The sequence below is a fragment of the Lemur catta genome, chromosome 6 (assembly GCF_020740605.2).
Source record: "Lemur catta isolate mLemCat1 chromosome 6, mLemCat1.pri, whole genome shotgun sequence".
Lineage (NCBI taxonomy): Eukaryota > Metazoa > Chordata > Mammalia > Primates > Lemuridae > Lemur > Lemur catta.
In genome coordinates, this window is record NC_059133.1 from 31592499 (window position 1) to 31664587 (window position 72089).

General features: G+C 34.2%; 1 protein-coding gene across 1 annotated transcript; it reads left to right on the forward strand.

Moving 5' to 3' along the window:
* Positions 1-17445: 17445 nt before the first annotated feature.
* SLC6A15 (solute carrier family 6 member 15) lies at positions 17446-45495 on the forward strand. The gene is made up of 11 exons (XM_045555219.1): positions 17446-17791; positions 21059-21216; positions 21533-21659; positions 22643-22824; positions 29279-29389; positions 34175-34416; positions 34723-34915; positions 36365-36557; positions 39519-39678; positions 42847-43009; positions 44137-45495. Exons 1-11 carry the CDS (start codon positions 17503-17505, stop codon positions 44506-44508), a joined length of 2190 nt encoding a protein of 729 aa, XP_045411175.1. The 5' UTR covers positions 17446-17502; the 3' UTR covers positions 44509-45495.
* Positions 45496-72089: the final 26594 nt, after the last annotated feature.

Consider the following 72089-nt stretch of genomic DNA (forward strand, 5'->3'; position numbering starts at 1 on the left):
TGGTCAGTGCGGCCGGACAGAAGGCGGTTTTGATAGGGAAAGGCTTTCCCGTCTTAATCTGCGCACCGGCCTTGTCATGCATATGAATGAATCAAAACGCCCGAGGCGTCCCGGAGTGCGCCGGACCCACCCAGTGGCAGAGGCCTCGGGGGCGGGAGTTCTTTTCCACTGAGCCGAGAAGCGGCGTGTGCTGTGCGCCGTCCGTTCCAGAACGAAGCCCTGGGTTCGAGCTCCCCAGGGTCTCGCTCTCCCTTTCCGTCCTCCGCGCTGGCGGAGAAGGGCTGGAGTAAGACGGGGCGGGGTCCGGACTCGGTGACGTCAGCAGTGTTTGGGTGCTTATGCAAATGAGACCGCGACCGTTGCTTCTGGTCTGGCCATTTTCCCCTCCAGGTCTTAAAGGTAGACCCGATCTCAGTCCGCACCATTTGGGCGGTTAAGTACCCTAAGCAGCATGGGAGGAATGAAGGGTTTGCTCTATGTGCTCCTCATCGCCCGTTCTGTAACAGCGATTTTATACCTGTCAATGCCCGCTTGCTTTTCCGGGATGCTGGGAACCAAATGCTGGCTTTGGGGAGTTACTCTCTGCAGACGCTGCCCCACGAAGCCCATCGCCCCACCCAGCCTCGTTTCTGCGAGAACAGTCCTGAAATACAGACCTACTTAGGTCTTGGGCGCCTCGTACTCGACTTAACTTGTACATAAAACTTGATTTGATGATGGACTGAATTTTCTTTGAGCAGTGTATTTCTCTCCTATTAAATTCGAGGTATTTGACCATAGAATCAGACGATTTTATTTTTGTGTGTTAACTTTTCCATGTACATTTGTTGGAGTAAAATATATTATCCCAACAAATTGAATTTAAAGTTAAATTCATTGATCATTTTTTGCCAAGTAAAACTTTCAATGTGTTCTTTTCTCAGACAAAAATTAGAATTTTGAAAGAGTAATATTTTACTGTTTGTTGATAAGCTTTCCTTTTTCTGATTGCACATTATATACTTGATTCAAAATTATTTCATAATTCCAATCTAACTCAAGATGTATTTTAATGGACCTAAGAAAGGTATTTATGTATGTTTCTATTTTAGGAGATAAGTACTGTCACTCCTTTAATAAGAAATAGTAAAGAATTAAAAAGTGATTAACTTAGCTATTTGAGATACCAATAATCAAGATGAGATGCCTTACTTGTCAATTACTGAAACATTTAAAATAAGCCAGAATAGTTAGTAAAACCTAAACTCCATATTTATAATCATTACTTTACCTAATGATCACAGTTCAAATTGTGCTGTGTGCATGTTAGACAATATGCTTCTCCTGTCATAAAATAAAATTTGTATGTGAATAAGTAAGAAATTTACATTCCTTTCAACTCTGGGGTATTCATCCAGGCAATTAAAAGAACCATTGACTGGGAATGGCAGACCTGCAGGAGACCTTGGTGGTTATCAAAATCTCACATAAACTTTGCTTTCACTTCTTAATTCTCTCTCAACTTCTTGGGGAGAATATGTTAATTCTTTATTACTACATCCATATGCATGATTGGATATATTAATATATTCATATGCAGAGTAGATTTTGAAATGGTTTCTGAGCAGATGGCATTATTAACGAAAGTCCACAGACATAGTCTGATACATGAAAAACATTCAAGGTTACATGGCAGCAATTTTTAGATTTCCAATTTGTTTATAGTACTACTCTTCTGGCAGTCTTTAATAAATGATATATTTTTCTACTTAAATATTAACTTTAACCAACAATTATCATCTTTTTCTCTGTGAATAAGAAACCCTAAGGATAAACTGGGATACAGGATAATTTTAAATGCGCGGTATCTCTTGATATAGGATAGAGCTGTTTTCAGCCTTGAAGGTCACATTATTTCCTAATAATTAATGTGCTAAGGTATCTTTTCACGTAAGATTAATTGATTATTATCTTTAAATAGAATGTTTACTCTGGGAGCTTTTTCACGCAGCAGATTGGCAAAGATTAAAGAGATCACTTATTGTATTGAGGGCAGAAGAAAACAGGCAATCCATATTGCTTGTAGTAGTGCTGATTGCCACAATTTTTATAAAGGGACATTTGGCAATATTTATCAAAATTATGAAAGCACATACCCTTTGATCAAGCAATTCCACTTCTAGCGATTTATTCTACAGATATGGAAATGCAAGATATACAAAGTACTTTGTTGGAATGTTATAGTAGCAAATTATTGGAATCAGATCTAAATATATAGTGCACTTCCACCAAGGTATACCATACAGTTATTTTAAAAAATTAAGCTATTGTATTGAGATAAAAAGTTACTGAAAAAAATTTTGAGTGAAAACCTGAGATGTAGAATTATGCATATAGAAATAATCGTGTAAAAAGAGGCAGGTTGGGGGTGGGGAGAAAACACATTAACTTGAATATATATACAGTATATATCTATTAGCTTGAACGTACATAAAATATCTTTGGAAGACTTTGTTTACTTACAGCGAGCTAGAGATGGTACTGTATATGCTGGAAAGAAGGGGCAGGAAGGTATTTTTTACTCTGTGTCCTTTAAAACCACATTATTGTATTATTTATTCAAAATATACATTTAAAATATTCTAAAGTGAAAACAACAGCAAATAAGCACCCTTAGCACAGTAGTAGTCATGCATGTCAAATTAGTAAGGTACAAAAGTTAATGGGTATTTTGACTCTATGATTTATGTTGCTTACGTATTTATAAGAAAGTTTTCTCTTTCAATATTTTAGTAATAAAATTATATTAGAGAAGTAGTTTAGTGTATTCACTAAATTTGGCCAGTTATGTCAGCATAAAAATGCATAGTTTTCTGGTGTTTTTTTAAGCTTAACTTTGAGATGGTTGTAGAATCATATATAGATATTAAGAAATAACACAGAGTTCTTGTGAGCTGTTGACAAAATTTTCTACAAATGTAACATCTTGCAATAACTATACTACAGTATCCGAATCAGAATATTGACATTAATACAGTCAAGTTACAGAACACTTCCATTACAAAAGAATTCCCTGTGTTGCCCTTTTATAACCGCAACCACTTCACTCCTGCTCCCAGGATCTCCTTGACTCCTGGTCACCTCTAGCCTGTTCTCCATGTTTATTATTTAGTCATTTCAAGAATGTTATGTAAATGGAATCATACAGTATTTGACCTTTCGGAATTGTCTTTTTTACTCAGCATAATTTTCTGTAGATTCATCTAAGTTGTGTATATCAATTAGTTAATTTATTTTTCTGAGTTGTACTCTATGGTATGGATGTGCTGGAGTTTGTTTATCCATTCATCTATTGAATGACATCTGGGGTATTTATATCCACAAAGCCATGTGGATACTCCTATATAGGTTTTTATGGAACATAAGTTTTCATTTATCTGGGATAAATACCCAGGAGTGCAATTACTTGGTTATGTGGCAGTTGCATATTTAGTTTTTTAAGAAACTGCCAAAGTCTTTTTCAAAATGGTTGTACAATTTTATATTCTCACCAGCAATGAATAAATGATTCATTTTCTCTGTATTCGTTATAATTTGGTTGTCACTGTATTTTAACCATTCTGATGGTATGTAGCAACATAGAATTGTGGTTTTAATTTGTTTCCCTGAAAGCTAATAATATTAAACCTCATTTTTATATGCTTATTTGCCATTCATAAGTAATATTCAATGAAATGTCTCTTTATGTTCTTAACAGATTTTCTAATTTCATTTTTAATAGTTGAATTTTAAGAGTTCTTTATATATCCTATATACTAGTGCTTTGTGGCCTTCAAATATTTTCTCCCAGTCTTTAGCTTGTTTTTTCATCCTCTTAATAGGTTCTTTCACAGAGAAAAAGTTTTTAATTTTGAGCAAAAATAATTTTTTGCTTTGATGAGTCTTGGTTTTGTCATGTCTAAGAACTCTTTGCTTAGACCTAGATCTCAAAGATTTCTCTGATGATTTTTTTCTAAAAGATTTATAGTTTTATGTTTTACATGTAAGTCTGTGATCCCTTTGAGTTATTTTTTTGTATAAGGTGTGAGGCTTTGGTAGAGGCTATATTTTTGCTTAGGGATGTCCAATTGTTTTCAGAACCATTTGCTGAAAGGGCTATCTTTCTTCATCGAAATTGCTTTTGTACCTTTATAAAAAATCAGTTGGACATATGTGTGTACACTTCTTTCTGGGCAGTATCTTCTGTTCCATTGATTTATGTGTCTATCTTCCTGCCAACTCCATATAGTCTTCATTACTGTAGCTATGTAAGTCTTGAAATTGGGTAAAATCATTCCTCCCACTTCAATCTTATGTTTTAAAATTGTTGTAGCTATTCTAGTTTTTTGCCTGTTCATATGCAACTTAGAATAATATTGTTTATACAAAAATTTTCCTTGGATTTTGATAGGATTTGCATTAAACCCATATATTAATTAAGGGGAACTGACATACTTACTATGTTGATCTTGTAATCCATGAATGTGGTATGTCTGTCCATACATTTAAATCTTTCATTTCTTTTACCAGCACTCTATAGTTTTCAGCAAGATCAATACTGTCCATATTTTGTTACATTTTCATGTATTTCATTTTTTGAAGATGATAATACTATTGTATTTTTAATTTCTGTGTCCACTTGCTTATTGCTAACACAGAAATACAAATGATTTGTATATGTTTATCTTGCATCCTATCCTGTGATTTTGTTGAATCACTTATTCTAGGAGGTATTTTTGTACATTCCTTAGGATTTTCAACATCAGAATGTCTGCAAATGTGAAAAGTTTTATTTCTCCCTTTTTGATCTATATGCCTTATACAGTCAGCCCTTCCATGTCCACAGTTTCAGCATCTATGGATGCAACCAAATGCAGGTGGAAAATATAGTATTTGTGGGATGAAAAACCCATGAATACAACTTTTTGTAGCCAAACATTCCTCAGGGCTGACTGTGGGACTTGAGTATCTGGATTTTGATATTCATGGGAGGTCCTTGAACCAAAATCCCAAGGATGCTAAGGGATGACTGTCCTTTTTTCGTGCCTTTTTCCACTTGTTAGATCTTTAAATAGTATTTTGAATAAGAGTATGAAAGTAGACATGCTTATCTTTTTCCTGATTCTAGAGGAAAGGCATTCAATCTTTCAGCAGTGGCTGAATTGGTCCCTTTATGATTGTATAATGACCGTCTTTGTCTTGTTTTTTTTTTTTTTATTTTTACTGTTGTTGATTTAAAGTCTATTTTATATGATATAAGAATAGCTACTCCTGCTTGCTTTTGGTTTCCATTTTTGTAGAATATTTTTCCCCATGCCTTTACCTTGAATCTATGAGAACCTTTACCAGTTACATGGGTTTCTTGGAGACAGCAGATATTTGGGTTGTGGTTTTTCATCTTTTCCACTAATCTATGTCTTCTAATGGGCATTTAGACCATTTACATTCAATGTTAATATTCGTATGTGAGATACCATTCTAGTCATCCTGTTGATTGTTACCTACTGGCTTTGTATTCTCCCTTGTGTTACTGTTTTATAAGAGCAGTGAATTTTTACTTTTGAGTGTTTTTACACTGGAGAGCATTCAATGTTTAGAGCAATTCTGAGCATTTCTTGTAGGGCAGGTCTAGTGGTGACAAATTCCCTTAATGTTTGCTTGTGTAGGAAATAATTTATTTCTCCTTCATTTATGAAGTTTAGTTTTGCAGGATACAAAATTTTTGGCTGACAGTTGTTCTGTTTAAGAACACTAAAAATAAGACTCCAATCCCTCTGGCTTGTATAGTTTCTGCTGAGAATTCTGTTGTTACTCTGATGGTTTTTCCTTGGTAAGTTACTTGATGCTTTTGTCTTGTAGCTTGTAGGATTTTCTCCTTCACTTTGACTTTGAACAGTCTGTTGACTGTGTGCTTTGGTGATATCTTATTTGCAATGAATCTTCCAGGAGTTTGATGACCTTCTTGAATCTGGATGTGTAAATCTCCAGCATGACTAGGGAAGTTTTCTTCCATTATTCCCTCAAATAGGTTTTCCATACTTTTTGCTTTTTCTTCTTCTCCCTCAGAGATACCTATAATTCTTATGTTTGGACATTTTAGATAATCTTATATTTCTCAAAGACTTTGTTAATTTCTTTTAATTCTTTTTTTCTCTGTTTTTGACTAACTGGGTTAATTCAAAATCCTTGTCTTCAAGCTCTGAAATTCTTTCTCTTCTTGTTCTAGTCTGTTGTTGAAACTTCCCACTGTATTTTGCAATTCCCTAAATGAGTCTTTTATTTCCAGAAGTTCTGTTGTTGTAGTTTTAAAATATCTGTCTCTTCAGTAAACTGAATTTTTCATTCATGCCCTGAATTATTGTTTTTGGTTTCTCTGTGTCGATTGTCAACTTTCTCTTGGATCTCATTGAGTTTACTTGCAATCCATATTTTGCATTTGTTATCTGACATTTCAAATTTTTCCTTTTGGTTGCAGTCCCTTGCTGGACTTTGTTTTTATAGTCTGTATTTTCATATTGCCAGAGTTCTTGCACTGATTCCTTCTTATCTAGAGAGGCTGCCACTTCTTGTTTTTGATTTTACTTTTGTTTAGATGGAAATTTTTTTCCCCTCATAAGGGTGTAACTGTAGCATATGCTAACTATGGATCTTTGGCTTTGCTTGTGAGTACTTTTAGGGGGGCTTAGGTTCTAAATGAGCCTTGGTTATAAATAGCCTTACTGTGGTGTTTTTCTCACTTGCTAATTATTTGTAGGCTGTAGCAGTGATGTACTATGCATATGGCCAGATTCCCACCTTCCTGTTGAGAAAAGGAAATGGAGGTCTCTAAAATCTTGTCATTTTCTGCAGCTGCGTGGACTTCTAACGGTGTGAATTATATTGGGATGTCCAGTTTAATCTCCAGGCCAGTAGGTGGTGCTTGCAGGTAAGAGTCAGCTAAGGAATGCTGTAATGGACTGTGCAAGTTGACCTTCCTACCAGTAGGTGGCATTTGCAGGAGAGAGCCAGCTACAGAGGTGTTTTGGGGACTTATGTCTGGCCCTAATCAATCAGGAGAAGCACTCAGGCAATGGATGGTGCCTTTGAACTCCCAGGGGACTGCCAACAGGAATGGGTGGGTGAGGCTAGGAGGGGCTGGGTGAGGAAGGCCTGTGTTTAGGCTCCCCAAAGGTGGGTGCAAGTGCTATCTCAGCAGGGGTCAGGTTTTGGCTCCTGGGCCACTGGGGAAAGCCTCCAGGGAGGTGCTAAAGAAGCCCCACCATGCCAAAGAACCTGCTTGTGGAGGAGGGGCAGGCTGGAATTCACAGTCCAGCAGATGGAAGTAAGTTTCACTTGTTCCTCACTCCCCTGGCCTGATGAATCTCCCTCTGACATCTGGCTACCTATAGCAGCCCAATCTGGCCAGGAGAGTCAGAAGGCAATGACACTCACACAGCAGTGTCTCTGCAGATTATGATCCTCCCCACCAGGGATCCCAAGACTGAAAGCATGGCTTTCTCAGCTTTCCTGTTTGGGAAGGGTTCTCTGTGCATGGGCTGCAGCACAGGGTCCACACAACACTCTCCTCTCAGTTCTGCCCACACAGGCTCACTCCTCACTTGAGATAGTTCACACGTCTCTCCTCCATGTCCTTTAACAATGCCACAGAGTCCTGAGAGCATGGGATTGGACCAGAGGAAAAGTTCTCAGGTACCTTGAGTTCAAGTTCTGACCAAGACAGGTCGATGCAGACTGATCCCAGGCTGCCACAGAACACTTGAGCAGGCCAACCATTGTTGCGCTGTGGATCAGCCATGGGGTGGGGAGGGTATGTCTCACTCTGCAGGAGCAGTGAGCTCAGACTGAACCTTCCTTGGTCCAACAGTGGCTTATAGGTACAGTGGCAAAACTTGACCTTGAGGCATGGGAGATCGTCCAAGGTTCTCCCCTCCATCCCTGGCCCAGCAAGGGGCAGAAGCATCCTCAGGGCAGGATTTAAAGCACAGGGATAAGGGCTCCCCATTTTGCTGTGGGTGCAGGTACCCAGGATTCCAGAGCCTGTGCAGCTCCACATGAGCTCAAGCAGTGCCTCAGTGGGATATCTCAGCAATTCCCCATGCCTCTCTGTAGGCCTGTGGAGGTTGAGAAGTTTTCCTGTAGCACAAACTGCAAAGGTCCAAGGCACGAGTGCAAAGCCTTGAAGGTCTGCTGCTTGCCCCTTCCCTGGATTTGGGTCCAGGGGCTGCTCAAGGCTCTCAGCAGTGCTGCACTGGAAGTCCAGGTTCTGCCTCCACCCTTGGTGTCTCCTCCTCACTTCTCTGTTACTTTCAAGTGTTTTTTTTCCTCCAGTGATCTGTTCAAAATATGGGTATTTGATGATTATCCTGATTTCTCTCTGAAGAAGAGACGAACACCAGCTGCTTCTAGTCAACCATCTTGAAAACTCTCCAGGAGTTGTTTTTCAGTTGTCATGGACCCCCACATAGCAAGTTATATAAACTGAGCATGCCCAGATGAAATAAGCATTCAACTACAGGCAGAATCTCAGTGCTTGGACCAAGGAATGGAGACTGAATTAAGAAGGTGACACCACATGGCATAATCCATGATGCAACCAGGTCGAGCCCTAATGTCACAGCATGGCATGATCCAGTCAGATTATACCTCCTGGCATTATCTCATTGCAAGATCCAATCAGATCCTCTGACTATAAAACCTGTCCCAACCCTTAGCTCAGGGAGACATTTGAGTCAGACTCCTGTCTCCTTGCTTGGCTGCCTTGCAATAACATTTCTCTCAATAAAAACCTGGTGCTTTGGTGTTTGGCTTTCCATTAACATGCAGGCAACTGGACCCAGTTTGGTTCAGTAACAAAAGTAACTGCCAACTTTTTTTTTTTCAGGGTGGCTATACTCTTTCACATTTCCATGGGCAGTGTATGATTGATTTAGTTTCTTCACATCCTCACTGATATTTGGTGTTATTACTTTTTATAAAAATTTTAGCCATTCTGATAGGTGTGTTATAGTCCACCTTTTTGGGCAAAATATAGATTTAATGAAGTATAAATTATGACTTTGTATTGTCATTTGTAAAAATTTCCCTCCCTTTTGATTGGCTCTGTGATTTTTGGTATCTTTTTGCTCAATGCAAAAAGTTTATGCAAAGAGAGATAATTTGCAAAAGAAATTTTTGGGTTTAATTCTATATTGTTGAAAATATTTCGTACTATTTGTCAAGATTATTTTAGTTTTTCACCAATTTCCTTGTCTTTTTCCTTTTGCAATTATTCCATAATGATAAACTAATCAACACATCATGCTTGTTTTTCTTGAGTGTTGCCATATTTTGATTTTATTCAGATATTCCTTACTTTCTATCCTATATTAGAAATTAGAAATATATATTTTGTTTGAATCCACAATAAATTTAAGATTCAATGTTCAGAACAGTTCATATTTAAAAAAAAATTTTCTTCAGTGAAGTTTGAGTTACCAAAGTCATGGAGATAATTTACTGGTGTTTTAGTGCTTTATTACAGAATATCAAGCTTGTGGCAAGTGGCAAAACTTAGACAGTGAAGGCAAGTGTGTTTGAGTCATTCCTCATTTCTAAGATGCAAATACCTGCCTGCTATTTCAGGTCTTTGCATATTTTCACTGGAAATGTTAATTAAAATTTACTATAATGTCATTTCAAAACAGATAGTAACAATAGTTTGGGAACTAAAATGTTTTGAAAGATGGAACAAAAATTGCAGAAACTATTGTTAATTTTATAGTGAAAATATTAGCAAGGCTGGTCAAAACAAAATCAGCAATAAAAAATGGGATATGACTACAAATCCTATGTATATTTAAAAAATGTGGAATATTAATGAAATATTTTGTGCTAATAAATTTGACACCTTCATGATGAAATACAAAAATTTCTCAAAAAAGACAGCTTACCAAAACCAACATAACAAGAAAAAGGAAATCTAAGTAGCTGTATATCAATGAAAGAAATTGAATTTTTAATTAAAAATATATTCAGAAAGAAAACTCCAGGCCCAGATGGCTTTATTGGTGAGTGCTGCCAAATATTTAAAGAAGAAATAAAACTAATCTTACACATATTTCCCGAGAAAATAAAAGGGAAATCATTTCAAAGGTTTTTTTATGAAGCCACTCAAACCAGAGTAACAAAATACAGGAAAAAACATTGCAGACCCACATTCACATGACTGTAGTTGCAAAAAGTCCATAACAAAATATTAGCAGATTTCTTTCAGTGATATATAAAAATGTAATACATTATGACTTAGTGAGGTTTATCCCATAAATGAAACATTGGTTTAAGATGCAAAATTAATTAATATAATATGCTATATCAACAGACTAAGAAGTTATATGATTATCTTAACAAAGGCAGAAAATTATGTGTCAAAATTCAATAGTCATAATTCACAATAAAAACCTTGCTGAACTAAGAATAAAAAGTAACTTCACTAAACTGATATCTATGAAAAAAAAATTTATTACTAACTTTGCCCTTAGCTGAAATATTGACTACTTTCCTAGCAACACTGAGACATAAATGAGGATATTTACTCTTAGCATTTCTATTCAACATTTTAGTAGATGTTCTAGCCAGAAAAATAAGCCAAGAGAAGGAAATTAAAGGTAAATAATTTAAAAAGTACAAGTTAAATTATCTTTATTTACTGAGGCATGATTGTGTAAGTGGAAATTCTAAAGGATCTTTAAGAAAATACAATGCTTAATTTAGTATCATTGTAGGAAAGTCTGTGATAAAAAATCAGTTTTATTCCACAAATGAGCAAAATACAACTGCAACCTGAAACTAAGAAAATTAAATCATATTAAAAACCAAACTAATTAGGGAGAGAAATTTAACGAAAGATGTGCAAGACTAGTACACTGAAATCTTTGAAACATGGTTGAAAGAAACTAAAGAAGACATAAATAAAAGAAAAGCTATACCAACTACATAGATTGGAAAATTCAGTTTTTAGATGTCAGTGCTCCCCAAATATTAATAGATCCACAAAATTGATGCAATCTCATTTAAAACCCCAGAGCAGGCTGGTTTTTGTGGTTTTGTGGAAAATTGTGAAGCTGATTTCAAAATTTATGTGCAAAGAAAAGAGCCTAGAATAAGTGAAACAATATTGAAAAAGAACACATAAAATGGTTGGGGTTAAAGACCACCAAGTTAGAAATTTAGTATGTTGATTTTAAAAAGTTTTGGATCTAATTTCAGTAATTTCAAAGTAGGTTTATTTTGAAAAAATACATGAAGATAGTTAAAGCAACACAAAAATGGGAGAATGCAAAGAATGTAAGTATAAGTCCAAATTTAAATAAAGTTGCCAACAGTTTTTGTATATTAATGTTTATACACAGAGATAGATGAATGAAAAGATAACAATGGTTTTTCATTTATAATTGGTGTATTAGAGTTCTTTGTTTGTAAGCTGTAGAAACTGATGCTAGGCAAAAGAAAACTAACATCAGCAGACTCACAGGCACTCAAAGAAACAATGAGGTGCTTGGCAATGAGATGGAAAAGGGCAAGAATGAAAATAGTTCTGAAAACCAGGAACCAGGATCCATGACTACGGTAGTAGTTGCCTGGGCATAATACTTTTCATGGAATTGGATGAGATGCCAACTTTTGATCTCTTTGTTCCTTTCCTCAAGATTGAAACTCCAGGGAGGGGGAAACTAACCGGGCAAATGTGGAAACTTATTTGTAAAGAGGTTGAAAATATTTTTCTCTTCCCTCTACTTACATCCTTTGCAATATGACTTTGTTGCTCCTTCCATCAAGAAGTAGGGTTTATCTCTCTACTCTTGAATCAGTGGGAACTTGGCTTTGAGACTTGCTTTGGCCAGTGCAACATTAGCAAATGTGACACAAACAGAGTCTTTAATAGCACTAGTGCACCGGGCTTTCCTTCTTTTGGCTCCAGTTGGAAATCTATAGACTGAGTTTACAATGTGAAAAAGGTGGAGCTAGCATTTTGTAGAGACTACATGTAGGAGAACCATAGTGCCCTGGCTGATAGCCTGCCTTTTACCAGAATGTGAGCTAGATCATATTTAAGACAATACATCCTCATTGAGTGGACGGATAACTGCAGTGCAGGAGTGACCCAAATCAAGAGCAGCAGAATAACTGGGCATCTAAACCTAGCTCACACTGTTGACCCAAAGAATCATGACGAAATAAAAGTGTTTTTTAAGCCATTAGGTTTTAAGGTGATTTGTTGTGCAGCAATAAGATAATGGATACAAAAAGAGTTGTGTCAAAGAAAAAACTAGAACATGTAACATGGACTTAACATGTTCCTTAATAGAATAATATACAATAAACTATTTGTAATATAATACAACAGTAAGAGTGATGATAATCATAGTAATAAAAGAGAATATATATTGAGTTCTCTCAGTGTGCTGGCATTTCTCCAAGTACTCTATTATTAGATAAGCATATTATTGTCTTCATTTTATAAATGAGGACACTGAGGCACAGTTAAGTATCTTGGCAAAGGTCATAAAACCACACTGATAAGAGTTAGGATTTGAACTCAGTCTGTCTCTAAAATTCAGATATAAATGTTTGGTACTAATGTATGTCTCTTTACATCAAGACATATTCATTCCTAGAAGATCCCATTGTAGAGTTTCATATTTAGATAGCATCTATTACTTCTTGCATGAACAATGTGGAAATTTTCAAACTTATATGTATTTCTATTTCATCTCATTTCAATTCCTGATTTTGCTAGTTATGTTATTTTTAAATTTTAATTTATATTTTCCCCTCAAAGTAATTTCTACAGATTATGAACCTTATCTCCTTGTTTAAATTAATGTTCACTTTTATTCCTTAACATGGCTTTTCTCTTACTGAGGTCTTATTTTCTCCATTGGTAGGCTAAATTTCATGATCATATAGGCCCTCCCTCCATTCGCCACTCCTTCATCTCACAGGGTTCATCAGTTCTCTTTTGAATAGGAATACTTGCTTGTGGCCTTTATAATTGGAATATTAATTAATTGGATATAAAAATTAGAGATCATATATTTTTCTCTTAATTTTTATAGAAGTTACTGAATATTCTGAGAAGTCTTGTTATTTTCCCTTTCTATTTCTGCTTGAAATCTCTAGGAATACTTTATTTTAGTTATTTCTCAGTGTTTACTTTTCTGCATTGTTATAATCTGAAAATATGAGTCTTTAAGCAAAACATTTGTTATTCTACCTTTTAGAATTTTGTGTTTTATTAATTATTTTCTTTTGTTTGGATATCCCAACTATAACTTTGTTGGATCACCATCATTTGATTTCAGTTTCTTTTAGCTTTTTCTCTAAATTACTTCTAAACATTTGTTTCTTTTAATTACTTTTTTGTGAAATTTCTTTAAGCCTGTCCCTCCATGTCACTGGATGTAGTTTTAGTAGTGTTTATTCTAGTTTTCGTTGTTTCTAATGTGACTTTCATTCCTATGATGAATTCCCCCATTTCTTAACTTGTATTCATCCACCTAACTTTTTATACCAATTAAGCTTTTATTTCACTTCTATGAGATTTGTTTTTTTAATAAGTGATCTCTTTGCAACTCAGGAGCACTCTGTTTCCTGGTGTATATTTTATATTCTACACATGTCTTTTGCTTATGTTTTGTCTCCTTCCACTACTAGTGCTCTATCTCCCTGTTTCTATGAAAAACTTTTTCATTCTTTGTAATGACTCATCTTTGAATGGAGATAGTTCTATCTCTGCATTTTCTTTTTTTAATAAAGAAAGTAGTGCCATACAAATGGAGAATAGATGGAGTAAGCTGGGGAATTCCACAACTTCAATGTGAATTTATTCTTGAAAAGAGAGGTTGGTAAACTTTTTTAGTAAAGAGTAAATATGGGCTTTGCAGTCTGTAAGAGAAACTCTGTAGTTCTAGCACAAAATCAGCCATAGATGATTTGTAAATGTATGAACATGGATATGTCCCAATAAAGTTTTATTTGCAGAGTACAGACAGTGGACTGTATTTAGCCTCTGGACAATATTTTGTTGACACATGCTCTGTTGTGCAGTTGTAGATAGGAGGCCCTTACCAGATAATAATGAGTACAGCTAATGAAACTCCTAGTTGCAGATGAAGTGCAGTGGGTGATGGCTTAGTCCAGTTGACCTCTGTCACATAAATGGATGGTGCTGACTTGGCAGAGGCTTTGCAGTTTCTTGATGCTGATTCTATCACTATGAATGTGGCCGATTGAGTACTGATACTTTATCACCCTCTGCCTCACTTCCTTCTTGGACATTCCTGCTTCATTTCTTATTCTATTCACAGATGTAGCAATTGCAATACACTCTTGGCAATAGTCAACCCTTCTTCTTATTCTCTTTTTAGTTTATGTTTATGACCTACACTTATGGACTAAGTTATTTAGGCAAGTTTTTGGAATTCATGAAAATTTTGTCCTTCAAAAAAGGCAGTTTTGAAAATTTGAAATTGATTTGGCTTCCAAATTGTTGTCTCTATACTAAGTTTTTACAAATATCACCAGAAACTCAATATATTAATATATCTTTACTTTTGGCTATATGAAGCTGTGTACAAGAAACAAATAGCTGTGGTCAGTGGGTGCAGGGTCTTGAGGCAAAAAGACAAACAAAAACAAAAACTATATGTTTAGTTATAGAATATTATACTTATAAACTTCTTTCCATTCGTTTATCTGACAAGTTTAAACGTTGAGAATATGAGTGTGAGTAAGATAAAGTTATTCTCCAGGCAATGACATTTTCCCCCTAGACTTACAAGTTATTGTGAAAATTTCAGTGTTTATTTACATTCCTTCCCCATATCTCCTGAAAACTACCCCAGACAAGATCAGGAAGTAGGAGAGGGTAAGAAATACAGTAAGCAAAATGAGCTTAAATTACTTTACTTACAACATTAATGTTCCATCACATTTTTTTTTGCTCATATTAGTAAAGGAGTTCTAAATTCATGCAAAAACATACTTAAAGTCCCGTTTTAGTATATTTATTTAAATTTTATAAAGATTGCCTGGGGTTATTATATGATATGAGTGCATGCATTTATGTATATTTATTTATAATATAATGTTGCATTTAAATTGTTTACATTAGGTACTGATTTTTTAAAATAGAAAATATGACCTTCAGGTAGTCTGATCAGAATTTTTAAGTGTAAATGTTGCCAAAGGATATCTTATGTAAATTGTATCTTATGCAAATCTTATGTAAATTGATGATGATTATTCATTTGATATGTAAAAGACTTGTGGTAGTATCCAAAGGTGTTATTTTTCCTTTTGAGGTTTTTGTGTATTTTTTTCTGAAAGGGCAAAAATGTATAGAAGAAATACAACAATTTCTTTTCTTCTATACATTTGATATAGAAGGTGTAGAAGATAATATGATAATTAATTTGATGGAGATTCATGATTAACACTATTTTTAAAAAACTTTATAAAATGGTGAATGTTTTTACTGTAATAGTATCTCTAAACTTGGAAATATTCCTACCCTTGCTATTTACATGGAATAAAGCAAAAGGAATAAGAGACCAATGTTTATTGTGGAAACTGAGGTAAAGAGAGATTTAACTACCAGCAGTAACACAGTTAATAGTAGAGCTAGGGCACAAACATGTTCTTGTCTTTGTATCATTTGTTACTATGCCAATGCCTTTTATATTTAGATAATTCAATAAATGTAGACCTTTAATCTGGATAATTCACATCTCACAAACACAATTTCTTATATGCTGGGTTGTTTTCTTCCAGCAAAAATTATTAAAAAATTAGCTTATTTCAGTTTTTCAATGATTGCATTTATTCCACTAATATTTACTGAGCTCTAAAGGAAAATAATGCAAATTAAACAGACACAATTTCAAACCTTACGAACTATTTTCATATCAAAACCTTGTTGGCTTCTTTAAAATAGTCACTGTGAGAAGTTTTTCACTTATTCTAGAGATATGTCTATTACTCAAAATTTGGGAATGGTTCTTTTCCAGATTTTCTTTCACAGTTTACTCTTAACTGTTATGTTAACAAATCCTGCATAAGTAAGTGTTTGCTCTTAGGGTATATATTTTAATTTTGCAAACAACTAAACATCATCCAAACCTAAAGGTAATAAATTAATTAGTTATGTGGATAAGTTTTTTTTTTCATTGTGTTACCAGCACTGTCTTGCTCATTAAGATTATAGATTAAAGTATGACAGTTGTTTTCTTTGATGTCTAATGTAAATCTAATAGCAGTTCTATCAAGAAATTCCATTTTTTACAGCAATAAATTGCAGAATGCTTAGCTTAAAATTTCTAAAACTTCCCAATCCAGCTTTGAAGAAAAGCAAGCATATGTTTAGTCACTTTTTAAAGTAGACAATGTCTTTGTTCCACAGACATGCGTTGTACACTTAACTTGGTCTGTGTCTGAATAGGGAAAAGAATATGAGATATAACATACAAATAAAAAGAGAGAAACATCTCAGAGTGATGGCAGTGTTTTCCTTGAGTTGCTTAAAAGCATGTTCTCACGTGTATCATGATTTTTTTTTCCATTTCCTGCCACATTTATAATGTTCCTTGTATTTGGTGTGGCCTCACTACATTTCTGCCCAATTCTAATTTTATCCAACATTCCTGATATTTCCTATTGTAATGATGTTGGATCATTTAAATTCTGCAATGTAGTATAGTTATTTGAGATGTACCTTTCTCTGTAGTAGATATAATCTTCTTAAAAGCATAGTGTGTGTTTTATTAATGATTTTATCTCTTAAGGTCCCATCACAGTTAATCAAATCAATGAATTGATAAATACATGAACAGAAGAGGTTATTTATAAGACAGATTTACAGAGTTGGCAAGCAATTGTGTATATATATAATTCTATAAGGAACAAAATAAGGGATGTATAAGAAAAGATCTACTTTAATCAGGGGAAAAAAGAATTAAGAAAAGGGGTCACAAAGTTTTAATTACTAATGAGCAAAATATACCTTATGCATTGGGGTATAGCTGAGATTTTTGCAAGAAGGAGGAAGTTAGCTAAAAGAAAATTTGTGTGAAACTTATATGTGCTTTACAATTCTTAGACTTCCGAAAATTCTAAGCTCTGAAAGACCAAAGGCAATCATATGTTTTATACTGTCTAGAAAGAGACCCTTTTTCATCATAAAAATGAACAAGAAAGGGTGATCTAGTATTTTAAATATTTTTCATCATAAATATTATCACATTTCAACTTCCAATTTTACAGGTACCTACAGAATACTGGACATATAGACCCAGGATCTGTAAGACTTTATCACCTTGAATCAAGGATTTATTTGGTATCATCCTCGGCCTTTCTTCATACCAAGTAACATTTTTTTTCTTTAAAAAAAAAAAACAACTAACAGTTGCTAAAAAGAGTTTTTAAAAATAATACTTCCCATACTTTCCAATGCCTAAGAATAGCAAGGTGGTAAAAAGAGAATTAGACGATGAGGTTATTGAGTCTGTCAAAGACCTTCTTTCCAATGAAGACTCAGCTGATGATGCTTTTAAAAAGAGTGAACTAATTGTTAATGTCCAAGAAGAGAAAGATACAGATATTGAAGAAGGATCTGAAATCGAAGATGAAAGACCAGCTTGGAACAGTAAACTACAATACATCCTGGCCCAAGTTGGATTTTCTGTAGGTTTAGGGAATGTGTGGCGATTCCCATACCTATGCCAGAAGAATGGGGGTGGTAAGTTGTTTGGTTTTTTTAGGTTATTTTTAAGTGATAAATTACTGTAGTAAATTGTAATTGTTTTTCTCAAATAGCTTCTGTTGTTGCTGCAGTCTCATTAATTTTGAAACTATGAATTCCATTGTATAGCTAGGGAGACTCATTTGTGGGAAGTGAGCCCAGCTCTGTTTTCAGATTAGGTTTCTATAGGAGCAGATTGGCTTGCTAGGAGTGCTCAGGGATTGCTTAAGAGTAACACTTCTCAAATTCTTTCTATGGTTGTTATAAACATCTCTGAATTAATGACTGGAACTTTTCTAACAAATGTTGTATCCTTTGTGCCTGTCAGTTATTCCATTTAAAGAATAACCTAAAGCTTCTGATATAAGACAATACTGGTGAAGGAAGACAGAATTTTCTCTCCATGACTTATTAACTCAATTTTAAGTTGCCTCATTTTTCCAAAAAAGCAAAAATGACATGTAATCATTATCATTTTTTATGAATTATTATGGTTTTCAAATGAATTATTATCATTTTCAAATGCTATAGTATTTTGGGACAATGTTCAGTATCAAAGAAAACGTTTAAAAATTTAGCATCCTTAATTTTAAACAGAAATATTTGCATCATCATTGTTATTCTTGCTTTTTGTATTTGTGCATGTAATTGCCAAGCTTATCTAGCAGAAATTATCTTAAAAATCTGGGAAGAAATCTATACAAAGAAATTGTTCATGTACAATACTAGTTCCATATTACCCCCAAATCAAACTGAGTATTAAATTGACTAACATTTAGGCTGAAATTTTATTATCTATGTACATTAAAGCTATTAAAATGTGTGGCTAAAAACTAAACATGTGCTTTTCAGCACACAAAGAGTAGAGAAATATTTTCTACTAACAGATGAAAAGCTAAGGTGTTATGGTGACAAAATATATTTAAGATATCTTTTAGTTAATTCAACCAGGCACAAAACAAGAGGTTTGAAAAAAGTAGCCTGTTTGACAAATCTGTCTGAGAGGGAAGGACTGATACATGAAGTTGGTGAATTCTCTCTATTGACAAGCTCCTCAGCTAGTCAGTAACATCATATATGAATTATTTATCAAATGGACTATACACAACTATGCACTACCCTGCTTTTTTGTTTGTCACAAATCATTCCATTTGCCAAGACTGGCAGAAGATAAATTCTGATTTTGAGATCTGTCACTCTGTAAGCCTTATTGGCCATACTGTTCAGGAAGAAGGCTGCCTTGACTGAAAAGTCAGGGTGACTTTTCATTTAGTATAATTTTGGTCTTGGTGGAGAGCTCCAAAAGATTTTATATTTAGTAATTTGGTTATTAGCAAAAAAGTTGAAGTAATTTCTATTAATATATAATAGAAAATAGAGTCAATATAAGTTGATTTGTCTAAAGATACTGTACTTAAAGCACAGTAGTTAAACTTAGTAAGTGCTATAGTATACAGGCTACTGGGTCAGGTTTTGAAGTCAGTATGACTGTTTGAAGCCTGGCTCTTTTCCCACTAGCCATGTGACCTTTCACAAGTTACCTCACTTCTTCAGGCTTAGTTTCCACAACTGGAAAGCAGGGTTAAGAATTGTACTTACTTCACTGGATTCTTGTAAGGGATAAATAAATAACTACATATAGTGTGCTTAGATATGTGCCTGGCAAATAGTAAATGCTCGATTATATTTTCACTGTGACTATTTTTAATATGGGGACTAATGTTAGAGTAATTTGAGTTAGAAGAAAGGGCTAAGTATCCAATAGCGTGTCATGCATAGATAACTGAAAAAAGATCCCCAATGACTCCAGTCTTAATACTGTCTCTCTCTCTCTCTTTTTTCTTAGTCATTAAAATGCATATAAACAACCCTTTCATAATCTAAGATTTGATGCAGGTGTTAAAATTCACTTTCAGTCCTTTGGGAAACACTTTCAGGTCAGCAGTTCCTGAATGTTACTAATCATTTTAGAATTAGAATTTCAAGACTTTTCTTTTATAAGCTCAGGCATCAACACTTTACATACCCTTTTGTAGAATCACCTAAGTGTGAAAGACTGAAAATCAGCCATGGGAAGGTAGAGATTATGTATCAACCACTCTGTAAGGGGAAATTCTTGTATACAGTCATCATTACAGAGATATACAGATACTGAGATAAATAATTTGAAAAAATATAGTACTATTTATTACTACAGATGAATGACTACCAAAACAATTTGAATACCTTCCCAAGTCTATTCTTACTTTTAAAGTAGGAAAAAGATAATAAATGGCCTCTTATAAAAAAAAGATAATTAGTAACTGCTGCACTTAATAGTATCTAGTTGGACAAAACTCCAGATTAGAAATCTGAATTTAAGATGCCAGGCTCAGAGGTTACTTAGTAATAATTTGCATGTATTCTCATGTAGACATGAGTACAGGTTTAACATTTATCTTTTTTATCCAATTAATGGAATCTAATATTAACATCATCAATATATACAGGTTCATTTTTAAATCAATAGTCTTACGTCTTCCTTTGTGATTTAGCTGAAATATAGTTATTTTTTTAAGAATGGAAACTATTATAAGGATAATAGCATATATATTTTTATAGTAGACATTAAATATTTTAATTTCTCAATCACTCTCACCACCTTTTCTCGGAATTTGGGAAAATAAATAATTATTTGATTCATGAAGTGTACTTCTTATATGTAGGATTTATGGGAAAAAAATGACATTTGTCTCTGGTATAAGTTATTTTGCTTTATTTTCTTTTTCAATATATGCAGCCATTTCTCTTCCCATGATGTTATTTTATTTAGGGGGAAAAAAAAGTCAGTGTCAATACCATAAAATCTCATTCATTCTAATTTATCAGATTTCAAATGTGTGATTTCAATGAATTAGGATAAAATTTAGTAAATGACTTCATAACCATTATGTGAACAAGATTTATAGAAGTTGTGAAACCTACTCCAGAAAACAGCTAATTTTAAAGAATCAATTGTTTTATGGAAACTGAAGCTGTTTTATCCTTTCACTAAAATTAAACTAAAACTATTTATATTCTTACTTTTGTAATAATTATTATTTATCAGAAATTCTTTGTAGCAGTCAAATTCAAGTTTCAAAATTATAAAGTTTAAAGTAATGAAATTGCATTTTCTTTAAAGTTCTCTGTAATTGTATAGAAACTCAAATATCTTTTAATCAATGTATTCTCTACTGTAACTATTGAAAATATAATCTATTTTCTTTGTTCTTGTTTCTGTAGGTGCATATCTTTTACCATATTTAATACTACTTCTGGTAATAGGTATTCCCCTTTTTTTCCTGGAACTTTCTGTGGGTCAAAGAATTCGGCGAGGCAGCATTGGTGTATGGAATTACATAAGCCCTAAACTGGGCGGAATTGGATTTGCAAGTTGTGTAGTAAGTCCCCTGGTGTGGTGTATGCTTATAATCTTTACAAGGTTTAAAATGATATGATTCACATTTAAATAAAACCTCTGAGTGTATGTTTCTATACAACTCTAACAAAACAACCTATAAATATTGATATAGCATAATCTTGTTAATAGATGTTCTATGGCCTATAAAAGATACTACCTTTTAGACAAGATGTGTTTAAATAAAATAATAACGAGAATTTTTAGAAATGTTAAATGGAGTTTTATGCATTTCATCTCATTGTTTTAAATGACTAAGCCTGAGAATTTTAATGGCATCCCATTATTTTATTTTGCAGGTGTGTTTTTTTGTGGCTCTCTACTACAACGTCATCATTGGCTGGAGCTTGTTTTATTTTTCTCAGTCTTTTCAGCAACCTCTACCTTGGGATCAGTGTCCTTTGGTGAAAAATGCTTCACATACTTGTAAGACACGTACAATGTAGTGTTTTTTTTTTTTTATTTAAAGATCATAAGAGTAGTAAAGGCACAAGCTTTCAAGAGTTTTTTAAATGATATGTAAAAATTATTCAAAATTATCATCATAATAGACTTTCCTCACTTTTAGGATTGGCAGACTCTACGAGATAGACTTTTGGGACCATCTAAGTTTTCTAGCTCTTTCCAAATTACTTTATTGTGCCTTACGATATTAGGGTAAAATATTGCGAGGCTTCAGTTATTAACTTTGACAATCTTTTATTTTGTACACCCTGATTGATGCAGTTTTCATTAAAGCCAACAAAAAGGGGGCAGAGAGAAGAATTTAAATTAAAATAATTGCTTTTATGTCTTTGGTTCTGTTGCTTTATAATTTTCTCATCATTTTTAAAAAATCATACGATGTAAGTAAAAAGTTTCCTATAATAGCAATCTCCAGCAAACATAGAATGCAACTCACATGTGTAGTTTAAAATTTTCTAGTAGACATGTTTAAGAAAAGTAAAAATAAAAAGAGGTGAAATATTTTACTTATTCTAATATAGCAAAATATTATTTTAACATACAATTATTATAAACATTATTAATATAGTAATTTACATTATTTTTCTTGTACTAAATCTGAAATCCAGTTTGAATTTTACATTTGTAGCACATGTCACTTTAGACAAGCCAGCAGCTAGCATATTTGACAATGCTACCCCAAGGAGTTAGTCAGATAATTCCTGGGGTGGGAAGGGTGATAAACATGAATTTGTTTTAATTACTCACATATTCTTACCCCAGAAATGCATGATAAGAAGTATCAAAGAGGATACATGTCTGCTCGTTTTTCAAATTTTTGTGCAGTTGAGCTTTTGTATTCTTCATTGTGATTTTAAATGGTAATAGTTTTCTAGGAAATGTTAAGAGTTATCTCATTACTCTTTATAGTCTGAAATGATTGTGTGTTACCTTTCTTTCTACAGTTGTAGAGCCAGAATGTGAAAAAAGTTCTGCCACCACCTATTACTGGTATAGAGATGCACTGAATATTTCCAGTTCCATTTCTGAAAGTGGAGGCTTAAACTGGAAGATGACCGTCTGCTTGCTGGCTGCCTGGGTCATGGTTTGCTTGGCTATGATCAAAGGCATTCAGTCTTCTGGAAAAGTTAGTATGTTAGAGCCCCTTTCCATTCTGCTAATCACCATTCCTGGTTACCACGTCCCCCTCAAGTTCTGTTACAAATTTCTGTGGGCAAACTGCATGTAACACTTCATTCTAGGTAGTTAATTAAAGATTGCTAAAAAGCGATGCTTTAAAAAATGTGTTTAAATTAAGAAAAGGTCATAAATAAAGATTAAATGCTTTACAGTGAGATCTAATGTCATTTATAATCTTTCCTTATTTCAACAAGATCTTTAAAATTTCTGCCGATACTTAAAATTCCTTTCTTTTTGCTGTTTATTCAGTTAACTCTAATATTCTAGTTCTCTGATTTTACCTCCAGTTATGCAAGTTGGTAGAATGAAGAATTTATTCATTTTGTTTGTTTTATACCATTCATTTCTCTCTGCTGTAGGTATTCTAAGGAATAGTTGCATAAAGAATTTTAAAATAGCACAGTGTGGAGTGTTTCTTAAAGCTCTTAACATCATTATGTAGTTATGATAATCCCAACAAGGAATTCAGAGTAATGTAAAAGACTAAAGATCATCCCTGCTGGGCAAATTGAAAATTAGAAAGGCTGTAGTTGAAGAAGATATTAAGTGAATTCTAGGTACCTGGATTTGTTATTTAAAAGATGCATTAGGAAAGTAATTGCTATTCATTATTTTACTTTCATATTGCATTATTTTTTCATTATCACTGCCACTATTTTAAAGCTCTCTACATCTCTTTGCTGGACCATCGCAGAAGTTATTGTCAGCTCTTCTCTCTGTCTCCTAACAGTCCATCTCTACTATTTTTCTTTCCAAAGCATAGCTCTCTGATCATATATCTTTTCAGGCTAACTTATTACCACTCACCATTATATGCTAGCAGGAGTGGGAATAGCAGTAGTAGTAATATTAATAATAATAAATGATAAAGATGATTCTGACAATGGCTAGACCAAGAACAATAATAGAAGCCAATATTTATTACAAATTTACTCTTCTCTGGGCACTACTGTAAGTACTTTATATCCTTTATCTGATTTAATTCTAAAAACAACTCTAAGAAGTAATTGACACTTTCAGGCCCATTTTACAGATGAAAGAACACGTTTGAGAAATTAGCTAACTCACCCAAAGCTTCATGGCCAGTAAATCCTAGTACTGCAGCCTGTCTAAATGTAGAGCCCATGTTCTTGTACTGCAATGCTATAATGTCTCTAACTGTCATATTTATTCCCATCAAAGAGTGAATCTTTTAGGGCAGAAGTCTGTTTAATTCACCTTTGCTTCCTGTTACTTCAAATTTAATGAAGAATTTTTGATGACTTTTAAACTTGTAAATTATAACTGATTTTACATTTACCTTCCTGGTGGAACTTCTTTATCATTTTTACTTTTGAAGAAGTGAATATGATAGATAACACATCTGAATATCTTCAAATCCTTGGCAAATGTTACTGTATTGCATGAGTAAATAACTTCAGTGAATTGGTTCAACTGAGCGTGTCTTAAACTATCTCTGAGCCACATTACAGACAGATTATAAGTAAAAGAATAGATTCTTAAACCAGACCTAACCACATTTATGTTATTTCTAAGATAATGTCTTTTGGTAGAAAGAGAACCACCTGTGCTCAGCCAGAGAAATTCAAACACTTCTCGTACTCTTATTCTCTTACTACCATGTCTTGTTTTTTCTTAGTCTGTCTTATCATCATTTAAGGAATTATTCATCCTTTTCTTATTACAGCATTTTGGGGTTGTTTTTCTCGTGTCATGTAATATAACTAGCAAAATGTAATACAACTTGTATATACAATTTATTATTTAAATGAGAATGATTTAGGAAGAGAGTGGCATTTGGGCAGAATTTGAAGAAAGAAATTAATAGATACAGAGAAAGAGAGAGCTATCAGTAAGTAACATGAACAAAGATATGAAAGTATAAATTATCACAATCCCTCAGTCTGAAATAAGGCATTAGATATATAATAAGAGGAAATTTATGAAGAATAAATGTAAACCTCTATGTTTGCCTACCAAACAAAAATGCCTCCACATAAACAGATAAACAGACAAGTTACAAGTTAGAGAAATATGATGATTTAAGGCTATTGTTTGTAAAAAAAATTTTAAGGGATTTAGCAGCTAAAAGAAGAATATGAGTCAATTTGTGATGTGCCTTGCTCAACACACACACCCAATCGCATGTAAACCCTCCACCCAAAACTGCTAGTTGGAAACTGCATGAATTAAAAGAGGGGTATGATAAGTATCATGGTCCTTTGAACTAGGTAGACACACCTCAGTTGGACCACATCTACAAAATGGATTTTACTGAAAACTTTTATTTCCTGCTTTATTACGAAGAAGATTGATCACAATCTTCAAATAGTTGAATCAAAAGGAGAATAAGGCTGTTCTGTGTAGCCACAGAAAACGGAACTATATCAAATATTGGGGATCATGGTGGGTGGTGGGGTGGCAGTAAATCTTCAACGAAAAAGATACCTTTCAGGAATCAAACTGGGAACAATGAAATTAATTGCCTCAGTGGTAGAGAACTCAGCATCATTGGAGGTGGTCAAACAGCTGGCATGACCCCTTGTTACAGCCATCTCTTGGGGGGATGCTTACAGATGAAGGATAGAAATGAGACACTCTAAGCTTTCTTCTAATTCTAAGGTAATATTTTCTACTAATACTATTTTGCTATTGTTACTTTTGTGCTAAGTATTTTGCATACATTAGCTTGTCCAATCTTTATAGCAGCCAGATGATTTGCATGTTTCATCCCCAGTTTTCTATAAAATTGACAAACTTAGGAAAAATAAATAATTGGCCAGAATTAAACAACTGATGAATGACAGGCAGAGCTAAAACTAGGCTATGAAATACTCAAAAATAGTGACTCTTTCTGAGTGTATGCTTGTAGTAAACATTTAGTTCCGGACATAATGCAATAAACAAGGTAGATAACATGCCAGTCCTCATGGAGTTTCTATTCCAATGGCAAAGGCAGCAAATAATAAACAAACTCATAAAATAATTTCAGGTAGCATGGCATAAAACAAAGTGTGGTAAGGGGAAAGTATTTGGGGTACACATAGCCAGTTAGGTTGAAATTCACCCATTTTTAATAATGTTATGTAACTACTATAGTGTAAGATTACAGCCATATGAATAAATGCAAAGAGTTTGTATTTAAAAATCACACAGATATATCTGTAAAGTGGTGACTTTTAAGATACATCTTTTTAAATAGTAGGATTTAATAATTAAATATATTGTCCTTTTCCCTGTGCAAAGAAGAATAAAATTGAGGTGTGACCTTGTTATACCACTTGAGTGGTTAAAATCTTGACCGTTATTTTTCTCTATGTTATATGATTGAAATGTTCCGAAGTCAAATATTTGTTGAATAAATGAAAACTGAAATAAGCCTGATCATATAATTGGTATATAATTTTAAAAATACTGCAGAATAAACATTTTTAGGAAATATGTACAGGAAGGAAAACAAATTCCTATAAATCCTCTCTTAATATACAATATTTCTGAGTATCTACTATATGTCAGGCACTGGTAGATATGCATATATTAATAGGTCACAGTCTTTGTCCTCATAGAAGCCATAATCTAATGGGTAAGGCAGATAATTACAACATATCAAGTGCAGTAATAGAGGCATATAATAAAGTACATGATAGCATAGAGGCAGCAATCGAAATTAACCTGGATTTGGAAGAAGGCTTCACAGAAGAGAGAACTTTTTGGCTAGGGTTTGATGGCTGAGGTGGAGTTCGCCAGAAATTTCAGAGAGAGAATGTTGTAAGCATAGAAAACAACAGGTGCAAAGCTCAACGATTGCTGAGTACTCCTGTGTGGCTTTTACATAGCATTTGCACAGCCGGTAGGATATGAAGCACAAAATATAAGTTAATTGTAGATATCAAAGGACAGTGATAAAAAGGTTGGGCTGTTACCTAGCAAACAGTGTGGAACACTTGAGGAGTTTTTAGTAGTTCAGTGATACCACCAGATCTTTAGAAAGATCACTCTGGCAGTAGTGTGGATGATGAATTTCTGGGATGCAGAGGAAAGCTGACAGAATCTGGAGGCAAGATGAGCAGGAAACTATTTTCATAGTGAAAGGCAACATGTAATTGATGATGGAAACAATAGGACAGATGTAAGGTTTCTTTGGTAGAATCAACTGGGTTTGGTGATCAGTTGGTTTTTGAGACATGGGGAAGAGGGACATATTAAGGATAGTTAGAGTTGTTTAGCCTAGAGAAATAACAATCCAAGAAGAATCTTTTCTTCTCTTAGTGTTCAATTTGAAGCTATATTTAAAATACAAAAATAAAATAAATAAAAGTATAGGGAAAATATAAATGTAAAATAAAAATGATATATCATAATCAACCTATCCAGACTATTTTAATGTGTAACCTTCATTTTTGCTTTTAATATAAGTAGGATTAATGGAAGTCATTTAAATCACTTATAAGGCAGCAAATTTGAGTTCTGTTAAAAAAAAACAAAAAGATAAGCTAGTGCAAAAGTGAATATATGCTTCTGGCTGGCCTCAATATTTGTAAAGAAGAGTCAGAAAGAGGATAACTTTAATGCAAGTGGGATCAAGGCACCTGACAAATTTAATGAATGTTAAAAGTAGGCAGGGAGAATTAAAAAAAGGTACTCCACCTGAAAGCATCCTGATTTTTTTTAAAAAAATTTTAAAAATCAAGAATTATGAGTAAAGAATGTAATCAAATAACTAAAGCAATTTGAAATGGTTGGAAAAAGTGTGTTACAACTAATTAAGTTAAAATATAATTGATTTTAAAAATACTGATTTTTAAGTATACTGAGGTTTTAGCCATAACAGTAACTTTTTCCTTAGAGTATTTCACATGTTTAAATATGATTCTTAAGTGGGTAAAACTATAGAGAAAGTATAAATAGTTGTATTATGTTTATGTTGTTTGTAGTTATTATTGCATTCAATATCTCTTACCTGCCCTGAGCCATCCTCTGCTATGGCAGTTTTTCCTCTATTTTTCCCATCCTCCTTCCATTCCTTCCTTCTACAGATACATATTATATGGTTACTATGTGCCAGCAATGGTGTTAAGTGTGAAGGATATGGTAGTGAACAGGAGAGAAAAAGCCCTTGCCCTCACAGAGCTTATATTCCAGTAGAGGACAATGAAATAAATGGGGAAAGACATACATAAAAAAATTCCAGCAGTGCTAAGTACTGTCAAAAAAACAAAACAAGGTAATAATATTATTGAGGGTTCATGGGCAGATGGGACAGATAGAACAGAAAAAGGCACAGCCTTGTTTTTTGAGTGATCAGGGAAGACCTCAGAAGGAAAATGCAGGTGAGACTGAAATAAGAAGGTGGAGCAAGTCATGTGCAGGTGAGGGAGAGGTGTTTCTGAAGGAGGCGGCAGCCCTGCTCAGCCCCTTAGGCTGGCTGAGCCGGGTAGTCTCACTAGATAGCAAGAGCCTGAGGGCCTAGAGCTGAGAAGAGGGAGGAGAGTGGTGGGCAGGCAGGCCAGAGGGAAGAGTTTGCATGTTACTCCAACGGCATTAGAAATTCCTGGAGTGTTTTAAGCAGGGAATGATGTAACCTGAGTGGGAGCCAGAACACCAGTTAAGAGAATATTATGAATAGTCCAGGACTTCTAGATGTTTGACTTTACCAACTGAATGGAAAGTGTGGCCATTTTTTGAAATGCAGATGAATGCGAACAGCTTTGGGGGAAATTCAGAAGTTCCCCTCTGGACCTGAAACATTCTAGGGACCTATTACTATTAGGCCTCCATATGAAGATGTCAAGGATGCAGTGAATGTCTGGGTAGGATAGTTCCTTTTCTCTGATAAATGTTTTCTGAATTGTTTAATTTAATGGTGAAAATTGAAAATTGCTGAAGCAGCAGGCAAAACCTTTACATGCTTATTTGTTCCGGTTCTGAAGGAAACGTAGCATAGGGACTACTCTATTTTGGAAGTTTTACAGAATCATGATATATCTTTGGTTAAAAGAAAAAAAGAACTTTTTTTTTTTTTTTGCTACTTAAAGCAATAAGAGTAGGAATTTGTTAGGGAGTTAGTGCCCATTTATCTTTGCCTTAAATATTGCTTGTTTTATGAACTGTAAAGAATCAACACTATTCAAGCTACACCATACCTATGGATTATTTCAATGGTGATTAAATAAAGTTTTCTTATTTTCCATTATATCTCCAATAGGATCTTAAATAAGACTGAATCAAGACTAATAAGCCATTCTTAAAAGACAGCTTTAGAAGTTACTAATAGTATTATTAATCATACTATAAAAACAATGAATGTCAATGTATAGAGTAGAACACATACAGTCTTAACTTTGAGAAAAAGAATATAGTTGTCATTGTGTCTCACTTACTTTATTTTTCTTTCTTTGTAGATCATGTATTTTAGTTCTCTGTTCCCATATGTGGTACTTATATGCTTCCTAATCAGAGTACTCCTTTTAAATGGTTCAATTGATGGCATCCGCCACATGTTTACCCCTAAGGTATGTACCATATTTCTATTGAAGGCTATGATGATGAAAGCAGTATGTTTATTGTTGAAATGTTTCTACAACTAGATTTATGGGCTAATTGTTCTAATATATGTGCATTCAACTTTTAAGTTATATTTAATAGTTATGTTAACCAGATTAGAAAAACCAGAGCTTTTATGTGTGTGTGTGTGTGTGTATATATATATGTAAAATATACATTATGTATTAATTTATAAAATTACATCCATCTATCTCCATTTTTAAACATCCCATCTTGGCTTTAGAGTAAGACTATCAGTATTTCAACTTCAAAAATTCCTCTTTTATAATAAATTAACTCCCAATTTTTACACTGATTTAATTTTAGAACTTTTCAATCTTCATTTACTTTTTCCCTGTATTTTGGTGGTTCTTAACCTTTTTGTGTCATGAATCCCTTTGAAAAATTGACAATCAGATGTTCTTACCAGAAAAAAATAATGAACATATTAATTTGTTTAGTGTGGCAGGAGATTCACAGATAACCTAAAATCCATGGACCCAGGTTAAGAACCCTAGTGTATTCTAAAATACTGTCTCAGAGAAAATCAGTGTTTTCTTGTTTTAGTTTTGTTTTGAGGTTTTATACCTTGTGGAATAATATTTACAGTGGTCAGTTTGGGAAGTTCTGTAACTTTTATAGATGTATATACATTTTAGGAAAATTCTTAGTAGACTTCATAGGGGGCTCAGAATTTATGCTCTCATTCAACTTAGTAGAGCTGAACTCAACACTGGGCACATAGAAACTGGTTAATCATAACTGTGGGCTTAATTATAACTTGTTATATTGATTTAACAGGAAACAAAAATAAATTTGGGGGTGTATGTAGTTTTTGCTATTCACTAAAATGAAGTTGCACTTCATTATTAGTTTGCTGGTACTATCATAGGCAAACATAAAATTACAAATTGGGAGTTATCTGAAGGATGAATGTGCAGCCAGCATTGTGCTGTGAGATTTGAGCAGAAGGGATTAGCTTCTTTGGAATTCTTTGTCACTCCTGGCAGCTGCCTTGATGCTGCCTAAAAGAAGCTGTGTTCTTTGTGTGTCTGGTTTTGAGTTGGTATTCATTCTGTAGTAGCAAAAATGCTGACATTGGTGTCTGGTTTTCTCGGTTAGTCCAAAAGTCCTGTTTAACATTTAGAGTTGCTGGAACTTCTCCTTAGTGAATAACTAGTTAAGATTTATAAATGTCAGCCATGTTATAATTTAAATTTGCTTCAAATGAGCCATACTTAATGACCAAAAATACATTTATAACATTGAAAAAAATATTTTCAGAGTTCAAGACAAGGAAATTCTGTGTAAATTTCTGGAATATATTCTCTTTCTAAATTGGCAATTGCTTGTGACACAATTCTAAACATTTTAACTTAAGTAGATACTTTAGAATTTAAAAACTTTGATATAATAATTTTCATGGTCCCAGTATTTAAAACTGCAGCATAAATTAACATTTTTACGTGACCTAGGGATCACTGTTAAACTGTTATTTTTTAAGCCAGACATGGTCTTATAATCCAAGCAATTTGGGAGGTCGAGGTTGGAGGATTCCTTGAGGCCAGGAGTTTGAGACAACGAAGTGAGACCCTGTCTCTACAAAAATAAAATAAAACAAAATGTTATTTTTTTCTTTAACCCACTTTTCTTTGGCGGTTGATAAGATGCTTTGTTAGATCACCGTAGGATGTGATAGCTAATATAAGAATGAAAAGTAGTTATAAATTACTTTTTAATTTACATTGTTTATATAGGGAAGAAAGTACCTAAACACCCAGATACTCCTGAAACAGCTAATGGAGATTTAGTTTAGAAATTAGAAGTAACCTGAATATCTTTAATAAGCAGGTGTTTTTCTGCCATCTAGTGGGTAAAGTAGAGATAGACGGTTGAGTGTATTTTAGTAATCAGCATTAGTCACAGAATGGTAACGTAGTAATGGTCAATAAACAATATGTGTATCTTGGTTAACTGTTCATAAATTATAAAGATAATCATGATTATGTTTGGTAAGCATATTTCATAGATTTGAATAACTAAAATTAATTGAAGCAATAAATTCTAGTATTTGATCCCTATTCAATAAATGATGCTGGGAAAATTAGATAGCCACATGTAGAAGATTGAAACAAGATCCATATCTCTCACCAACACAAAAATTAATTCAAGATGGATAACAGACTTAAATCTAAGATATGAAACCATAAGAATTCTAGGAGAAAATGCTGGAAAAACTCTTCTAGATATCGGCCTAGGCAAAGAATTTATGAAGAAGACCCCAAGGGCAATTTACAGCACCAACAAAAGTAAATAAATCGGACTTGATTAAGTTAAAAAGCTTCTGCATAGCCAAGGAAACAAGCAACAGAGCAAACAGACAACCTACACAGCATGAGAAAATATTCACATGCTATGTATCCAATAGAGGGCTAATAATAAGAATCTACAAAGAATTCAAGCAAATCAGCAAGAGAGAAATCAAACAACCCCATTAAAAAGTAAGCAAAAGACATGGACAGAAGCTCTTCAAAAGAAGATAGACTAATGGCCAATAAAACGTATGAAAAAAATGCTCAACGTCATTAATTATCAGAGAAATGCAAATCAAAACCACAATGAGATGTCACCTAAGCCCAGTGAGAAGGGCTTTTATTAAAAAGTCCCAAAACAACAGATGCCAATATGGATGTGGAGAGAAAGGAACATTTACACACTGTTGGTGGGACTGCAAACTAATGCAACCTCTATGGAAAATAGTATGGAGATTCCTCAGAGAACTAAAAGTAGACCTACCGTTTGATTCAGCAATCCCACTACTGGGTATTTACCCAAAGGAAAATAAGTCATTTTATCACAAACAAAAATAAAAACAAAAACTACTTGCACTAGAATGCACATTCTTAATCACAAAGATATGTAATCAATCCAAGTGCCCATCAATTCATGAGTGGATTAATAAAATATGTATGTACACCATGGAGTATTACTCAGCCATAAACAATGAATTAATACCTTTTGCAACAATGTGGATGGAACTGGAGACCATCTTCCTAAGTATTGCAAGAATGGAAAACAAACATCACATGTGCTTACTATTAAATTGGAACTAACTGATCAGCACTCATGCACACAGGTGGAAGTAAAATTCAATGGAAATCATGCAGGTGGGAGGGGGAGGGCGGAGAAGGGAATTGGTGAAATCATCCCTAATGGGTACAATGTACGCTGTCTAGGTGATGGGCACACTTATAATTTTGACTCAAGCAGTACAAAAGCAAACCATGTAACCAAAACACCATATTGAAATTAAAAAAAAGTTAAAAAAAACCTTATATATCTAATCTCAAAAAATGTATAGTGATCAGATTAGGGTAATTAGCATATCCATCATCTCAAACATTTATCATTTCTTTGTGACGGGAACATTCAATGTCCTTGTAGCTATCTGAAACAATATATTATCTTCAACTATAGTCATCCTACAGTGTTATAGAACAATAGAATTTATTCCTCCTAAAATAATATTTAAAAGAACATGGATTTTGGAGTTTATATGTGTTCATATTTCCTTTCTACTCCAGAACTACTGTCTAACCTTAGGCAGGTTACTTAACCGTTTTAAGACTCAGATAACAGTAGCAACAACTTCATGGGCTGGTGTGAATATTGAGTGACATAAACCATACAAAGTGCTTATCAGTGTGTCTGCCACTATAGTTCATACATGTCATCAATTATTGAGCACTTAGAGTATGGTAGGCACTATGGTAAGTAATACACTCCTTGTACTTCCATCTTTCTGTTGAGGAAGCTGAAAGTCAAGGAGGATATATCATTTGCCCTAGGCTGCACTATTTTTACATTATTAATTGGCAGAATCAAGATCCGAAACTCTCTGTGGAACTTGTGTTCTTAGCCACGTTTGACATTGCTCCCAATAAAGGCAATTGTAATGGTGAAAAGAGATAAAATGCTAATTTAAATACTATTATTACTGAAATTGAACTTAACTATTTATTGAAGTCAGTGTCAGGTGCGACTAAGTTAATTGTTTCAGTTAAAAGTTTTGATTATATACAGTTAAAATTTATCTAAAAAGTAAAGCACAATTACTTGAAATATGTGTTCAGCACAGATTCAGTACATTAACACTTTGGATCTGAAAGGTTATCTTATAGATAATATAGCTACATTCCTTCTATTTTCAAAGAAAAAGCTTTCAGTGAACTTTTGAATAAATGAATAATACATATGCAAATATGCAAAGCACAAATAGATCAACTCTACCAAGTTCATAATTGTTACCTCCTTCAACCATTGGATTGACACTAGAAAGCACAAAACTTAAGAATATTCATGAAGTAATTATTTAACTTTTATAGCTAATTGATTTATTTTGCTTTAGAAAAAAGATACAATGGGAAATAATTGAAGATAATTAATTTCTCTTTCATATAGTCCTTTGATGAGTTGTCCTAAAATATTTAAAAATTTCTATATCACTAGAAAATCTCCATGTACGTAAAATCTCCATGTAAAAGCCTGATAGTCTTTCTTATTCATATGGTTTCTTTCTGAAATTAAAAAAATGTTTCTTTCTGTTTAAGAAGGATTATCCTTCAGATTTAAATAAACTTTGGGCACACAAATATCATTGTAATATATTTAAACAATAGGATTAATTCTATATAAATGAATTATTCTGAAATATTATTTTTTAACTGATTTCAATTGTGTTTATTTTTAAACAGCTTGAAATAATGCTGGAGCCCAAGGTTTGGAGAGAAGCTGCTACTCAGGTGTTCTTTGCCTTAGGTCTGGGATTTGGTGGCGTCATTGCCTTTTCAAGCTACAACAAAAGAGACAACAACTGCCACTTTGATGCTGTCTTGGTGTCCTTCATCAATTTTTTCACTTCTGTCCTGGCAACATTGGTGGTGTTTGCAGTTCTGGGATTCAAAGCAAATGTCATAAATGAAAAATGCATTGCACAGTATGGATATTAATTTCCATTAGCTTTTTTCCCTTACTTTAATTTTTTAAAAATTTTTTAATTTTAAAACTTTTTATGGATACGTAATAGTTGTACATATTTATGGGGTATATGTGATAGCGTAACACAAGCATACAATATGTACTGATCAAATCTGTGTAACGGGATATCTGTCACCTCAAACATTTATCATTTCTTTGTGTTGGGAACTTTCCACATTCATTAGTTTTTGATGGCATAATTGTATAGAAAAATATACACCAAAGAACTCTTAAGTGCTCACTCATACGTTGTTCTATTTTTCAGAAATTCAGAAATGATCATAAAATTTTTAAAAATGGGGAACATTAGTCAGGAAATTATTCCCCATCATATCAACCTTTCAGCTGTTACTGAAGAAGATTATCATTTAGTTTATGACATCATCCAAAAAGTAAAAGAAGAAGAGTTTCCTGTTCTTCATCTCAATTCCTGTCAAATTGAAGATGAGCTAAATAAAGTTAGTAAAAATGTTTGAGCAATAAAATAATTCTCATTCAGTTAAAATATGCATTATCCAGGAGATTTCTTTTAGGAAAATGGCCTTTAAAATAAGGAAGATTATGCTGTTTCAAAATTCACATGCTTCATTTTAGAGAATGTGTTTTCTTAAATCATAAAGATTTAATTTATTTTAAAAAGTAATTTCATTGAATGAGCCACAATAATTTAAAATATGAATATAAATAAAGTGATTTAGAATGATGATTAGTCTGATACTTTTCTTGGTAAACTATTTAATACAGCATTTGAATTATGACTCATTAACATGCATTGCATAATTGCTTTGATGCATGGATAGTATCTGAAATGGCCATATTAATAGTCGTGTTCAAAAAGTCATGATCTAGTCCTTTTTTTAGCCACTTTCATATATTTTATTAAACAAGAAATAGGTGAACATTAATAAATACATTAGCTACCACTGTCAAAAAGGAAAATATAATGAAGAAATTGACCATTTATCATTTGCTTAAAGATAGCTAACTATACTTGACAATAAGGATAAAGAATCATGTGCAGGAAATTATGGGTATTGTCATCATTAATATAAAACTTTGAAGAGGTACCTCTGGTTAGAGGTACAGTTTCTTAGGAAAAGTAAGTTGTTATTTTAGAACTCAATATTTGTGATACTTATACAAAAATAAACTCATGCTAATATTTGCTAGTGATCCCCTTCCATTCTGCCAACTGGAATATTTGTCTTTTATCCATTTTATTATCAATTTTGACTGGAAATTCACTGTCTCTTGAATTATGAAAATCAGCATATCAGCCCAAATTTTTTTTAGCAGGAAGGTAGAAATATCAGAAGTAAAAAAGATAAAGATGTATTTTTTTAGATTGAAAATTGACTTTTTATCATCTATTCTATTCACATGCTCTTATTTGGCATTAGCATTTTTCTTTTAAATAAAACAAGTTGATTATTCTTAGTATATATTTTCTCTATACCAACTGATTTAGCTACTTTGAGGTAAGGTAATACTAAATATTTTTTATCTCTATATATGGACCAGAAATAGTTGTATATATATTTGTATTTATGTATCTGTGATAATAAATTATTATTCACATTCATAAGCTTTAACAGAACCAAAAATATTATGTATTATTTAATATATCATTCTAGGATCCTTGTGAAATATTTAGTACACAATATAATTGTGTTCTCTAATAATTCTAAACAGAGTTTTATTATTTGGATCTACTTTATCTAACTGAATCTGCGTTCTGAGAATAAGAATATGACCAATCTATCAGGTTAAAGGCTGATGTCAGCATGCTTATTTCCTGTAGCTCCTGGCCATTTATGCACAGATTTTTTTTCCCCTTTGTAAGTGATATGTAGAGCTATTACTTAATATTGCTCTGTATTCATGTTGCTATGTTGGATATTTTACAGGCTGTTCAGGGGACTGGTTTAGCTTTTATTGCCTTTACAGAAGCGATGACACATTTCCCTGCATCTCCCTTCTGGTCAGTGATGTTTTTCCTCATGCTGGTAAATCTAGGCCTTGGCAGCATGTTTGGAACCATTGAAGGGATCATCACACCTGTGGTGGACACTTTCAAAGTGAGGAAAGAAATTCTTACTGGTGAGTTTTTACATATTTGACTTTTCTGATAACTGATACAGCCCATTTTATTCCTGATGAAAGATTAGAGATGGAAACAGGAATGTGTTCTGTTTGGGGTTTTATTAATGTCTCTTACTATTTATTATTGTTTTATTTATATACCTATTTATATCTCATGGATATATTTAATTAAATTATATTTAATTATTCCTAATGATCATTTATTCTTTTACAATTTAATAATAGTAATTACTAACACTAGAATAGTTATAAAAATGTTCATGTATGATTTTGTAAACAAGTCAAATAATTATAAATAGAGCAGTTCAGATGCAGCACTCCTATCCAAAAAGTGCATAGTTGAAAATGATATGGCTAAATCCAGTTCTCATATACAATAGCAATTGTAATTTACTAGCAGTTAATGTCTCTAGGTAGAAAACAATTTATCAATATGGATGATTCTTAATATGTCCAATCTGCAAGTGATTATTAACGTACCAGTTTTGTATTACATCATCCTTGCATTTATGAGATATAAAGGATACAAAATAAATTATAAGAGAGATAAAGAGATATAAAAGCACCTCTTCTTCAAAAATAATAGTGCTAATATTAAGATTTAGCTTATGATTTATATCATGTAATATACTGATAGACAGCATAATAGAGATTTTGCATGTTATAAGACTTCAGAAAAGCCTAAGTCATCTAAGTATATGATGCAACCATCAGAGAATGAGATGGAAATTGAATTGGAAAGAGATAAGGTTTTCTCAGGGGTCAGAAGACAACTTTAGTAAATACACGTAAATGGAGGTAAAGGAAACAGTAAGGAAGTTATCCAGACCAGAGTACAGGAACAATACTATTAAGTGATGTAAAATAAGATTGGATGAAAAATGTATCGGTGATCTTGATCACTGCACAGTGGTGTGCAAGCTCCCCAAGGCTCTTTTTTTAGCTGTGAAACATTTAGTAATTTATGTGTTAATAACTCTTAAATATATACTGTTATCACTAGGTGCTCTGCTAAGGGTGTCTGTATGTGTGCATTTGTGTGTGTGTGTGTGTGTGTGTAAAACAAGTTAACTTCAGCAGTCTGTTAAATATTTATAGCTATATGAGGGCTGTCCGGAAAGTATCCAGCCACGTAATCATTCTTCTTGTATTAACAATGGCTGGATACTTTCTGGAGATCCCCTGTATATCCTCCACTTAGCTGAACAAAAATGAGAAACTTCTTTATCTTATACCAGAAAGCAACTTCTACTTCTTCATATCATTATCAATATCCTGCCTGACATGGAGGCTAAAGTCATCTTTGCAATTCTTATATTTGCCTCCCATGTCTAAACCATCCCCTCCCATAGTAAAGGGCTTGCAAAATTAAAGGAAAAGTAACAGTGTACAGGTAGTATTTGCTGACCTCTACTGGAAGACTTATTTGGAAAGAGCAAAGGGGAATGTACCGTCTTGCCTCGTTTCCTGTCTTATGGAATCATACCTATACTTCAAGTCATAGTCATATTTGACTTCAATGAAATGTTACCTCATCATCTTTGTTAGGTGTGTTTTTCTTCTGCAGTACAGTAAGACTTAGATCAGTGAATTACTCAGTATCTTTTTCTCTTGCATCTCCAACAAAACTCTTACTGTCTATGCTACCTAGAATATATTTTCTTCATATTTACCTTATACTACAAACTAATTAGGGGAGAGTGAACACAGACTATAGAGTCAGACTTAGGTGCAAATCCAAGCTCTGCTACTTCCAATCTGAGACATATTCCTCAGGGTCATTTCCCTCATCTGTCGAATGAAGATAGCAATACGTTGTTCAGTTGTGATGTTATAAAAATTAAGTGAAATAGTATTTATTTTATATTGTGATAAGCATTTAAATTTAATAAACAGTAGACTCCCAAATGAATGTTACTTTTCTTTTTCTACATTCTATGTTTAGATATGATATAATTTCTGTGTGATGTAACTCATACCACTAGCATGGTGCTTAAGAGATGGAGGTAATGGCTTAAAGTAACCCATACTTAATTGAATTGCTAGGGATTCCTCGTATGATTGAATCCATGGATGTCTGTTTTCTCCTCTCCTGAACTGCCATCACCTACTCTTCTTCTTTCAGTTTTACTCATTCAGTTAAAATGTGGTTGAAAAATACAACACAGTCATCTTTTACTTTTGAGAGCTTCTCTGCTAATAAAGATGCGAGACTACCAAAAATATGGGAACATTATATGGATTCCAAAAACCTAAATTTTTATGTTAATGGTAGCTAGTCAGAAATGTATACATCTGTTTCTTAAATATTACTTGGGAAACTCCTTTTAGATGACTCTTCTTAGATACTGCTCGGATAATCAGATTGCTCAACTCTGTCATAATTACTTTCCAAACTAATCTCTTCAGGCAAGATAAATATTAATATATAAATGTTAAATGGTGCTGTAGCTAGGTCTGATCAGATTTTTTTCAGTTACACTTTAAAATTAACCATATTCCATAAAATATAACAATATATATGTTTCACAATCTTATAAACCACATTAGTCTCATTACTAATTCAAATATCCCATATGGATTTCAACTTCTATAGGATGTTTTTGAAGTAGCAATGACCTATGAATATTTGCTGCCTGAAAAAGTATCTTTGCTATTAATAAGAGAAGCAGGGTATTGACATTTATATTTTTAAACTTTTCTCTCAATTTTGCTTCATTCACTGCGCTTGGTAAATAAACTTAGGGAGATGAGTTACTGTCTTACAATGAATTTATATTAAAGATGGGCTAAACCCAGGTAACTTAACCTCAAATACGTTCCATAGTATCAGAAGAAGTATTGCCTATTTATATAACTGACATGTTATAACATGTGTGAATATAATAATTTATAATAAAGGTTTAAAGACATGACTTTGAATAAGGGCTAATTTTTTGATTTATTCCTTTATTCCAGTTATTTGTTGTCTTCTGGCATTTAGTATTGGCCTGATATTTGTGCAGCGTTCTGGAAATTACTTTGTTACAATGTTTGACGATTATTCTGCTACACTGCCTCTGCTAATTGTAGTCATTTTGGAGAATATTGCTGTATGTTTTGTTTATGGCATAGATAAGTAAGTATATTTGCTTTTATGCATTCATTTTTCATCTCTATTTTGAAAAGACCAATTATTGATACCTATTTCATTTAGAAGAAGAGGAAAATGAATAGAGGGAAAAATTCTTTACAAAATCAAATCCTTTGCAGGCTCTTATTCATTTAACAATTTTAGTCAAGTATATTCTTCTGTTGGGTAATTAGAATTGTGTAGATTGTAATGTCTAACAATTCTGCAGCTTTGGTTTAATTCTGGTTATGAAATAGTAACTTCCAAGATCTAGTGAGTATTAGCTATATTCCAAGAACCTTAGGTTCTTTTGAGTTATTGTTGTTATCTGCATTTCACAGATGGGGAAAATCAGGTTTAGAGAGATGCAGACTGACTTGCTCATCACATACCTGGGCAGCAGGAAACCTGGGATTCATAGCCCCATTTCTGTTTAACTTTAAAGCCTATCTCCTAATTATTCTGCTAAATTGTTTTATGAGAGAAATGTGTATGTTATAATTCCTATGTAACAGGAAAATTTGGGAAATGATATATCCTACCCTGAGATGTGTGTGTGTGTGTATATATATATAATTTACTGTACACAAATTTCCTATTAATATTTATATGGAGTCATTATTTAAATTCACTACATACCCACATTTCTGAATTATGTACCTGATTGTGTGAAAAGTAATATCTGGGGGGAAAAAGACCTTTGGAGGCTTTGTCAATAATTTTTAAAGTCATTGTTTCTAATTCACATATATGGACTGAAAGGCAATAAGATCATCAAGCTTGCAATAGCTGTGTAAAGTAGGAATGAGTACACATAGAGTGAGACCAGGGTCCTCTTAAGCAACATAGAGAACATTATCAGTATTGAATGAGCTTTATAACAAAGCTCAGAGAATTTTTTTTTAATGACTTTCACAAGCTCCAGGCCAGGAAGGGTAGGGGAACTTAAATTTAATAGTCATGTACTATAAAGCAATAGTAGTAATAGCTGTCTGACATGCATTAACTTTTAAGCCTTATAAAAACACTCTGTGGATGGCAAATGAGCACATGAAAGTATGCTCCACATTATATGTCATCAGGGAAATGCAAATTAAAACAATGAGACACCACTATACACTTATTAGCTTGGCCGACATCCAGAGCACTGACAACACAAACTGTTGGCGAGGGTGCAGAACGGAACTCTCCTTTATTGCTGGTGGGAATGCAAAATGGTACAGCCACTTCAGAAGATAGTTTGGCAGCTTGTAATAAAACGAAACATACTCTTCCCATATGATCAAGCAATCATGCTTCTTGGTATTTATCCAAAGGAGTTGAAAGTTTATGTCCACACACACACACACACACACACACAAAACAAAAACAAAAACAAAAAAAAAACCTGCCCACAGATATTTATAGCAACTTTATTCATAATTGCCAAGACTTGAAAGCAACCAAGATGACCTTCGGTAGGTTAATGGATATATAAACTGTGATACATTCAGAGAATGAAGTACTATTCAGTGCTAAAAACAAATGCGCTATCAAGCCATGAAAAGACATAGAGGATATGTAAATGCATATTACTAAGTGAAAGAAACCAATCTAAAAAGGCTACATACAGTATGATTCCAACTATATAACATTCTAGAAACAGCAAAACTATGGAGAAAGTAAAAAGATCAATGATTACCAGGGGTTGGGGAGAGGGATGAATGGGTGGAGCACAAAGGATTTTTAAGACAGTGGAACTACACTGTATTATATTATAATGGTGGATAGATATCATGATACCTTTGTCCAAACCCACAGAATGTACAACACCAAGAGTGAACCCTAATGTAAACTGTGGACTCTGAGTGATAATGCTGTGTTAATGTAGGCTAATCAATTGTAACAATTGCATGTATCACTCTGGTGGAAGATGTTGCTAATGGAGGAGGCTGTGCATGTATGGTGGTCAGAGCTGTATAGGAAATCACCATACCTTCAGCTCAATTTTGCTGCGAACCTAAAACTGCTCTTGAAAAATTAAAGTCTATTTAAAAAAAAAAAAACTCTGTGGTAATAATGTCACCCATATATTACAGATGGGAAATTGGCCCTTATTGTACAGGAGAACACATTTTTTAGTTGTAGAGCAACAACTGTAAGCTGGACCTTGATTTCAAAGCTATGTTTCTCTAAAGTCTGCCAAGCTACTCATAGCTCCTAACCTGCACCATGATGGAATTTGATATTATTATTGGACTAATCTGTGAATAAATACATTCATAATTTAAATTTCCATTTAGACAGTTCATCATTTTTGATAGGCATAGTAGAGAATATTTCTTTTTAATAGTGTTCCTAAACAATAATAGCTATAACAACAGTAGGAAAAATACTACTAATTCATCTATTGAATTCCTACTGCATGTGAGGTAGTATGCTCTGCATTCATTGTTTGTGATCCTAACAATAACCCTTTAAGGTAGGTATTATAGTTATCTTTTTGGAAAATGCCAAAAATGAACCTCAGAAAGACTAAAATATGCATTAAAAGATAGTAGAACTATGATTTGAAATGAAATTTTTTGGTCTCCAAAGTTCATATTTTATCTTAGAAGCAGGTAAGAATTTTCACATAGAAGATGCTCTTATTTAATTAGTTTTCCCTCCCTTAATGTTCTGGAGCAGCATAAAAAGAGATGGAGGAGGAACCTAGAGATTAAAAATAGATTTGAGCGACATATCAATTAGTCACTATATGTGGACCTTTTTTCAGTTGAAACAACCATACTGTAAAAAGAAAGGCGAGTTCAGAAAATATAAACACTGATTATGGACATTTGACGATACTAAGAAACTATTACTATGCTAAAAAGTGAGACAAGGAATTTTTAATGTACTGCAAATATGTGTTCATAGAATATAAAATTATCAGAGGGGGAGACTTTTCAATAATGGCTTAAGAGGGTTTTCACTAAATTAAAAATTATAGTACTTAACTGGTTTCATTTTACTTTATAAGGTTTCTTAGTTTATGTCATCATCAATGTGAATTTTTGATTCAGTATAAAATATCATAGTGTATTCATGACTCAATTTTTGTCAAGCCATTGATACAATGCACATTTTTAAGGTATAACAATGTTAACTTGAGGAATAATTAAATACTTTCTTTTCTCTTTTTTTTTTTTTTAGGTTTATGGAAGACCTAAGAGATATGCTAGGCTTTGCTCCCAGCAGATATTACTACTATATGTGGAAATACATTTCTCCTTTAATGCTATTATCATTGCTAATAGCAAGCGTGGTGAATATGGGATTAAGTCCTCCTGGCTATAATGCATGGATTGAAGATAAGGTAAAATACAAAATAAAGAAGTTAGATTTAAAAGGGTATACAAAAAGCCATTTTAGAGGGATTTGTCTTTTGTTTTCTTCACAGTATTTTTTGCTGTTTAATGAATGGTGTTGCTTTTATGGAAGGATCCTGAGATGTTTTGTACCCCAACCATCTATTATTTTTTAAATACACTGTGAATTTCCTTAACACATGGGAAATACTGACCTTGTCGTTATTAAAGCAGATTTATTCATTTTAACATTGATGAACCAATAAATTACTGGGCCTTTGACTCTAGAAAATATTAATCTAAACTCCAGAGATGCTGTTAATATGTAATTTATTACATTGTATCCCAGATACTATATAACAATCAAAATATGTATTAACCATGTAAACATAATTTCATAATTTTAAGTAAATATTTAAGTAAAGTTGTATTTTAACTGTTTTATATTAGCAATGACTATTTTTATTTCTGTTCATGAACTGCATTAGCCACTTGATATAATCATGAGATATATATTAGCTGTTATAAAATCACAATGCTTATTTTTCAGAGATACATTTGACCTTTACCCTGTGACCTATTATTCTATATAATAATAAAAAAGTCACAACTGAGGCATAAACTAGTCTGTTATCTCTTACCAAATTTCTTGGGGCTGGATGTGCTTCAAAATTAAGATTTTCAGAGTTTAGAAAGATATGGTGCAAGTTAACAGTTAATCTATTGCTTAATAACAGACTATCTCAAAACTCAATGACTAAAAGCAACATTGATTTATTATTTCTTAGGGTTCTTTCTGGGTGAGCTGAGCAGTTCTTCTTTTGGTCTTGCCTGGGCTAACTCAAGCAGCTGCATTCAGCTTGGAGACCTGAGCTCGCTCTCTCTAGGTCATCATTCATTCTTGGCTTCTTCCAAGCATCATTCTAAGGGCAGGGCAGCATTCTAAGAAATTGCAAGGCCTTTAAGGCTTAGTCTTGGAAGTTGGTAAATGTCACTTCTGCTGCTTTCTATTGGTCAGAGCAAGTCAGAAAGCCAGCCCAGTCTCTTGGCTTACAAACCTGAGACAAATATATTTTTTGATTTGCGTGCAGAGAAAGGCAGATTATTAATAATTATTTTTTTTTGCCTTTAACAGGCATCTGAAGAATTTCTGAGCTATCCAACATGGGGAATGGTTGTCTGTATCGCTCTGATAGTCCTCGCAATACTCCCTGTCCCAGTAGTCTTCATTGTTCGTCGCTGCAACCTCATAGATGATAGTTCTGGTAATTTAGCATCTGTGACCTATAAGAGAGGAAGGGTCCTGAAAGAGCCTGTAAACTTAGAGGGAGATGATGCAAGCCTCATTCATGGAAAGATACCGAGTGAGATGTCATCTCCAAATTTTGGTAAAAATATTTACCGAAAACAGAGTGGATCACCAACTCTGGATACTGCTCCCAATGGACGGTACGGAATAGGGTACTTGATGGCAGATATGCCAGATATGCCAGAATCCGATTTGTAGCTGGGGAGAAACCCAGCGTGTTTTGTTTGGTTCATTTTCATCAATGAACATTGGCTCTATTAAGAGAAGCATTAGGCTTCACTTATCAGAGGGCGATCTCAGGTGTTCCATGGCTGTGATCTTTACTCCTAACAGTATATGTCAATTCAACTACAGCATTCCTTTGGATTCTTTGGTTTACATTTCTGCAGAAAAGGTTACAGACAAAGCTTACAATGACTGAGGTTCATGTTTGTCAGGATTTTTAAAAGTACTTTTGGTGTATTTTCAAGCATTTCTATTTCTAAAACAGGTATTACCTCAGTTTCTAATAATTTCTGGGTTTAACAGTATTGGCAATTCAAAAATGGTATACCTTAACATTTATAAGTTTGCCTTCAGGGTAACTTCCAGTATTACAATGAGCAGATCTGTAATTTGGTGCCTCAGCACATTTTCATGAATATATTGTGTAGATAGGCTGTAATTATTTCGGAAGCATTGATACCTTCTTAGGCAATTAGCTGAAAAAACACTGCAAAATATTTTCCTATGTAATAGCTGTACAGAGCAATAGTATCAAAGAATAAGAAGGCACTAATGCTGGGATGAAAGGTAAAATTCACAGGTGACTGAGAATCATGTGAGTGATGGCTGTATATTTTGTGTAAAATAATGTGTGAAAATGATCTATGAGTGAGTCACTCAGCACTCTCAAGAATTATGCAGATTCTGCATTTTTCTTATGCCGTGTGCCTAAAAACCTACTTGATATTTATTGTGGCTTCAAGATTACTCATAGTATATTTATACAATATACTTGTAATGTATATAGATGTATATTAGTACTTTTAAGTACTGATTTGAAAACTTGAAGCAAGATGGCATTTTATTTCATATACTTCTGTTTTGCTTCTGTTTTATGCAAATATAAATCCTTTTTTAAGTGATTGTTAAAATTGTATGGCATTACATTTTAATCTACAAATAAACAAAATTTAAAAATGATGTTTGTTTCTCACGTTGATTTTCTTTGTATCGCCTGAACTGGATTATCTTGCATTTCAGTCATTTTATAATCGTTAATCATCACATTTCTTGTGGGATTAAGAGAGTGATTAAAAGAGCTACCACCACTTTAGAGACAAAGGAAACATAGAGTATGATGGTTAAATGGTGCTCTAATGTAGTCTCATGATTCTGGAAAAAATACTTATAGTCTCCCAAGAAACCACGTGCAGTGTTGGCTGCTTGCTGGGTCACTATTATCTTTGAGGTGCAAAAAATTGTAATTGTTTAAAAAAAAATGAAACTGTTGCATATGTGAAATTATATAAAGCAGAGAAACTCCATTGGGTGCTATCTAGTTAAAAGTCTTTTATTTATAATTATCCTACCACCAAATAAATCAGTTACATTTTTAAAATAATGATGGACACAGCAGAAAAATGCACCATGTCCACTGATTTATTTTGGCCAAATATTCTTGCTGTAATATAGATAAATGCTAACAGACTGAATCATAGCATTTACATATTAATTCTAGTGATCAGAGTTTTTAATTGTTTTACATATTCATGGATTTTTTTATATAACTTTAAAATTTTTTAAATACATAATATATGCAGATTATACAAAACTCAAAAATTATGACAATTCAGTTAAAGTAAGTTTCCCACCCAACATTTCTCTTCATCACCCATTGCCATCCTTGAAGGCAACTACCATTACTAGTTTGTTATGTATCCTTCTGGAAATACCATATGGATATACAATATTAGTACACAAATGGCAGCATTCTGTATTTTCTCCATCTAATTTTAATGAATAATTTATTGTGGGTAGTGTTTTATATGAAGACTTATAGATCTGATTCCTTATTTCAGAAGTTGAAGTAATATAAGTTTTATTTTTGATTTTTTAATATTACTTTTTTCTTTTTAATTATTATGGATATATAATAGTTATATATCTTTATAGGATACATGTGATGTTTTGATACAGATATACAATGTGAATTAATCAAATCAGGGTAACTGGGGTATTCACCACCTCAGGCATTTATCATTTCTTTGTGTTAGGACAATTCCAATTCTACTCTTTTAGTTATTTTAAAGTATACCCAAATTTATTGTTGATTATAGTAACTCTGTTGTGTTTTCAAATATTTTTTATTCTATCTAACTATATTTTTGTACCCATTGACGATCCCCACTTTATCCTTCCTCCTTGCTACCCTTCCCAGTCTCTGGTAACCATCATTCTACTCTCTTTCTCTATGAGATCAATTGCTTTTTTAATATTTAGCTCCTATGTATGAGTGAGAATATGCGAGATTTGTATGGATTCATCCCAGGGATGCAAGGATGGTTCAACATACGCAAGTCAATCAATGTGATACATCATATCAATAGAACAAAGGACAAAAACCATTTGTTCTTGTGTTGAAGCAGTATTTTCTCTTATAAGCTACCCCAATATTGAAAGGTTTCTAGCAAATACTTTACCTGCCAGCCTTTAATGTAACACAATAATGCATTGTCAAATAGCATTATTCCCCCTCTCTCTCTCACCATGAGTGATCTTTAAAAAACAAATGTATATATTTATGGTGTACAACATACTGTTTTGATATACACATTATTATTCCTACAGTTAAGGAAATTAACTAAGCCATCATCTTCCATAGTTCCTTTTCTGTGTGGCAAGTGAGCCTAAAATCTACTCTCTTAGCAAATTTTCAGTATAAGATATAATATTATTAACTGTAGTCCTTATGCTTTACATTAGATCTCTAGGCTTATTCATCATACATAACTGTAAATTTGTACCTTTTTACCTTCTCCCCATTTCCTCCCCTCCCAGCCCTTGACAACTTTTTGTTCTACTTCCTACATCTATGTATTTGACTTTTTTTTTTTTAAGATTCCACATGTAAGTGAAGTCATGCAGTATTTGTCTTTCTGTGTCTGGCTTATATTACTTAGCATAATATCCTACAAGTTTACCCACGCTGTTGGAAATGGTGGTACCTCCTTTTTTTTTTTCAAGACTGACTAATACTCCATTGTGAATATATATCAGAATTTCTTTATCCATTCATCTGTTGATGGTGACTTAGGTTGTTTTCATATCTCAGCTTTTGTAAATAATGCTGCTATGAACTTATGAGTTCACATATCTCCTTGAGGTGCTGATTTCACTTACTCTTGGTATAATCTACAAGTTGGGTATTTGCACTAGGAAATAGGTCTCCATCTTTCTATTCACAGAGTAATAATGCAAAGAATGCAGGAATCCTATTTTTGATCTTAAAGAGAATTTAAACCCCTTCTTATGCCTTCACTTGGCAGATGAGGAAATTATGTCAAAGAAGTTAAAACAAAATGAATAGAGGTTCTCTTCCTTTTGCTTTTTTCATGCAGTCAGTTCTTCAGCTGGTCATGCATTTATTGATTTATTCACACTTTTTTTCATCATCTAACTAAACTTCTACCTTAGTATTAAGCCAAGGCACCATTATATTATTATAGAGTATAAATTTTATTCATCTTTTCTTCATTTTATCCCCTTTGCCAGTGGTACCCCTTACCTCCCCTTTCCCATGCAATGTAGTACTTAATAAATAGTAATTTGGAGTATTCTTCTCTATACTCTAAAATTTGAGGCTCCTGATCTTTATATTACTTTCCACTATTTCTATAAACTCTGGCCTAATCTTGCACCTAGATGTGAGGTAGCCAAGAATTATCCACCTTTAAATGGAAAGAGGCTAAGGAGTGTGACAGGAGGGCTAATTCAGTGTTCTGGAGTGAAATAAAAGAATGTGGGAGAAAATGTACTTAATGTTAGCTGTCAGAGTCATAATAAGGGAGGAAATGTGATGGTCTTAGGGTGTGTTTTCATGAAAGTATATTTGTATTTCTATGTGTTTATGTTTATGTGCATTTTTTATGCACAAGTGACTTTTTTCATCAAATCCTCAAATGAATATGTGATCCCAGAAAGTTCAAGATCAAGTCGTAGTGTTTCTTAACTATAATTATGCTTTCAATCACTTGTGTCCTTTTTAAAGCCAAATTTCCCAACCTACTGAATTAGAATCCTTCTGGGTTTGGGAGCAGGAAATGAGTAATTTTTTACAAACTTCAGAGTTATTCTAAAGTGGATTCTTGGTTAAGAATTGTGGGTACAAAGAAAATGAAAAGAATGACAAGTAAAATATTAATCCTGCATAATCCTTTGGATACGGTTTGTCCCCATCAAAACTCAAGTTGAAACTTGATCCCCAGTTTGGCAGTGTGGGGACGTGGGGTCTACTGGGAGGTGTTTGGGTCAGGTGAGTGGGTCCCTCATGAATGGTTTGGTGCTGGTTCGTTCTCAAAGTAGTGAGTTCTTACTCTTCAGAGACTGGATTAGTTCTCACTCTCATTCTTACGATATTGGATTGGTTTCTGAGGGAATAGATTAGGGCCCAGAAGAGTGGGCTGTTAGAAAGGGAAGTTCCTCCTCCTGTTTGGTCCCTCTTCGTACATGTCTGCTTCCCATTTGACTTTCCACTATGTTGTGACCATCACAAAAGCCATCACCAGAAGTTAAGCAAATATCGCTACCACACCTCTTGAACTTCCCAGCCTGAAGAACTGTGAGCTAAATAAATTTCTTTTCTTTATAAAGTACCCAGTCTTGCGTATTTTGTTATAGCAACTCAAAAAGAACTAAGAAAAATCTCATTTGTCTTCTCTCAAATAGAATGAAAATGAAAGTGCTATAACCATGATAATGGGGGGGGGTTATTTTGGTGAGGAGAAGGTGGAATTAATAATAAAAAAATCCTTCAAAATTCAAAATATTTTTCCACTTTTGAGCTTATTCTGTGGTCACTGTGTTTCCTGAACACTCCCCAAATAAATTCATATCTATATTGGTTAAGCATGAATAAAATCAGTATCAATTATAGCAATTACATGGATTTTTTCCCCATAAATTTAGTTGTAAACTGTTTTGAGCCTTAAAATTTTGACAAAATGGGAAAAATCATAAAACTCTAGAAAACTATTAGAAACATTAAAATAACACTTTCCATAAGCTATCTATTACTGAGTGTAGCAATTTTTTCCCTTCATAATTTGGAACTGAAGTGAAATGTTCCATGTTATTTTGCCTCAAACTGATTCAAAAATTGACTCAGCTTCTAGTTACTATGACATGTACTTCTACCTAAAACTTTGTCTTAAGGATGCTTCTCATGTGGCAGTAAAAAGAAAAAAAGGACTTAGACATTATCTTGTCCCAAATTCAATGCCCTTTGGAGTCAACTATTGCTTTAACACACCACAATCATTCTTAGCACTACGATCAAAGCACACACCACCACAACCACTACCACCACCAAAATCCAAAACACCTGATTTACTTGAATGACAAGAAGTGTGCCATGTGGTGCCTGTGCAATATGTGTGGTACCATGTAAATAAAAGAAGCCATGCTCCATAGATGAATGATGATATCCTAACTGCTATTCTTTTTCCATCAATTACCTTTTCAAAGTACATTCAGTTGCATAGTAAAGAGGATAAAGTCTCTTTAGAAGAGATTGACATTTATTTTTCTAAAAATAGAATTTTCTCAGGAAAATATCATTATACTAGTTGCAAAAATATATTGTTTCGGTGTTCATTACAGGAATGCTTGTAAAAAGCAAAAAAAAGCAGAACATGATACCCCAGCATATCCTCACCTGAAGATATAGAATAAACCTTAAAATTTTCAAGCATGGTAGCAATGTGGCGTTCATTTCATCTGCTTATCCCTAGCTTCTATCTACATTATTGACAAGGTCAACAGAATTCATAGCTTCAGATGCCTGTTATACTCTCTCTCTCTCTCGTCAGAAATATGCCTTTTTTCCCACCTTCATTCTAAAGCTTTGTTTTAATTTGAGTCAATATTAAAAGGATCATTATGTGAAGATAGGAGATCAGTTAAAGCAATATCTGAAAGAATTGAACAATGAAGAAAGCCTCTCTGAGCAAGAAGGGAACATGGATGTCCCAATCTCTGCTAAACAAATCAAAAAAAGTTTAATTATTTACTCTATACTTTCTTGAACTACTTTTGAACAGAATCATTTGAATTCAGCCTTTTTGTAAACGCTTCTACTAGGAATTTAATCATAACAATCCTTTTTTTCTGAGTTCCTATATGAAGTAATGCAATGTTGACATAGATAACCAGCTAACTAGCCAACCAACCAGTGATTCTAAATAAGAATGTCTACTCTTCATTTTTGCCTTTTTCTTTCTTTTTCTCTCTCTCTCCCCCCTCTCTCTCTTTCTCTCGACATAGTCTCACTATTTTGCCTAGGTTGGAGTACAGTGGCTATTCAGAGGCATGCTCTTAGCATACTATATACTCAAACTCACACTGGCCTTAAGTGATCCTTCTGCCTCAGCCTCCCGAGTAGCTGGGACTATAGGCACACACCACTGTGCCCAACCCTGCTCTCCATTTCTTTAGCCAAATGAGGCCACGGGCAAACTGGTTCTAGGACTTAGTTTCAGTAAGGTAAATCTAATTATTTATGTAACATTCACTTTGATATCACAATATGGAATTTCTTTTCTTTTTTTTTTTTTTGAGACAGGGTCTTGCTCTGTCACCAGGGCTGGAGTGCAGTGGCATCATCATAGCTCACTGCAACTTCCTGGGCTCAAGTGATCCTCCTGCCTCATCTTCCCAAGCAGCTGGGACTATAGGTGCATGCCACCATGCCCAGCTAATTTTTCTATTTTTTTTTTTTTTGTAGAGACAGGGTCTCACTCTTGCTCAGGCTTGCCTCAAACGAACCTCCCACCTTGGCCTCCCAAAGTGCTAAGATTACAAGTGTGAGCCACCGTGCTCCGCCTCTATTATGTTTTTACTTTACAACTCTTAGTCATAATAACTCACATCCATAAAGCACCGAGAGTATTTTCTCATCCAAAACTGTTTCACTTTTATTTTTTTCCAACTCTTAATAAAATATGTATATTCAAACAAATCTTAACCTGACAAGTACATAAATCTACCTTATTAAATTCTACAGATTCATTTCAATAGCAAAAACAACATACCCATTTGCCACCACTTTATTGTTTATTTACCTTTCTGTGCTCTTTTAGACAAACAGTATAGTTCATATAGTGTTAACTATTATTTTCAACCTATATCTAGTTTTTCTGTGTTAACCAACTGTAGTTTAAACATTAAAATGAGTATTTTTACCCACCCTCAAACTTAATTGCTTAACTATTATATTTCAATTTTTCACTATATACTATTGTAATTCTGACAGGTTTAAATTGAGCACATTATATGACAAAGAAATTTGTAAAAATTATATACTGATAGGCTTAAAGAAAAAAGAAAATTATACAAATAAAAAATTTAAAAATATTTTTTAGTCAGGAAATTAACAAAGAAGTAAAACAATAAGTGAACAGAATAATGAATTTAATCATATTATTTAAATCTTATTTATATCTCCACCTCAACCAAGAGTAAAACACGGAGTAAAACCAGAGTGTCATTCTCATATCTTCCATAAGAGGGCAGTAGCACATTTCCATATGAATAGGTTTTCAAGTATTTTCATTTCTGCTTGTCCAAGTAAAAATTGGTGCTTTGGAAGGTGTATGTTTATGTAAGATCTTGGGGTATTTTTTTTTTTTTTGCCTTAAAGCTTTATTTTACATACCTATACTACCATGTAATTTAAAAATAAAATGTATTTTCATTTCTATGTAGAAATAAAACCTTCATAAAATATGGAAAGACCAACATTACTGATTCTTAAAAATAAAATATACATAAAAAATCATTAAACATGTTTTATTAAATGAAAGTAAGTATCAAGAAAATTTATATAATGTATTGATATTCCATTACAATTGTGGACATTAGTAAACTATTTTGAAAACACTTTTATTGAAATATAAGTAGTTAAAAAGATGAGTTAGCCAGTTTTTCTATTATTGTGTATGCATATGTGTGTCTATTAGTGTGTGTAAAGTTCCATGAATTATCTTTGAAAATAAATAGAACCTCTTTCTAATAGGTAAGCTAACAAAATAAATTTATTCACATCAGTTGAATAAATATGCTTAAAAATCTGCAATATTTTTCATTGCTGTTAATTAATCACATTTCTCAAGAAAACAATCTTCATATAGTTTAATGGTAACTGTACAGTGTATGATTATGATTTGGGGGATACATAAATTCTTGCAGAAAATAAATCTGAAGAGTGATAATGCTAATATTAACATGAATAGAACTTGATAGCAACAATAATACTACCCAAAATATACTTCAGCAAGAACAAACATTTTTTTATTAAGTGTTTACTACATGCCAGATAAAGCTCATGTCAAAAACTTCATAGTTCTGATCTCATTTGTTCTTCATACAATTTCTGTGGGTTAGCTATCTTCATAGTATGACCTCCATTTTATACCTGAGGATTAAAATCTGTTCCCCAAGTTCACAGTGCTAGTAAGCGGCAGAATCACATTGCAAAGAATCTGAAATCTTAACCAGTTTGCTGGAGAACTGCATAAAAAATTTGACACATTAAAAAAATAAAACATTATAAAAACTAGGCAGTCAATTTTCTTATATTTTTACTTAGGGCCTATGTATTACTGTGTGAAAAGGGCCAATTTTAAAGGGTGGTTGTATTTGAGCTAAGACCTCAAGAATGAAATTGAACTAGTTAAAAGACATGGTGAGGTTTCCTTTTTCTTTCTTCCTTTTCTTTCTTTTTCCCCTCCATAGGTGTTGAGCTTTTGCCAGGACTGTTAGAAGATTGGTACATACAATACAGGAGGATCAAGGGAATAAGCAAATAAATTGAGAACAAAGGGAGCCAGGTTTCTCACTGTTAAAAAATGAGAGTTACAGACATGGAAATGGGAAGGCTAGAATTGAAAGTAGCTTTGTGAAATAATTATTTTTAAAAATAAATTATAGATAAGTGGGTTAGAAATAGAGATATATAGGTATGTATGTATATACACATATTTTTCTAAACTCTCTCCGCAGACCAGCCAATAAATAATGATGCTCCATTTGAAATGAGGACAACTAGGAACCCGACTTTGGTTTATAAATATCCTTTAAGGAACCAGGGTTCCTTGAAGAAGTGGCTGGCTGACTCCAGGACTTGGAAAAATACCGGATTAGCTCCTAACAACTTATTGGGCTGGAAGTAAAGAAATGCCCAAAGAATGATGGAGATGTGTTAAAGGGATACAGCAATAGCTTTGAATGGACTTCCACTGACGACATATGGGAGAATTTGAGCAAGAAAATAAATAATGATAGTAACAATTGTAACTTTGAACAAAAAAGAAATCCAAAATCTATACAGACATGCATAGATAAATAACTATATATTAAATGGAAGGGAGGGCAAGTTGTCCTTAAGTAGAATACCAATTAATGGGTGTAAAAGGAATGCTGGCATTGGAAAATCAGCATTTGACAACCATAATAGTAATAATTAATTCATGCATGAATCATAAATGGATGGAAAAATTGATGGGTGAAATTGTGATGAGGAACAAGATGTTTACAGAGTGTCAAAGTATATTTTTTAAAAAATATTTTAAAATACTTACGAATTAATACATACATACATTAATTAATTCTACAGTGTAGAAACCTGGCACTATCTTAACCAAATGATAGAAGTGAACACTGCCAGTAATGTGACAATTAGCCATCGTGTACTTTCTGATACAATGTAATGAGAACACAAATCAATATAGAACATACTACAAAGTAACTGGCCTGTACTCTTCAAACCTGTCGTGAAAGATATGAGATACATGAAGAGCCTGAGGAATAGTTTCAGATTCTAAAAGGCTAATGAGACATGGCAATTAAATGTACCATATAGTCCTGGACTGGATTCTATTCCTTTAAAGTGTATTGTGAGATCTGAAATATTTCAATAGGGTTTATGGATTAGATAATATTTAATCACTACTTTTTTTTAGTCCAAAGGTTTTATTGGGGTTTCATCGATTGAGTGTATCATTGGCCACCGACTGAACTCAGTCTCCAGCCTCTCTTTCCAGAGGTCAAGCAGCTGAAAGTCCCAACTCTCTAATCACGTGTTTGGTCTTCCTGGCGGCCATGGCCAGCCCACATCACGAAGGGACTATTTGATTATCAGTAATTCCATGATTGTGATTGTTTTACTTTGGTTATGAGTGAGAGTATCCTAATCTGAAAAAAGTGTCTATGGAAGTTCTCAATGCTATCTGGCAATGTTTATGTAAATTTGAAATTATTACATAATACAAAAGAAGTATTTACCAGGGAAAAAGAACAACCAATGCCAAGGTACTAAAGCAAAGGAGGGAAGGAGATGCAGAGGGCAGAGTGGATGCAGTGTAGTAAGGGGAAGGGTGTAGTATTATGAGAAAAGGCTTGAGAGATAGGCAGAAGCCCTATCTTGCAGGGCTCCCCTGGCCAAAGGGATTTGGATTTTTTCATAAAAGAAAATGAAGCCCTGAAAGTTTTAAGACAAGTGATTCATGTGATCCTAATTTTGTTTTCAAAACTATACTTCATATGCTGAATATAAATTGGATTTGTGGTGGTGGGAATGGGGAGAAGTACAGAAGCAGGAATGAAGAGGTAGGTCCATAAAAGATGAGGATAGTTTAGCTAGTGTGACCACAGTGTAGAGAGAAAGTGAATCTTTTACGAAAAAATTATGCTTATCCTGTACCTTGAAGCATTTTTAAGTGTTAATTATTAGCTATCAATATGATTACTGCTATTATTCTATAATATTTTAGGTAATTTAATGACAATTCCATAATGGTTCAGAATGCCCATTCCTTAGTTGCTACCTGATGGTTCACAGAACCACAATATGGCAGCATTAAAGATAATTTTAGATGTGATTGCTAGACTCCTAAAACAATACTGTTTTCCAGTATTTTTTGACAAATGTTTACCTGACTAATCCCTAAAAATCCCTAGGACTAGGAAACCTTTGAATTGATTTCAAATAAAAATCAACAAATATTGATCTTTTCTGCCTTCTTTTTGCTTATTCCTCCACCTTATTCATATTACTTATAAGAAAAAAGTATGGACAGAATGGTGTGTCATGCATAGGTAATCATAGATAAGTGTGATACAGGAAAGAGATATAGATAGATAACTAGAGGCTTTCCAAACCATTGCAAGGCCTGAGAAAAAGGTACTTTTAGGAAATGGAGAAATGAAGGTAGAGCACGGAGTCTGTCACCAGAGACCTCAGCTGCCTGCAGTGCCAGTGTGGGTCATTTTCAGAAGGACTCCTGAAAGCCTCAGGAAGCCTCCACTAATGACCTCAAACCATAGAACACTGAAGTGGATAATTCTCAGAAGGAATCCCTGTGGCTGCCCAAAATACCCTTCACTTACTGCTTTCCTGCTGTTGCCCACACACCTGCCCACACCTATGACAGAATTCTCCTTTTTCCCACCTCCCAAATTTATAAGAGTGTTTCCCACTGCCTTATTGGCAACGGATTCTGGGTAATCTGGCTTTTAGCTTGCTTCCCCTGCAGTTTTTGGGAGGGCTTTGAAGGAAAATGATGATATTGAGAATCAGCAAACAATCTCTATTGCATGTGTATTGGTGTTATTCTTTCTTTAAGTTCGGTATCCAAATTAATGATTTATTATTATTCTGCACCTGCTATTCAAGTCAGTTGAAGGTGAATGTTTTATCTTTAGTTCTCCAAAATCCCTCATATCAATATAATGAAAAGCAAAGTGAGGAACTTGGGAATCTCTACTCAGGATTATTCAGAAGATTTTTATCAGGATGGCAAAGTTCATTTAGTCACTTTTTGGTTATATTTTGACACACATTTATTGGGAAATAAACAATGGGAGTTGCAAATCTAAAGTCAATAAAATATTTGATAATATAGTTCAGAAAGCACCACTTGGTTTAATGACAATTTAGATAATTAGCTGGGTAGATAAATTTTATTCCATGGACAAATATTTGTGTGAATGTGCGTGCGTGCACCAATTACTTTGTCCTTCATTCTTACCTTTATTATTTTATTAAGGATTTTCATGAGTGGTTAACTTTATAAATTAGTCTTTTGATTACAGAATTCTAAGGTAACGACTAATGAACAGTATCCAGGGATGGAATCTATGACTGAATTTTGTGTCTGCCCCTTTTAGGGAGTAAATGAGAATATCTTTATGTGTATAAATGATAACCAGATACTTTTAGGCAAAAGGATAAAATAATTATTATTGTTATATAGATATTCTCATATATGGATATAGGTGTGTACAGGTGATGAGTAGCAGAAGGGATTCACTGTGCTGGTAATTTATTTTCTCTCATCTCCAAACCCAAACTTCTGCTCTCTGTTCTATGATGCTAATGATATTCCTGACAGTGCTGCCCTGACAGTAGCTTCCTTCCCAAAACAGCCTCATGATATCCCCTTAGAGCTTCCAACTGGATAGAATACTCTCTTTAGAGATCTGGGTCCCATCTTTGCAAAGCACTGGATTTGAGCTTCTGAAGTACCAGCACCAGCCAAGCAGCATTTTCCACTGCAAGGCCTAGGTCCTAGCTCAGCTGACCTCCTCCTCCAGGCTCCTAAAACATTAGCACCAGTTGGCCTGCTCCCTTTCTAAGACGACTCAATCTTAGCTCTACAGGGCTCCTCTTCTAAACTTCTAATACTTTCAACCTCTTCCCTTTTCCCCTGACCTTAAGGATGGTGGCCACTTCCTCCCTTTACTTTCTTTGTGATATCTTTTTTATATTTTGAGTGCACCAATACCTCTTTAAGCAATTACCTATATTAGATTCTCTCTGTTAAAGTAGTGTGGTTTCTGGCTTTTTTTTTTTTTAACTAGACCTTTATAAACATAATGGGACTGGATGGAATGGAGAAGAAAAATTATTACAGAAGGGAGAAATTGGAGAAGCAGATGATTAAAGCAAGGAGATGAAGAGATGGAATGGACAAAAAGGAGATTAAACAAAAACAGTATTCCTGGATTTTTTGGAATAATTCCAAAACAATTTTGAAGAAAAATATCAAATGAGTTTTAAAAAATATTTTCCCATGCTACCATATGTTAGCATTTTCACTTGATAAAGAAAAGACCTTTTAATACAAAAAGGAAGAACATACTATCAGAATTAAAGCCAATCCTTCCCAAGAAGGGACAGCTGGCAACTTAATACTAAACGAAAACACACACAAACATACCACAGACATTCCTCAAAAATCATTCTCTACTCCTATATTTGGGAAAGGAAATAGTTATGTCTTCAACTAACCAGATCAATTGGAAGAAGATTTTTTTAAGTGTTGTTTTCCAACTCTTCCATTTCTAAAGTGGATTACGATACAATACAGTAACTTTTTTACTGATTATGGTCTAAAGCTTCAGGACCATTACCCTCCCCATCATAATGTTACAATGTTTTCAATGGAGCTGTTGATATACACCTTGGGGGCTAGGGGAAGAAAAACAAATTTACAAGTGTCATTGTTTTAGAACTAAAGTCAAAGATGACACCATTTTCTGGGCTAAAACCCAATGAATTTTTTTTTATTATATAATTTTCAAGCATACATAAGGAAAAGTGAAGGATAATAATAAATCCTCATGTACTCCTATTCCGTAAACTTTAATAATTATAAAAGATTTGCCAATATCATTTAAGTTGATTCCATAACTTCTTTTCTGGAATGTTTTAAAGCAAATCTCAGGTTCATTTAATTTTAATTTGGTTCTTGTAAAAGAAACAAAAGTTACACAGAGGCAGAGGTCAATCCACTATGCTTCTTCATTATTTACTCCAAACCAGTATTAAACACATTCAGGTTCTATCTCTACATGTTTCAACCCTTAGCCATAATTAACATGACTCCTTCTCTTCCTCCTTCTTTTCTAAAACTCCGAGCAGTTCTGCACTTCCCATAGAGGGAAGTTTTGGTGTTGCTTACAACCAGGTGATTGTTGCAAAGTAAAGAGGAATTTGGCCACTTTTATGACTTCCACTTGGTCAGAAACAATGGGTCATGGTAACAGGGGATCATAATTCTATCACCTCGTTTCACATGGGTTCGATGAACAAGTGGTGCTTTTTTAATTCTCTAAGAAGAACACTAAAATAGCAATCAATCATTCCACATTGCTTGCATTATGGTTAATTTTATCTTTTTTTTTTGGGAAAAGTTCATGTAGATTTTAAGGTCAGTTATCAACAATCAAAATTTCCTCATCCCACCTATATCCTGTGAGAATAAGGGAAAAAATGTCTTTCCTCTTATGATGAATGTTAGGGAAACTCCCATGTTATTAATATTATGAATCATTTAACTAAGGGATTTTCAGAAGAGTCAGACCCCTATGGACAGACTTTCAGAAACTAGTCTTGCCACCCGATGTCAAGGACTTCTCTGTTCTCCATCTGCTGACAGATACTTCCCTGTAAGCTGCTACAGTTTCATTTTTCCCTTTTAGAGAACTCCACTCAAAATGCAGTCCAGTCTCACTTTATAATCAGTTCTTTCCCTCCATTACCAAAATCTGGAGGATATAATAAGTGGACCTGAGTAAATATCACAAATCTAAGTCATCCTGTTTAAAATAAATTGCCTAAGGAATGTAGGGAAGGCTTACACAGAATGGTCTGGATGAGACCTGGGACTTTAGGCATAGCTCACATGTCTGGGTCAGATTTTGGCACTTCCAAGTTTCAGTACCCTCTGCGGTTTCTCCACTGGAATACATTGAAGATGTGTGGTTGTTAATGGGTATTCAGTGTAAAATGTATATGCGCACATATATACATATATACCCACACTTGACAAATAATTTTTAAGTTTATATTAAATATATTATATTTTCTATAAGGTACTTTGCTTTCCACATAGACACTAAAGTGTCAACCCTGTGTTCTTCTTTCTAATTCCAAAACCATACCCAAATGGCTATGGGCCAATGAGAAATTATGCTAATTGCAATGCATTTTTCAAGCATCTGCCTCATGTGGGTACCCTCTCAAAGAGTACTTTCAGAAAAAAAAAATACCATGTTTACCTACCTTAGATTAGACAGAAGCAAATGGATGTAAGTGAACAGGGTAAGATAAAGATTCATTATCCTCCTGTAAGTAGCAATCAGTTCTCTAGTAGGTCAAGAATTCGGAAAGGGAAAAGTATGGTGTCTTAGTTATATACTCACTGCATTCTCTTTATTTTCTCATCTTATTGTGGACCAGAGAAGACGTCCTCTCAGACTGAGAAAAGGATGGAACACTTGCCCCTAGAATTAATATTAGATGCATGATGATATAATAAACATTCGTTTCTGAATATAAAGATCTTTTATAAACAGTAATTTATGCCTTTATAACAACAGATTTCAAACTTTACTGTGATTAAAATGACTTATATAGCTCATTTAAATTACAGCTTCTTAGCTCTCAGAAATTCTAATTTAATAAATCTGAAAAGGGCTCAGTGACTAGCATTATGTTTTAACAAATATCTTTGGGGATCTTGATGCAAAAAATCGGTATCATTTGCTGTGAGAAATATTCTTCCACAGAGTATAAGCATATAAAAGAAACTTTAATTAATATTTGAGAAGAGAAAAAAAGTATAATGAGTATGTATCATATTCCACTAACTCAGATGCACAAATTATTTCACTGTACCAAGTGCCCTTAGCTCTGGCATACTGTGAAACACCTGGATCTAAAAAAATCTTAGTCCCTTAGATCCACCACACAGCCTTTGACTCATTCTTTCCCCCTGCAAAGACAATTTTCTTGCTTAGTTTCTCTTCTAAACCCTCAATGAACTCAAATTTCTGAGTGGAAGAAAAAGCATTGTAAACTGGCTGCGAGCAATTTTTGCTTTGCTTCTGAGGCAGTGAGGTCAAAGACACAGCTTGATAAAAAGGGAAGGAAAAATATTAACAAGAATGAAAACACACAAATTAACTTAATGAATTATCTTGCCACTTGAGTAAGCCAACTGGTATTGATATCCCTAATCATTTTAACAATATTCATACCACTTATAATTTCCACTTGATATATTTTTGAAATATTTTTTTCTAATTATGAAAGTAGTTAATAAATATTATAGAAGTTTAAAAAATATTGAAAAATTATAAAATTAAATAAAACAAGACATAAAACCATGAAGCAGAATTTAATCTGAAAAATGTTTTACAAGTTCCTCCTAAACAGCCCTAAAATCTCTACACCACTTTATTCCTTCATTTCACAAGCAGAATCCTGAAATAGCTGTAGATGAGGCAATCACACAGCAAAGACTGGTAAGAATAAACATAACATAATGGAGTGTAGAAAATAACAATTGCAGAGACATTTACTTGGGGTTTTATTCTTGCCTGAAAGGATTCTGTTTACCACAGGACACTGGCATGAGTGCCCAGTTGCACTTTGTGCCCCAGGTAGTGGATCTCTGAGACAGATAACTATTCAATCTAACCTAAGCAAGTAATAGAATTATCTACATTTTTCTATATTATAGAAAAAACATTTAATTTATCTAAATCTTCAAGTAGTTCCACACTCAAATACAATGTTCCTAAATTTTTATGTAGTAGTTACATATTATTAGTTTTTAAATTTTTGTTTTTAGTTTATTAGATCTTTAACATAATCCTATACAGTTGCCTATTTTGGCATAGATTATAAATCCTCATATTTAGACTGGCCCTATCCAAGTCTGTTGGGAACTTTTAAAAAAATTTTCCACTTCTAGAGCTCAATTGAATCAGAATCTTCACGGATTAACTTTTGAACTTTTCATTTTTATTAAATAACATGAATAATTCTAGTGTGTGGTCACGTTTGGGAAGTACTGAAATAGGATAAAAAGATGTAGTGCTACTAAAAAGTTGTTTTACTTTAAAAATAGTTTTCCAAATATTTGAATTTCCTTCATGAAGCATTTTTTCCCCAGACAATAGCCTTTTGATTGTTAGTGATTCAAATGAATATATTTCTGGTCTTGCAATGGCTCCATTCTGAAGACAGATTTGAAAACATTAGTTAGAATTCCTAAAAATAAGTCAGAATTAATTAGTAAATTTCTTACCCCTACATTTTCCACAATACTCAACAAAAGAGATAAAACCCATATTTTTCTTTTACTGAGGTAATTCAGTAAAACTCAGTATTTTGACCTGAATTATTCAAACTAATTTAATACACTATTGAAAACTTTTCATTTTAACTTCTGCTATAATGACTGTATATTAGACACTCTGACAGTTTTAGTTAAAATGATGGCAATTTAATTTAACTATAAAGAACAATTTCTTTGGTCTTTAAAATGGAGGCATGGCGCATTTCCTTTTGAATCTCAAGTATGTCAATAAATCAAATACTGATGCTATATATTGTCTTCATCTATCCTTCCATGCCCTTTATATCACTGGATCTTTAGAAAACGTGGAAGGGACTAGAGAAGAGTTATTCAGGGTTAATGAATGCTTAAAGAGTATGTGTCTTCTGAGGAGCAACCATAAGGATTATGACTTTCTGAACTCATGGAATTATACTGAGGTTGAAATGAAATATTGTACATAAAAGTCCTCTAAAAAAGTGGAAGAAAAGTCTATGAATTGCCTTTAATTTTTTTCTTTCTCGAATCTGCTTCAGAGGAAGATACACATTGCTTTTAAATAACACTTTTTATATGTAGTATATTTTATCTTGACAGTGATTTTTTAAAATCTGTGATAGCATTTCGATGCTGTCCCCAAAGTCTTTTACTTTCCTTGCTCTCTTAAAGTAATTACTTATTTTGCTGATTTTTTTCTTCAGCTAATAATCTTTATTACCAGTTGACCCTGCCAATGAGTGATAATTTCCAGTGTACCATAATGAATTATGCTTTTAGGTTTAATTCATATGGGAAACCCCAATTACTTTCTTCAACTTACTTTTTTTTTTTTTTTTTTTGAGACAGAGTCTCGCTTTGTTGCCCAGGCTAGAATGAGTGCCGTGGCGTCAGCCTAGCTCACAGCAACCTCAAACTCCTGGGCTTAAGCGATCCTCCTGCCTCAGCCTCCTGAGTAGCTGGGACTACAGGCATGCGCCACTATGCCTGGCTAATTTTTTTTTTGGTATATATTTTTAGCTGTCCATATAATTTCTTTCTATTTTTAGTAGAGACGGGGTCTCGCTCTTGCTCAGGCTGGTCTCGAACTCCTGACCTTGAGCGATCCACCCACCTCGGCCTCCCAGAGTGCTAGGATTACAGGCGTGAGCCACCGCGCCCGGCCTACTTTTTAATTAAAAATATTTTATTTTGATTATACGACATTATTTATGATTTAAAAATATTACGTGGAAAAAAAATTCTGAGCCATAAGTGTATTCCTATGTCTACTCATTAAAAGCACAGAAAGAGAAAAAAATGAAAAAAGAAAACTTACATTGTTTGCCAAACCCGGAAAAACACACTGCCTATTCTTCTTATATGAATTTTAACATTTTATAATTTCAAACACACAGAAGAGCCCACTCTTATTGTCTACCTAGAAAAAGAAAAAATTTCAATTTTAGGAGTTTTCCAGAACAACTTTAAAAAAAGGGTTTAAAAAAGAATTAACAAATAATTGTATTATTATGATATCAAATTATACAGAATTAACATGTTAGATTTCTGGCCACATAAACATTTTACAAATTGTTTCCAAGTTATAAAAACATGGATGAAAATGACAGATTTATATAAGAAGTCCCACGAAGAGTTTCTGTGGGGAAGATTATTTTGTTTCCTTGGTTTGCATTTACTTTCAGAACAGATTTGAACTACTGGACACATCCAGACTGATTGTAAAAGAATTGAGGGTTGAGGCAATGATCTAGAGAAATGTATCTCAAACTTCAATGTGCATACAAATCAGGTGAGGAGTTTGTTGAAATATAGATTCTAATTCCATAGTTCTCTGACGAAGCCGAACATTCTGCATTTCTAACAAGTTTCCAAATGATGTTATCAGATAATATTGCTGGATCATGGATCACACACTGAGTAGCTGGGATCTAGAGCAGTGAAACCTACACGTGACAACCCATCAGAGTCATCTTTTTAAGGTTTTAAATCAAAACAAAGACACAGGTGTTAACCTAGATCTGAATCAGATTCACACATGTAGACCTTTGACATGTGTGCAATTTAATAAGCTATGCCATGATTCCGAGTCTTAGCCCAAGGTAGTGAACCACTGACTTCCACAAATGGTTATCTCTGCTGAGAGTGCACATAGGTATGTGTGTGCTGGGAAGATATGTGGATAGGGTTTTGGGGTGGAAGTTTTTTAGAATTTGAGAGAAAAGGAGGAAGGTTTCATTCTGAGCAGGTGCACCTCCTGCTCTCAAACTTTGTTTCCTCCCAAACTAAGCAGTGCTGACTTGTGAAGCAAAAATAGTTTGACAGACAGACTTACCATGCAAAACTAAACCCAGAGATCTTACAATGTTCTATAAGGTGCCACATGGCCTGGATTCCCATTGCCTCTCTGCAATCATCTCATACTACTTGTCCCCTCACCGACTCTGCTCCAGACACACTGGTCTCTTTGCTATTTCTGACAGTCCCCAAGCAAACCACCTCAAGACTTTGCATTATATGTTGCGTCTGCTGGGAATACTTTTACCCAAAATATCCATCTCACGTCTAGATCTCTTACTTCCTTCTATTGTCTTCTCAATGGGCCTCCCTGATTACCTTATTTTTTGCATATTCATGATTTTTTATTTGTTTTCTAAATAAGGATCCTAAACGGGTATAAACTTCGGGACCTGGCCAGGCGTGGTGGCTCAGGCCTGTAATCCTAGCACACTGGGAGGCCGAGGCGGGCGAATCGCTCAAGGTCAGGAGTTCGAGACCAGCCTGAGCAAGAGAGAGACCCCGTCTCTACTAAAAATAGAAAGAAATTATATGGAGAGCTAAAAATATATATAGAAAAAATTAGCCGGGCATGGTGGCGCATACCTGTAGTCCCAGCTACTCGGGAGCCTGAGGCAGTAGGATCGCTTAAGCCCAGGAGTTTGAGGTTGCTGTGAGCTAGGCTGACGCCATGGCACTCACTCTAGCCTGGGCTACAAAGTGAGACTCTGTCTCAAAAAAAAAAAAAAAATTAAACTTCGGGACCTGCAGACCAGAATCTTCCCCTGGAGCACTGCCAGGCAGGACCAGAAAGTACGCTATTATTAAACGTTTTTTTTTTTTTTTTTTTTTTAGCTCCATGAATGATTAAGTCATGAACCAAGGCGGTGGCCACTAAAATGGAAAAGAAGGGTCAAAATAACAAGCAGCACGCAGACAGTCCACCCTATGGCACTTGGCAATTGTTCTAACGTGCCGGCCCTTGCACAGAAAAAGACCATCAAGGGAATCGCAAGCCTGACGCGAAGTATAAATCCAGCTTCGGGCTTGCTGCGTTGCAGGTATCTGACGGACAAGTAAAGGCAAAGGCTGGTCCACAGCGAAGCTGCGCACCCAGGTGTTTGGTGGATCCTATTTGCTATCATTTTCCATTCTCTGGAGGCCACTTACCACGCTTTTTTGGCCCTCGCTTTCCTGTGGTAAGGCCACGCAACAGGAGCCATGTCCTCACGCTCGGAATTTCCCAGGCCGCCTGCTCGCCCCGGATGTGAAAGCAACACTTCCGCTTCGGGGGCGCCCACTGGACGCAGGCGCCGTGGGGCTCTCGCTGAGCCTGGCTGACATGGGCCGGTGCGAGTGTTATGCCTAATCACCTTATTTAAATGACAACTTTCTAGCAGCTCCTAGAATGTCACGTATCTGCATCACCTTTCCTATGGCACATATCACACTCTCTCATATTCATTATTTATTATGTTTACTTGGTCAGATTTTTGGTTCTCATTCTTCCAACATCCCTAGAAGGTAGTGACGGTAGGGATCTTTGTCTATTCATTCACAGATATTGGCATGTGCTTACAAAACTTTCTATCTTACAGTATGTGTTTCAGAAATAAATGAATGCATACAAACTCAGTTGTCACTTCAGGTACGTCTGTGACAGTTCTAGTAAAAAGAAGTGTTCACCTTCAAACTTCCTTCCTGTCCCGATTTCTCTTAATTATATTAGCCTATTATAATATATTAGCTTATTATACAAGGTCTGTTCGGAAAGTATCCAGCCATGTAATAAGAAAAATAGAGACACTTATTGAAGAAGATACGGGATACAGGAAACACTGCACATAGGACAATGACGCCTCTGTCCTCTTCAAAGTAGCACCTTGGGAACTCACACGGTTTTCCCAGAAAAGGAATGTTCAAGCTTAATGCAAAATTTCATGCAGATTAGTTGCTTTACTCACTCAGTCATTTAGAATGCAGTGGTCACACAGTACACATGCTCACTCAACAGTGTCTAGTGCCCCACTGACTAGAACAGTGACGGCGTCATTGTTCACGCATGCGCATCCCAGTCCATTCTCTTTGGCTGCTGGGTTACATCAATGTCGCACAAACTGTTCTTATATTAACAATGGCTGGATGCTTTCCAGATAGACCTCATATATTCCTTATGTTTGCTCTCTAGAGGGTGTTCTCTCTCTCTCTCCACCCCCCACATAATTTTTATTTGTTTTTTAGCTTATTATTAAAACATAAAACCTTCAAGGATAGTGACAGTTTTTCACAGGTATCCACTGTAACACCTCCTAACACAGAGTAAATGGATCGTAAATATTTGTTGACTCTTTTTTTTTTAAGTGGGGCTATAAAGATATTAGCTTTTTCTGTGTTGTTATAATGTAATGAATAATTTCTGTTTTACATTTCTCTGGATAGAAAACTATTGTCTTGTGTTGATGGCTGATTTAGTGCTCTTTTATTCAAGTGAGCAAGAGCAAACAAATCAGTTAGACATTAATTCCCAGCATTTATGCTATGATCCTTTCACTGAGCAAAATTTAGAGTATGATTCTGTCCAGTTGGTTTGCTTGCCAAAAATCACCCAGGTATTCACATTCTCCTTCCCTCACCCTCCCATTTTCTTGGCTTCAAAAGATGCATACCCCAAATTCTACTAATGATGAATTGGCACTGTGAAGAGTCTGGCTCTGCCCAAGGCAATTTCACACAGCTGGCCAAAGCAATTGCATGGTGGGATGCTGTTTTTCTACTTAAATATACTTGTGGTCTAAAAAGAGTTCACTATTTCATAGTTGTTTAGTTTTGACCCAACAGGGCCTACATTTTCCACTGCACTTCAGCAACCCTGTAGCTTCAGAGGCTGCCCATACTGACATGGCATGCATGAGGCAATGATACTCAGATTTGCTAAAGAGACTTGAAGCTGGCGTCTGTGTGATCTTTTCTGACCTAGGTCACACAGTTCTGTTGATTTATTTACAAAGTTTATGGCACAGGAGACCATACCCAAAGATCCAAAAGTAGCTGTGCATTTGTTGCTCTACTTGATTTAGTTACAAACACAAGTAGGTACAGCAAAGAAAAAGAAGCCTCAATTTCAACTTCAAAATCCAGTAGTTTTATCTTCTAAAATTACAATAAAGGTTAAAATCAAAGTGATGGTTTCAGAGTTGACAATGCAGGAGCTGAATGCAGATCATATTAGGTCTCTTGCTAAGCCTCTTGCCTAACAATTAGTAGTCACTATTTAGTCATTCATTTATTTAATTCACTCAAAAATAGTTACTGAAACCTATAACGTATGCAATGTTAGACAAGGCATTTAGAGATAAAAGCTTCCACAATCCTAATTATGTAAAACATGAAAAAAATCAGAAGAGGAAAGAATCATAGATATAGTGATTGTAATGCATTTATATCCAATTTAAAAATATTAAGGTACCTATTTTGTGCTCCAAATGTATCAACTGCACATGCACATATATCTTTTATTAGTTGGTCTGACTCATCATTTGCTGCATATTGTGTAAACATGAATTTGATGTTTGTATTTAGAAAAATATTAGAACATCAGGAAGAGAAAAATGCTGTAAAGTCACACTCTTTAGCACTATTTCTTTGCAAAGGGAGAGTAAATAATAGAAAAAGAGATAGAGAAGAATCAATTAATATTTGCACTCCCATGTTCACTAAAGTATTATTCAAAATAGTCAAGATGTAGAAACAACCCAAATGTCCATCAGTGGATGAAAGGATAAAGAAAATGTGGTATACATACACAACAAAATATTATTCAACCTTAAAAAGGAGGAATTATCCTGCCATATACAACAGCGTGGATGAGCCTAGAGGACTTTATGCTTAATGAAATAAGCCAGCCATAGAAAGACAAACATTGCATGCTTCCACTTATATGAGGCATCTAAAATAGCTAAACTCATAGAAGCAGAGAGTAGAATGGTGGTTGTCAGGGGCTGGGGGAAGGAGGATATGGGGAGTTGTTGTTATTCAATGGGCATAAAGTTTCAGTTATATAAGAATAATAGACTTTAGAGATCTGCTGTACAACATCATGCCTATAGTTAACAATTCTATATTGTACACTTAAAATTTGTTAAAAGGGTGTATCTCAGGTTGAATGTTCTTATTACAATAAAAAAGAAACATGTACTGTATTTGGAATTTATTCTTTGCAAGAGTATGTTAGGATTTTGTAGTGTGGTGGTACAGGTAGAATTGCAAAGATAACAAAGTATCATCATCTCTGCCTTCAAAGAGTTTATGTTCTTGTAAAAAGGGAACTTACTAGATACACCCCACCTCCAGCTTCTCAATTTACTCACTTTAACACTCCCAGCCCAAAGGCAGATATGGGAATGACACGCCACCTTCTGCCTAAGTGTTCAGGAAGTATTTTTAGGCTCACGTTCATTCTGATTCATTGTGGGGATATGCAGGCAAGGGGAGCCAGACAAGGATCAGAGAAAAATCTCCTTGTATGTCTAGGTTCCCGGTTGTGCAGTTAGCAGGTGAGATGGCGGTTTGGAAGGAGAGTAGTTCTCTCCTATTTGTGGTAAGCCTAAACGAGGAAGATCAAGTGTCATGTCCTGCATCATATGGACAGAAGCTCAGAGGAATCTTGGCCCTAAAAAAACTCCCCAGTTCACCTGATACTTACCCAATATTGGGATTCCACCTCACTCCCTTCTTTTAATTGTGCTGGGTTCTGTCCCACACTTTTTATTCCTCCATAGGAATATTCTCTTTTTTTCCTTGAAAATAGACTGATGGTCCATTAAACAATTGTTCAAATAATTCACTCCTAGAAAACAGAAAGAAGTCAGTCCCTTCAACACTTCTCCATTACTAAAAAATATTTGCATTACATAGTGGGTGGTGATGTTGTTGGTGGGATTCTTCTCCCAGAGTAAAATTAACTCCTGTGAATAGTGTAGGAGTTAGAATTTTGTGGAATTTTTGATTGTCACGATCATTATTTTGCATGCTAGCATTTAGGGGCCTTATCCCAGATAGCTAGAAATCCTACAATGTGGGGGAGAGCTGCACACAAAAAATAACTTACTGTGTCTTGCCTGACTTTAAATATTTACATAGTCAATTCTGCAGATGAAAAGTTCATTTATAATGATTGCAGATTAGCTCTTCTCTCTATTTTACATATAATCACAAAGTAATTTTTGTACAATTTTAACTTGCATGAATTGTGTAGGAATGGAACTACTGAGTAAATCAAGAGGAAATTACATACTGTTTTGTTTGAGAATTTACCAAGAGCATTTTATGTTGTGGGAAATATAATAAATCAGAGTAACTCCAAAAATAATATTTAAGTAGAGAATATAACATACACAGTATGGATCATCATCTGTGGCAGTGAATCCACTGTGGTTTTACATGTAGGGACAACCCTCTCACCAGTTCATGTCAGTGTAGACCTGCCTGAGCATTGATGGGGAAATTAAATAGTGTTGTACTATAAATTATTTTATTTGTATTTCTCAAATACCCAAGTTTGGGCATTAGATATATTATTTTTAATTGTGTGTAGGTAGGTAGTTATTTTATCTATGAATTTAATTTCAGGAAAGTAGAGGTATTCAAAAATTATAAAAAGGAATTTTTATGTATCTGAAAAATTTGAAAATCACTGCACTGATTCAACATAAAACACTTTAAAGGGTTACATTTCTCTGTTAAAATCATTTGAAAGTTCATATCCTGCTACACATAAAATATGGTAAGGAATATATAAAAATGAATACAACTAACAATAAATTATGACAAAATGCAATGTGTCATCATGAAGAAGAAGCAAAATGCCATTACGAGCACTCAGTAAGGATAACCAGACCTGGAAGGATGAGTAGAAGTTACCAGCAGGGCTGGGGACAGGACGAGGGAATAGTGAGCAAAGATCAGAAAAATAAGACTAAGTATAGGATGTGTTTAGGAAAACGTAAATGGTCTCAATCTTTGGGGCGACTTATCCTGGTAGACCAACACTCTTAATTTTTTGCTTTTAAATTTCTTAATGAACAAAAATCACAGACAGGAATAACATCTGGAACTTCTCATGTAGAATAGAAATGAATGAATACAGAGGAAAAGACTGGGAAGAAACTACTGGAAACGAGTTAGACCAGTGCCAACAGATCCAAAGAAAGTGGAAAGTAAGGATACTATAAGATTTTTTTTATATTAAGACTATTTGCATATTTTACAACATATAAATAATTTTTTTCAAATAATTGTATATGATTCAAATCCTGTGTCAATTGAATGAGTATCACTTCTGCTCTCCATATTTCAACTCAGTACCTGTTGAGTTTATGACTAGACTCAAAACATATTTCAGAAACCCAAATTCATCTGGCTTCAATCATCTTGGTGCCCTAGAATATGTAGAGGATATGAGACTTAGTCTGGCTGACCCAAACAGAAACCACCTTTGTTCTGGCCACATTTGTAAGGTAGAGACAATTTAGTGGTTGAAAGTACCTTTTTAGAGCCTGTGGTAGGCAAAATAATGCCTGCCCAGCCCCAAAGACATCAATATCCTAAACCTCAGAACTTGTGAATATGTTATGTTACCTGGCAGAGGAGAAATAAGGTTGCAGATAGCATTAAAGTTGCTAATCAACTGACTGTGGAACAGGGAGGGTATCCTGGATTATTCAGGTGGACCCAATTTAATCACAAAAATTTTTAAAATTGAAAGAGGGAGGCAGAAGAGACAGAGTCAAAGGAAGCTACAGAAGAGGTCAGGATGAGATGTGGTGTGAGAAGAACTCAAGATGAACACAAAGCCAAAATATCTGGGTTAAAATCACAGCAATGCTTCATGGTTACTGCATGACTCTGGACAAGTTGCTAAACTTCTCTTTTCTTCCATTTCTCGTTTGTTAAATAGGGATGATAATAATTGTCTATGCCTTCTAGAGCTGTTGTAAGGACGCAATGAGTTATTTGAGTGTATTTATGTAAATCACTAAAACCAGTTCCTAGCCTTTAGTTAGTGCTTCCTGCTACCTAAACCATTATTAGGATTATTCTCCGGTATTGTCCATTCATATAATCTCTGGACTCAAGAGGAAATCTCTGGGGTCAGAGTCTTGGCTGTTTCTCCTTTTTTGCCTGGAATATTCTCTAGGAATCTCTGTTGCCTGCTCCTTCCATTCTTGCATGCCTCTATTTAAATGCCACATTGCCACTGAACCATGGTTGACTTCACACCCTAGCATTTTCTAGCTCCCTTATCTCACATTTTTCCCCCATAGTGCTTATCACCATCTGCCATACTAAAGATTTGTTTACGTGCTTTTGTCAGTCTTCTCCAATAGAGTGAAGGCAAGGACTCCTATTGTTCACTGCTGTATCCCTAATGTTGAGAATAGTGCCTAGAATCGAGTGAAAGCTCAATCTACATTTGGTAAACTGATGAATAAATATATTCATGCATTTCAGTTAGTGCTGGAGCTTTTAGGTTGTCTGCAGTGATTTTCAGATTTAGTATCAGATTGTCACAGTGCAAGGACCTGCTAAACTACAGCACAACATGCTTTCCATGGCTGCTTCTTTTGTTACTGTCACTACTATGTGCTCTCTTGGTCTCCTTACTTTGAACAGCGCATTGCTTTTGCTTGACTTGAATTGCCTCATACATTCTACACCTGCTCTTAAAGCTATACATTATTTATTTTGCCACCTGGTCTCCTAAAGTGTCTCAGGTGTCATGCTTTTTGCTTTTTTTTTTTTTTCCTTTGTCACCAGGTCCACAAGTCTCAGTGCCATATGTTAACCCTTCTGGTTTGGGCAGAACTTCCCTTAAACAAACTGGAATGCCCATTTTGTTTTGCCAGACTCCCATAATCCGTCCTATCTGCATTTTCTATATCAACTCATATCAACTCAGTGGGGGACTTTTTGTTTTGCCTTGATAGTTTTGAATGGGGAAAAAAATAGTTTCCTATAGAATTCTGCTAGGGATGGCTTCTCCCCAGAAAAATCACTATTTCTTTTACATAGTCTCTTTTAGCATCTCATTTCAAGGTTAGGGAGAATGTCCCTAGCCTT

What these genes read in the sequence shown, in the direction of transcription:
- SLC6A15 (XM_045555219.1), top strand. Translation starts at nt 17,503, where the DNA reads ATGCCTAAGAATAGCAAGGTGGTAAAAAGAGAATTAGACGATGAGGTT. An exon ending in GCCACATGTTTACCCCTAAG is followed by an intron (nt 29,390 to 34,174) that starts GTATGTACCATA and finishes ATTTTTAAACAG; the next exon opens with CTTGAAATAATGCTGGAGCC. An exon ending in AATGAAAAATGCATTGCACA is followed by an intron (nt 34,417 to 34,722) that starts GTATGGATATTA and finishes TCTATTTTTCAG; the next exon opens with AAATTCAGAAATGATCATAA.